Source organism: Telopea speciosissima, chromosome 4, assembly GCF_018873765.1.
Source record: "Telopea speciosissima isolate NSW1024214 ecotype Mountain lineage chromosome 4, Tspe_v1, whole genome shotgun sequence".
NCBI lineage: Eukaryota > Viridiplantae > Streptophyta > Magnoliopsida > Proteales > Proteaceae > Telopea > Telopea speciosissima.
Window position 1 is genome coordinate 57,249,223 of NC_057919.1, and position 72,089 is coordinate 57,321,311.

Sequence of the window (72,089 nt, forward strand, 5' to 3'; positions counted from 1 at the left end):
GAGATATAGAGATAGAAAGCAAGCCGTAAATTGATCTAGAACAGGAGTATGAAGATTAGAAAAAGTAACAATAAAAATTAGGAGAAGAAGAATTGAAGAGAGAACACCTGATTTGCAGTAGAACTTAGATAGGAGAAGCAAAGCAATTGGACTTCTGGAATACTAGTCCCGTATAAAAAAATCTAGAAAAAAACTTCAAATTCTATGATCAAATCATGTCGAACTGATGGTGGATCCGTAGATATACATTTATATAACCTTTTGAAACTCGTAATTAGACTCATTAAATGACTCCTTATCACTTCCACAAACAATCATGACTTGTAGACTCAAAACGGAATACTATCTAAGCTAAAAGTATCCTCATCTAACTCAAATACTTAAGACACTAATCTCATATACTACTTCAGCCCACTTTATATGCTTCTAGGTAAGGCCTAATGCAACAAATAACAAATAAACATCCATCCCAAGGCCCATAGAACCCATCCATGCCCCAAAATAAAGTCCTCCTAATTCCTCAACTCTATTCCTTTAATTTTCTGTTGGCCTTGATTTGTTCCTCTTTCCTCTTGTGAGATTTATGAAAAGGACACCATAGTGTTTCTCTCATGATCTTTATCTCTGTTGTCCTCCTCCTCCACACATGTATGCAACACAAAATAATAAAATGAATTTAAAGCAGAGTAAAAGAGAGGCAGGTGTGTAGTCAATCCTGAAATCCCTTCATTCAAAAAGCTAAATCCCGTAAGAAGGCAACCTTTTTCTCCTTTGTTACTCAATAAAAGACAAGTTAAGCACTTGAAGCCAAAACAGTCAGTTTGACATTAATATTCCATGGAGCCTTGGATTAATTATTACATAAACTAAAGAAGAAGAAATCTCCCAACTGCTCTAGTACCAAAGAAATCTCAATTCGACAGAAGGGAAATCTTCTACACCAATGCCGTCCAATTCTAGTGCTTAGCCTACACAACGCATGCTATTATTTAAATAAGAGAAACACTGAGGGGTCTTCCAAGTTTGAAATCTTATTATAAGAGGTTATAGTAATCCATAATAATTAAAAATAGAGAAAAAACAAAATTCAAACAGAAGTTGCAGAGTACTGATCAACATTAATTCTTTCACGCCCAAATCCAAGTTAGATTTGGTCTTTCTCAGAGGTTCCAATGGGCGAGGGTTGGTCGTGTATCCGAAGAGAGAGAGACAGAGACTCAAACATACCTTCTGAAGCCCCAAATCCTACACAGATGTTGCAGCGGGAGAATGCTAAGCTTCTCTAGCACAAGCTTCTTCTGAAGCCCCAAATCCTCCACAGATGTTGTAGCAAGAGAGTGCCAACCTTCTTCTGATGTTGCAGTGGGAGAGTGCCAAGCTTCTTCTGAAGCCCTAAATCCTCTACAGAGGTTGCAGAGGGAGAAAGATTGAAAGAAATTTGAGAAAGTGTGAGAGATTTGAGGGTTGATAATAAAGGGACGGTTAGCGGGAGTGAGAATGAGAGAGATTTGAGAGAGTATCGACTGTGAGCGCGGAGGAAAGAGCGGGAAGAGTTTGGGTTTTGGTGGGAAAGGAAATATTATGCGGCGTTGCACAATAAATGTCGTTATATTGCACTCATCCTTCACCACCGTCGTAAACGCCGTGGCAGCCGAATATAAAAATGGATATATTCCAACGTTTCCTAGCAAATGCCGTTGTAAATAAACCTGTTACGGCATTTTATTAAGAGTGCCGTTGAATATGCACACCAACAACAGCGTTTGCTAGGAAAGGCCGCAGATTACAATTGTTTAACGGCGTTATGCTCTAAACGTCGTTGTAATGTGAGATAAAAAGGCATTTATTTATAACGCCGTCAATTAGCCTATATATGATGACTTTTTAAAATAAACGCCATTGAATATGCCTCTATGACGACATTTTTAAACAACGCCGTCATATCTCCCGTGCTAAATGCCGTCATTGATGCTTTTTCTTGTAGTGTGAATTTTGTCAGTCGGTGCAACTATTAGAGCTTTGGATTACATGATCCCAGTCACTCCATCGTTTGGATAAGCACTCGATAGAGGAGGATCCATTTTTTATTGTTGGACAACGAGATAGAGTATAATTCTGATGAGACTCATACATATGATTTTCATCACAATGGTGGAGAAATGGGTGAGGATGTAGAGGAGGAGACGATTGTTGACACTACAGACACACTGACATGGCTTGCATGGCTTATAGGCGAAACATATGGTGCGGACATGCAACATATTTTCAATGACCCGCATCGATGGTATGTTGAAGAGCAGAGGCACGGAAATATTCCATACATTGCACAATCTGGGTTTAAGACTCAGCCACCAGACCATACACATATATAAGTGCTTGGATTTTTCAAGGATCCAGCTTCGTTAATCTATCCGCCATAGCTTCCTTACCTGTCTGAGTCGAATCAAAGGAGCCAACAGCCGCATGAAGAAAATAGTCAGACGATTGAGAGTGGCGTGAGATCGTACTTCCAGCAGTTCTAGGAGGTCACTCCAATAGAACTCCACCAACCTCCTTCACTTCAATGGGATGATGATGGCACCGACAGTAACCCATACGATGGACCATGACATTCAGTGCATGGATGGTATTATTGTGGTGTGCATAATTTCATATTTATTTACATTATATGTCTTTTCAATTTGGTGAAAATCATGAACTCCTACTATATTTGTCGTTGCAAATTCCAAGCTGACACTTTACAATAATGTGGGCTTATTGATGATGATAGTGGCCGATGGACCGGAGGTAATTTGTAATATCATTATTCCTGTACTTTTGGAATGTATTAATAATATGTTATAATTGAATCTTGATTGCATCTGATACCCAAAAAAAAAGAATCTTATTTGCATCATTTATTGTTTAGTTTTTCGCAACTTTCTATAAATCCTTTTATGTTCCATTACATAATGTGTGTGAGATTGTGATTAGGTAACTTTATGTGGTAGTTTTTTGTTTATTTTCTATTAATATATATTCTTTTCATTTTAGAATTTTTTCTACAACTTGTACATATTTTTTTTGTAATTTTGCTTGTACTTTGTTTAATTTTTCACAAAAAAAATCTTAGTTTATTTTCAATTTAATAAAAAATAACAATATTTATTTTTTAATATATTTTTCGTTAATATCATCTTTGCGTTTTTATATATAATTTTAAAATAACTTACACATTTATTGTACTATTAAATGTATTTTTTCCAATTTGTAAATTAAAAAAAAGTTTCAATTTTTTTCCTTGAATTTTGATTTTTTGATTTTCAAAATTTTTGGAAAATGTTGACTTTTTAATATTTTTTGACCGATTCTGTCTGATCCAAGACCCGATTCCCAAAAACCTTGTCAATTGTATTTATTTAACCGACCAGGCCAATCCAGGGCGTTCCGGATCAATATTGGCCGAGGCCGATCCCTTGACCAAATCCGATTCCTAAAACCCCGCGGACAAGCCCAAACTTAATATGAAAGTTCAAAACAAACTAACTTTGCAGAATCAGAAAAAAAAAAAAAAAAACGCTTTCTTGTCCGATAAGCGATAATCTCTGTTTCTAAAGGTCACCTGATTCAGGCTCTATAGTGTAAATAATTTTTTTTTGGCTCTCCTTAGACACCATTGCTTCGAGGCTCTGTTCACTGCTATCGAGCCATGGTACGTGTAATCATTCGCTTCCTTCTCTTGATTTTGAATTGGTTTCTTCTATTTTGTATTTTTTCCCCATTTGTTTTATTTTCTTTGTTTATGAAACTTTTATTCGCAATTTATTGATAACCTGTTCTAGGGTTTGGAATTAGAATCAGTGCTGTGGTTTCTCTCTATGCCTTTCTCTGGCTTCATATGAATCAATTTTAAGCTTTTTTTGGTGCCGTGTTTGCTTGCTAATTAGATGGTTCTTTTACAAAATAGAAAATTGTTTCACTTAGTCGTGTTGGATGTGGTGTTGTCATTCATTCCATGATGCTACAAGATTCATGTGGGTTGAAGTTTAACAAATTTTTTTGAGGATTCTTGTGGTGTCGGGAGTTATATAGCCGTAGATAGAATGACGGAGTTGACCAGCATTATCGAGGCACAGATTAGGATCCAGAGCAATGGTTTTTTTCGATTAACACCAACTCCTATCCTGAGGGGGAGGGGAAAAAAGAAAAAAAAAGAGGGTTTTCAGACTTTGGTAAGTCTTACCTACCCAGTAGATAGAGCAATATAAAGCCACTGATGTTTGTTGCCTTGAGAGGCAATGCAGCAACTAGAATCTAACTGCAGCTTGAAGAATAGGTCTTGAAGCAGGGAGCAGGATCAGGATTTGGATTTTTTTCTAGGATTATTTTTTGCGGATTAAAAGATGGAGAGGGATGTGTGGCCAGGTTGTGGTTCTAGAGCAAGTCCTGCTTTTGCTCCTAGGAAGAGTGGACTTGTGTCAGTCATAACCTTCAACAGTTTTTGCACATAGTGGCGACTGTAGGAGTCGAACCTGTGTCTTCATATCAGCAGGCTGAATCAACCAAAAAATGCATAGGAAATTTCAACAACCATTGGACCTGCCCTTTCTAGGTAGTAGCTCTCACCAGCTGGGCCTTATTACATGTTTGTTTACAGACTTTGATAAATTCCTAATCCAACTCATCCAAGGACCATCCTACTTCTAAGAGTCAAACAAGTTTGAAGTATAAACTGAAAAGGAAAAGGAAAAGGAAAAACTCCGCCCCGACAGTTATCCTAATAGGAATTTAATTCGAGTCCTAATGTCACTGGGAGTTATTCAATAGAAATGAATAAAGAGAAGAAATAACTAATCTGGACCTTAAATCCTATATGTAAGATGGCAGACTTAAGAGTGCCCTAGTATGGGCCCACTAGTTTTAAAGGCTAAGGCAAACCTATCCACGTGTGGTCACGGCTCATGAGGCTTTGTTTCTGTAATGCATGGCCTGTGTAACTCACTGGAAATTGGCTTGTAGAACCTCTAACTTCGTTCTTTTATCACGTGTCTTAGATATGGGATTTTGGTTGTTGAGTATTAGGTGGAGTCTAGATTCAAGCTTTGGTCAATCCGATCTAGCGTGGAGTTTGCACCCTTTATGAAATATTCAATACCAAAGCTTCCTTACTGAGAACAACTTGATAATGGCCCAGGCAGGATGTAATGATGAGAGGTGGAACTGCATCATCTATCGTTTCAAATCTTAGCCTGTTCCTTCTTCTACTCTTGAAAGCCAAAATCTTGCAGCTTCTTTTAGAATATATCTTCAGTAAGCTCAACATACAGATTTGACCTTTTCTTATAATTTAAAGCCTTAAACGCCAAGAACCCACCTGCAATCTTTAATACTTTAATGGTTGTTGGACATGATTAAATAATCTTAGTGGACTTTCTCTTACCTTGTCACACATTAGGCTTCATTTGACTTTAGTGCTCTCTAATGCATTCATCATTTCTGATTCTATCCTTGCTAGTTGATCTGCTTATCCTTCTTAATCCTAGTCTTGGACCCAATTGGGTAACCATTTATGACCTGTTTAAGTACTATTTAAAGCCTTTAACTAAGACAAGCTCGACTTAGAGGTCTCATCTAAACTGTGTTAGCATTGCCTAAAATTAGTGCTTTCAGTTGCTCACAAAAGGGGCTCATGTTCTCTTTTAAGTGGATTTTCCACTGTTCTTCTTTGTCTTATTCTTCTTCCCTCCCCCCACCCCACTTTTGTAGTTAAGTACAATAGTTTTAGATAAACTGCACTTAAGTACTATTATTTTCTTCAAAGTTCTGATGCATTTTATGGACATTTTAGTGACATATTGCCCAACATTCTGCTAAGTAGTTTTGGTCTTGTACTGGCAGATGTTTGGTATAAAGAGTTCTCTATTTTGTCCATCTGAAATTTTCTTTATGAAGAAAGTAAAGAATATGACCTTAAAATGCTATTCTGGTTGCTTTTTCTCTCATACTTGGACAAACCATGCACGTGTAACACTTTAAATTCTAATCCATCTGCTGTCTACTTGAGCATTTCTCAGAAGAAAAAATTTTTTTTTTTTTTTTTTGGGGGGGGGGGGGGGGGTTGCTCTCATAGTTGAACAATCGTTGCCTAGGCGTCCAAGCTCTTTCTTGGGTCCAAGGCAATAACATGCCTTGTTGACACTTCATGAGTTACATTGATTTATGTTTATTGCTTTGTTTTTCAATGAATATGCTTATATTATATCCTATACCTTGTTTATTGTATGTTGATTTTCTCATATTTGGTCATTAATAGCATAAGTATATCATATTGTATTGATTTGGCTTCTATGTTTCATATAAGCATAATTATGTAAAAGTTTCATTGCTATATTACATATAGTCATATGCTGTACACCTAGGATGCCTAGGTAATCACCTAGATGGGCGCTTTGTTGCCTATGCGCCCCTCCTACACCTTGGGTTGCGTAGTCACCTTGACAATTATGAGGGCTCTTTTACTTCGCAATTCCCTTAGGCGTCAGGGTTCTTTCTCTTTATTGTGAAATCAGAGTTGCCTGACAGTGATAATGGCAATGAATGCCCATTTGGTTCCAGTTTGTGCGTCATTTAGTGCATTATGTCATTTACTGCTACTTTGAGAGATTCATCGTTTGATTGGACTTTTCCATTTATAATGTTGCTTTTATTGTTCTGCAAATTCTTTACCGTCTTCTCCATTTTATCCTTTTGATTTTATCTATTAGTCTATAGCTCATTGACATACTACTGGGCCTAGGCTGCAAAAATTCTTGCCAACTTGATTATAATGGGCTCTGGGATATTAGGAAGGGCTATGGTCCAAGCATACCGTCAAGCACTTCAAAGTAAGCTTCTCTAATTTCATCTCTCCTTTAGATTGCAGCTTCATTGTTCTCCTTTCACTAAATATCTTGGTCTTTGGGGAAGTTGTTTCTAAATTTATGCTTTTCCTTTTTTCTAGTGAATACACCATGTCCCATATTTGTTTTGAATTCCTTAATTTTTTAATATATTGACATTAAGGATTCTACTGAACTTGGTAGGAAAATTTTGTTCGTAATTAATGAGTTGGATTCACTGAAAAACTTGTTTTTGGGTTGTACATACCACTGTTTGAGCCAAACATTCCTAGCTTAAATTGCTCCAGTATGTTCATTCTCTGATACGATTAATATTCATGAGTGACAGATGCCTCTAAATCTGGTGTTGCTCAAGAAGCATTTCAGAATCCCATGCGCAGAGTTAGAAAAATCATGACCGAACAAGAAGCAAGGGAGATTCTTGGTGTCACTGAGAATGCTGCTTGGGAGGAGATCTTGAAGGTCTCTGTGTTTTCTTTTCTTGTCTGTCCCCCACCCTTCTAAATCTTGTTGAACTTCTATAAAATGGTTAGAACCATCTATTATAAATGGACCCTAAAATGACTGATATATGCAGAAGTATGATTCTTTGTTCGAGAATAATGCTAAGAATGGGAGCTTTTATCTTCAGTCAAAGGTACACAGGGCTAAGGAATGTTTAGAAGCTGCATACCAAAGCAAAGGTCCGGAAACAGCAGGTTGAGAATCTGGTAGACTTTCCTCTTCATTTGGTTCATTGTGCTGTCATGTTCTCCGCCTGATTTTCTTTATAATTAATATTCTTTATCCAAAGATAGGAAAAAAATTTGTACCCCACATTTTTCCCTCATGTTTTGAACTAACCTTGTATCTAATGACTAGCCCAATAAATTTTGAAATTTGCAGTTTATTCATGGAAAACCAGATTCTCTCTCTCACTCTTCACTCTCTCACGCATACACACACCCACCCACCCACCCTCCAGCCCCCAAATATAAGGGTATTTCCAGATTAAAACAGAAACAAGGAACTAGATTTGGTTATTTTTCCCTGTGCATTCTGTGTTCTGGTTGATTTGCTTTGAACTGCCTTGCAGCTTTACTTGTTTGCTGTATCTCAGAAACTATAAATCTATTAAAAGGTTCTTTGGGGGCCTGGGCTGCCATTAAAAAACTGGGGATTTCATAGGCTTAATAAGCCAATGAAGCTGTGGACTATCTCTGCATCATGCACAGGTGGATTTAACCATCCCGAACTGTTATACTTTGCTGATAATTATCAACTTGTTAGTAGTTTAACCTTTGTATGAATGGACATACAATGTCCACTCTGATAGTCTGATATACCATTTGGTTGCATTCTGTCAAAAGTTGCGAAAAAATACAAGAAATTGCAAGAAAATACAAGAAATTTTGTGATATTTGTTTGTTCTCTTCACTCTATTGAGAACTCAACCAAAGGCAACCTAAAGCTTTTCAAAAGAAACACAGAACAACCAAGTAAAATAAGATTAGATGTAGCTGTATAGTAGGGAGTATTTTTGTATCTTTTGCCAATCCCCTGCTGAAATTCGTCTGTCACAAGTCTTTAGTGGTTTATATTAATGAAAATTTGCATTTTTTTCCTCGTAATAAATTTTTGGGAAAATTACACTGCAAGCCCTTGACGTTTGTCCTAAATACAGAATGAACCCCTGTGTTTCTAAATTATACAGCCGCACCCCCTGAGTGGATGGTGTTAAATAATATAATGTAAAATGCCAACTGTTCCCTCTTCTATATTAACTAAAAACTGTTAAATAATACAATGTAAAGTGCCAACTTTGCCCTCTTCAAATCCTCTTTCCTCTCTAAACCTTTCTTCTTCTTCTTGATTTTCTTCTTTTCTGGCTTCTTCTCCTCCTTCGTTGTCATCGTTGCTTTCATTGCCGCCATTCCGGCCAACCCAGCAGCTCCAGGCTTCTTCCAAGTACAGAGAATGGAGCAACTTGAACCCAAGAGCAGATCTGAGATGAGCATAGGGCTATGTTGAAGAAGAAGAATCAGTCTTATCTTTCTTAATAATCCCCATAGCATACAGAGAGATACAATATTTTATACACAAAGAAATCACAAATCGCCTTCCTTGATCTGCTGCCGATCTCCTCCAATTCAAACTCTCCTCGCAGACCCAGTTCTTGTTTCTCTGCCCCGATTGGTGTTTACATTATTCAAATCATAATCTCCAACTACCTGCGAAAGAACTTTTGTTCATTTGTAGAATTTTAATTCAGGGGCTCAGGAGTCAAACAGGACCAAAAGTTCACCCAAGTATCTCTTCCTTTTTTTAGCTTTAACACACCCGTCCCTAATTCTGAGGAATGCAGAATTCCGGGGAGTGCCATTTAGTGAAGATGCATTTTCTCTCATTCCTTCACTTTTTCCTCAAGTAACTTGATATCCCTATATGCATTAATTTAGGGTATCAAATTCTTAAACCATCACAGTTGGTTTTTGTTTTATTTATTGGGTGGGCAAACCTTCAGACCTTGGCTGTTGGTTTATTTTGTATTTGGGCAAACTAGAGTTATCGAGCTCCTTTCCTATATTTTGAACCACTAACATTTTCCATAAAAACCTTCGCCAAGCTCAATGGGTGAGAGATGAGAAAACGACACTAAAGATGACTCTCCAAGGTAAACTCCGGCAGCGTCTGGGATAACGATGGACTCTTCGACGTAAACTCCGGTGATGTCTGGGACAAACACGACCCCCCTTAAGTCGTTGTGCCTTCCTGCGGCCTCTTTGTCGCAAGTAACTCCGACTAGCAGGGGAAGAAGGGAAGGGGAAGGGGAAGGGAAAGGGGGTGTGAAGTTGGGCAAAATGGTAAGCTCGCACCCCATTAGGGGTATATTTGTCATTTTAAGGCATCAAAGGCCAACACATCAGCAACTAACGGGAATGCTCTAATAGGTGGGGGCTAAGTGTAACAAGTACCCTAAACTCATGGGTGCTGGGCGTATATTTTTAAAACACAGGGGGTCGCTTTGTATTTAGGACAAGCCTCAGGGGGTCACAGTGTAATTTTCCCTAAATTTTTCTGTTTTCTCCAACTACCGAACATGTCCTTCCTTCACTTTTTCCTTTAAGTAACTTGATATCCCTACATGCATTAATTTAGGGTGTATCAAATTCTTAAACCATCACAGTTAGTTTTTGTTTTATTTATTGGGTGGGCAAACCTTCAGAGCTTGGCTGCTGCTTTATTTTGTATTTGGGCAAACCCGAGTTATCGAGCTCCTTTCCTACATGTTGAACCACTGACATTTTTTTGAGGTTTTCCTCTCTTTTCCCTTCAATTCTTCTTTGGTCTTTTTCAAGTTCTCAGCATGTTCAAAATTTCTAGTAATCTGATCTCCATTGATTTAGCAGCTAAGCGTGTTCTGAGGAGTCAACATATCCAATTTCAAGGGTTTTCTCCCTGCATTCTCCATAGATGACCTTATGTCAAGCATGCTACTGTATTTTTAAGATACTGGGGAATGTAAATTGGTTTGGGAGGCTTCTCCCAAAAGGAAAAACAAGGCCCTTAAGTTTTTGTTGTTATGTTGTGTCTCTTGATTCTCAATTGAGAAGCATTATAGTTGCAAGCAATAAACTTTAGATTATACTGCTCAATTCAGCCTTATCCCAACTAAATGGGGTTGGCTACATGGATCCTTTTCCTCAAATCCGCTCTATTCAAAGCCATACTTGTTACAAGGCCTAACCTATGCATGTCTTTCATCACTTTTCCCGGAATCATTTTAGGTGTACCCCTGGTTCTTTTAGCTCATTCAATCTGAATCAAATCACTCATCTGTACTAGAGCATCTAGTGGCCTTTTGTTGCACATAGCCATGCCACCTTAAACAACTAGTACATCTAGTGGCCTTTTGTTGCACATAGCCATGCCACCTTAAACAACTTTCTCACATCTCTCCACTTCATCCATCTTATTTTAATTCTCTGTGTAACATCGTCCTCTATCTCTCCTTTATTTATGATTGAGCCCATACCTAAAATAATCACTTTGTAGAATCCCCTTCTCGTCAATTTTCACTACCTTATTATCTGCCCTATTGAGACTAAAGTTACACACCATATACTTTGTTTTTGTTCTACTTATCTTAAAACCTTTTGATTTCAAGATTGATCTTCATAAACTACAAAGTATGCATGAAAGAAACATCTATATTTGCTTTAACTAGACATCTCACAATCTTCAATGTTTTAGTTATTGTAATTTACAATTGCCAGGTGCTCTTCACTTCCAGCATTTGCAGGAGCAGCTTTACATAATTTAGGGGTCATATGTAGTAAGTAGTTCATGCCTACTTGTAATAAGCACTTTTTTGGAATTTCCAGGTCTACAAATTCTTTCTTGATATTTCTCCTTAAAAATCATACATGTAATGTAATCTACTATCACCTTCTTAATCAGACAATAATCTTCACTAGTTATCACTTCATTATGACCTAACATGTAAACTACCCCATGTCTTGATTTTTCCAAGAACCCTCTCTTTTTATCTTTTAGGGTTCATCCTAGCTATGGTAACCTCCCAGTTTTCCTCCCTGATGAATTCCCCGAGGCTCTCCATCAACAAGCCTCAAACTCTTTGTGCCCGATCCTTTTTGTCTCTATAGCCGTATCTTGCTATGCATCTATACATCTTGTAAGCTTTTGGTCGTACTCGCCTTAGCAGAATCCTTTCACTGGTTTGGACCTTGATAACAGAGGGAATGTATAGCTGGAAGGTTGATGAGTAAGTGATAGAATATGGCTAGGATTCCTTGAGTTAGCTCTGTGGAGAGAAGCTCGACACCAGAGACTCGTGTGATGCCTTAGTCGAGACTGAGGCTGAATAGGTACTCAGTTGACACCTTCCTCTCTACTTCAAATGTGTAACGCGTAACCTGGATGTAGTGCCAGACATCCCTAACAAAGAAGAGTGCCTCAGCGAAGATCAGAGGGAAGGTATCCATCTTTATCAAAATTGTATACTACTGATGAGAAGTAAAGGAACTCAAAGGAACCAAAGATTAGAATGAATAGGTTGATAAGTAGAACACTGCTTTTGCCATATCATTAACATTATTAAAACCAACAGTGATCTGCTACAACAATAGATTAAGAAGACCAGATTAACACCACTGAACTTTCTCTAATAATGCAAGTGTAAGATAAGGAGAAAATGGTGATTGATGAATCATACATAACTAATATCAAGATATCAAGGAAATATAAGGCTAAAAAAGTTGGATAATATATGATACCTGTACTTAGATTTGAATCAATATTTCTAACTCCATCCACGACTGACAGAACTGAAATGAATCAATCACTTCCATGTCAGATAAACCCATTTGGAATGCTCTACTCATGCAAACATACATCAAATTAAGCATGCATGGCCAAATGGGTCGATGAGCTTGGCCACACTTGGACAAGACTGGCAATCTACTGTAACTGTGGCCAAAGCAAGGTCCAGGCAGGCTGTGATGAATTTTTTTTCTGTCCTGTTCCCTGCCCGGTATAGTGGTTCAGTTCCTTTCATAGGGAGTGGAAATGACGTTTTAACCTCCCTCGGGCAGTGTGTTCAGATAGGGGGTTAGGTTGTTATTTCCCACTCCCTTTGAGGAGAACTGGACCACTGTACCGAGCAAGGAACAGAGGACGATAATGATCCACCCAGTCAACGAGAGGTTTGGATGGTGTATCGAGGATTGGTGGGGGTATCATCAACTTTGTACAATAAGAGGGCATAGCATTTATAACATTTGATAAGTGTACTTTTCCTTCACTTGTGGTGAAGGAAAAACTTTCTCATTGGTCATCAGTGGAACATTGCAAAAATGAGAGTGAAGTAACCTCCCACTCTCCACCCCCGCCCAAAAATAAAAAAAAGTAATAGATTCTAGTTCTATGATAAAAATACAAGGTGGGGCGGTTGACATGTCACCTGAGATTCAATGGGTTGTGGTTGTTTACCCAAAAAAGAAAAAGGGGTCGTGGTTGTCTTGAGATGTAAACAAGTACCAAATTGAAGTTAAAGGTAAACTAATAACTAAGGTTATGAATAAATATGAGGAGAGAGAGAGAGAGAGAGAGCCTAAAATGTAGGGGGTTAAAATCTCGTCATCAATGACCATACAAGTACCAAGTAGACTGATGACAAGATGATAGTTTTAGCAAAGAAGCTTTCTCCAGGGTGTTGGAAGTGTGTCCATTAAATTCATAAATAAATTATGGGAAGCAGTTTTTTGTTCGGAGTGTGGCCTATGCCAGCACTCCTATGTATCTATCTCTCTCCTTAAAACAAGGGGGCAGAGGTGTCTTTTTACATGGGGGAGGAAAGAGATAGACTCATGGGAGTGCTGGCGTAGGCCACACTCCCGGACAGAGGTCTTTTTCCCATAAATTATTTATTTATGATTATAATTTCATGGCATTAACGGGGCTATGGTTGTTCATAGATTTTCACCTCGAATCTTTTCATGACTAGGGACAGAATTGAGCATTCTGCTCATATGGTCATCACAATGTGTGTGCTTATGAATGTTAGTTTTGAGACATAAATGTGTACATATCGTGTGTACATTTGATTTGATCACATGAGAATCTTGACTTAATATTGTCAATTGTTTAGATGACACTATTTTCATTGGTAGTTTTCGATTGGTCTCTAGACATGAGAGTTCCTTATCATTGCAACGAGACATTATGGGTGTTTTCATGTATCAATGGTTGATGTTCTTTTGACTATATACTAGTGTGCTGGATTCATGGTGTTTGATAGTGGATGAAAGAGATGCTTAATAAAGGATCAATTTCCATATTAGGTGAATATCAGAGAGAGAGAGTATCTGAACATGATTGGATGAAAATCCAAATCTAGTGATATATTTTGTAAATAGTTTACAAAAGTTTTTAAAAATATTAATATATGATAGAAATATTCATATATTTAATGTGTCATGGAGATTATATGAGCATACAAATCAATACTTAGATGGGTGTCTAGATATACCTAAATCCATAGTCAAAGAAGACTGTATGCATAAACGCTCTCTTGTGTGTGACGGTCGTTGGTTTTGTATACTCTTTTTTTCTTTCCGAAGCTTTAGGGTTTCATTGTCATATATTTAATATGTTAATGTTGACAATATATATAGAGTGAGGGTAGAGATCAACCTTGCAAAAAATAGAATATTTCATTTTCCATTAAAGGATGTTAGAATTAAGGTCACACATATGCACAGTATTCATACTAATCAAGGTGTGTCAAATAAAGCCCAATATTCTAATATGTGATCATTTTCCAGTATTGGACTTAACTAACTTACTCCAGCAATAGTCAACACTATACTAGTATGGTTTTATAAAAACGAATTAGACTATACTAGCCCGCCAAAAAAGAAAACCTTACAACCTCCCATATGGGCAGCATACGTCATTGGTTTTAAATTTAAAACATTTTATTAAAACTACTCTCCGGATTACAAAGAAAAGGTGGCCACAAAAAAATGCCTTGGTCTAAATGAGACTACAAACACCCAACCATGCGGATCGTAACATTTCCAATGATATAAGATCAAACACATCAAAAAGTTTGCAACCTCACCAACTTGGCTTGTATAGTATAAAAGTGTGGTATGAAAACTACATACAATAGTGATCAACATCTCAATTTTCAAACTGATTTGGGCTTCAAGTGAAATAAGCCCCATGGCTGCTTCATACATGGAAGCTCACAGACACTGTCCTTACATGGTGCTTCTTCCATGGAAGCCTACTAGAACAATCCGAAATAGCTGCTTCATTCATGCAAGCTCACAGACATTGTCCTTACATGGTGCTTCTCCCGTGGAAGCCTACTAGAACCGTCTGAAATAGCTACTTTATCCAAGAAGCTCACTATAGCTTTTTCAATTAGGGAAATTCACTGGGACTGGATCCAAATGTCCCCAAATCACTAACACAAGTCCTCAATCCAAAAGGCGACTTTACTAGTACATAAATGTGCGTGTATTCTCAAAAGACCTCGGTTACAAAACGAGGTTAATATACCACATAGCCTCAATTACCAAAAAGAGGCAAATAATCAAGCTGTGTACACATGATAAACTAATGGCCATAACAAGAATGATGTACAAATATTCTCAAGAATAAAATAAAACAAAATTCATAAAGTCAATTGCAATTGATTACGTCAATAAGAATACTCCCACTAACAAAATGTATCAAAGAATATAATACATATTATTAATATGCTTTAGAAAAACCTTTTGGAGTAAAACCTTTAGTTAGTGGATCAAAAATCATATTATCTATAGGAAAGTGTTCTACAAAAATCTGCGACTCTTGAACCTTCTTTCTCACAAGAAAATATTTAATGTCAATGTACTTAAAGCCTAAAGTATTTTTATTATTATGGGAGAAACGAACTACAACAAAATTGTCACAATACATCCCCAGTACATAAGAGATTTCACCAAGATCTTTCATATCAAATTAATTAGAACATAGTTGTTTAGTCTCATGTAGAAGAGTAACATTCTACTTGCAGGGAGAATATCATCAACATAAAACACAAGAAAAACAAATTTTCTCCCATTGATTTTTATGTTAGTGAGAATGTTTCCTTGTAACTCCAAAGATGGCAATCTCTTTGAGAAACAAAACCGCACAATCGTTGTTGAATTAGAGCAAGATACCTAAGTCAACACACAATCTAAGCCTATCAAGAAGAGCTCTCATCTCTGCCACTGAGCTGGTGCAAACACCATAAAAGGTTGAAAAGTCCGCAAGCAATCTCCTATTTTTGTCGCGAATAATTCCCCCACCTCCACTAACACTTGGGTTTCCTTTACTAGCGTCATCCACGTTTAATTTTACTACATTGAAAGGAGGGCACTAATAAATCGGTACCAGGATCTTCTGCTTTATTTTTTGAGGAATCATTTGAAGAACTTGCATGATAATGTTGTCCTTCATGACATTAATTTAGTGAATTTTCCTAAGCCAAGATTTAACTTTTTCAATTATTGTTGAGGCTGAACGAATGTTCACCCCATGTCTATGACTATTTCTTTCCTTCCAAATCTCCCAAACAATGAATGATGGCAAAATACAGTAATGTAATTATAGACATTTGAGTGGCCGCTTGGGATATCCAGAAAAGAATACGACTCCCAACATCATGAGTAGAGATGATCTCAATATCCAAGAATCTACTAAAATAAACCCATTAGAAATAGTTCCTCCAGTTATGAGCACATGGGAAGATGACTCCCTCCAAGGGTTCCTACAACAGAAACAATTAGATACCAAAGGGATACCTATATTCATCAACATATCATCAGTTGGAATCTTCCCATTTAAGATTTGCCAAGATAATAGTCCTATCTTTGTAGGCAATGATGTGTTCTAAATCCATTTCGAGTAAAGGACGAGAGAGGAATGGTGCCGAACCTCTTGCCATGCTAATTTAATGAAAAAACTGCCTTCAGTTGGAGGAGTCCAAATGAACTTATCATACCTATCAGAGATTGAAACACTACTGTTGGTGATTAAATCACAAATACTGACGATCAACGAGATCAAAGATCTCTTGATCCCAAGAGCCATTCCAAAGCAGCACATCTTTTATACGAGTGTTAAGATGTACATTAAGGGAGCCATCAATGTAGTCTAAGAGTGGACCCACTCCGAGCCAATCATCAAGCTAGAAAAGCACATCACCTTACCCAATTAACCACTTTGATTTTGAGAGAATGACCTCTTTTAGGTCCAAGGATCCCCTCCATGTTTTGATCCCACCATTCTTTTCCAAGAGAAAATAAGTTTAGCTCCCTTAAGGAACTTAATTGGCCTTACAGAAAGAGCACCACAAAGAATCTTGTGAGAGAATGCGCCATTGGCCTTTAGGTCCCATAGAAGTATTTTGATCTTCTAGTGATCGTAAACCCAAATGACCTTCCTGCAAGAGTCTACATATTTTTTGCCAACTAACCTAGTGATGTCTTTTACCGAATTCTGAAATGCCTCATAAAAAATCTGAGTAAATAGAATAAAATCTTTTCATCACCGTTCGGGGAATATCCAAGCATGATAAATTATGAACCAAAATTGATGTTAAAAACATGTTTGAGAAGGGTCAATCTCCCTCCTGACGAAAGCAACCTCCCTTTCAACCCGCCACTTTATTCCTTCCTTTAGCCAAGATATCATCAAAGAAGGAGACCTTTAACCTAACTGTATATAGAGGGACACCCAAGTAGGTTATCGTTAAATCTTTCCTAACGAACCCAGTAATGTTCGCAATCATCCTGATTCAAGTTTCAAACATTTTAGGGTTGCCGACAAAGCAGCTTTTATGCTGATTGACAAGCTGTCCAGAAAAACCTTTATATTTGCTAATAAAACGCATGATCTATTTCAGAGAAGTTTAGAGCACTGGTTTTTCTAACATCTAGATGATGCCTGTATGTTGTTTTCTATCATCCTTTACTGTGTTTTCCTAGTTTTTACCGGTGTTCCCTCTTAGGGTCTTTCCCTTTCATTTTTCTCATGTTTTCACATGTCTAGGCTAGTTTTGCACCTAAGGGTATTTTGAAAATTTTTCACGTGGATGAATTTTCAATGTTTTTTTTTTTTATCTTATTTCCGCCATGATTATTCACTAGTTATCACGTGATGCCTCTCTAGTATGTGTTTGATGTCTAACTTTCATGTTCTTGATGGTGATGTGTCATACTTGTATGAGCAGTGGCGTTTTTGTAATTCTCAGCATGTCACTAACCATTGTTTAGGGTTATAGCACTGTTTAGATCGTAGAGTTTTGCATATGTCTCCTTACTTTCGGTACACTAATATTACAACATAGTTGGATGCAAATATTAGGGCTATAAATGGATAACCGAAAATCTGAATTCGATCCGCATCCATATCCGTTTAGGGGCATCCGTATTCGATTAGAGATATCCGAAAAAAAATCCGAATACTCCGATAAAAATCCGAATCCGAATACTTAATTATAAAAAATTAAGTAAATAACAATCTTGAGGGTTTTTGAAGATTCAACAGGTTCTAGAATATGAGGAGAAGAGAATCATGATCTAAAACTATGGATTGAGAGTGAATTGTATCCACTAGGGGGGGGGGGAAGGTTCGGGTTACACAAGGCAGAAGTGTAACCGGATGGTCGAAAATCCGAATTCGATCCGCATCCGAATCCATCTGAATCCGTTTAGAGGTATCCGTATTCGACCAGGAAATATCCAAATCCGATTGCATCCTATCCGTATCCAAGCCGAATCCGATCCGTTTACAGGCCTAGATGCAATTGAGTCCCATCTCCCTCTTTCCTTTTTCAGTATTATCGTGATGCATATGGTCTATTTAGCATACATGTGGTTGAATTCTAGTTTAATTGGGTGGACTGAGGTGCCTAACACCTCCTTAGACCTCAACTTAACATGAACTCGACCTTTGGTTCGTTCATTTTTAGAGTGGAGTCAATAGTTTATTTTATTTGTGGGTCTCAGATCCTAATCTAGGTGACGACTCTTTGCCATCGACACCTAAGCTCTTAGTTTGATCTAAACATCATCCGGTTTTCACACCATAGACAATAAAAGTGCTACCTGGACATAATTTAACTTGAATTTCTAGCCACCTAAGTTTAAGGATTATTCCAATTAGGTCATTATTGGCTTTTAGAGGCCTTTAGAAAAAGTGACAAACAATACAACATGGATTACAAAGATGACAAATTAAAGTCAAAATATAATGCTTCACAGACTTAGTTTCTTCAGATTGGGTGTTAAAGCTCTCCAGTTGTGATGTAAGCTGGCTGTCTAAAACCAGCCGCAGGTGTAGGGGTTCTTCCCTACACCAGCACAAGTAACCATCGGGTAGGTGTGGGGATTCTTCCCTACACCAGCAGCAGTCGTGGGGATTTAAATTAGTATTTGTTATGTTTTTATTATTCTTTATTGAGTTGTAATTCTAATTAGGATTCCTAGTGCAAATTTGAATCCTAATTAGAAGTCCTAGTCCTAGTTAGCATTCCTATTTTGAGTCCTAGTCCTAGTTGGCATTCCTATTTCTATTTTGAGTTCTAGTCATATTTAGGATTTATTTTCTGTCAAGCCTTAAAGGCTATATAATGTAAGAGCTCCATTGAGCCCCCCACAATTTAATGAAGAAGAATTTTGCTTAATGCATTCTACTGTCCTGAGATAGGCTGTGAAGGTGAGGCTGAGATAGCCTTCACTAGTTCACTGCTTCTCTCCTTCGAGTGCATTCAGATCTGTTCAAGTCTGCTACTGCTGGTTGTTTGAAGATTCATAGCTCAGCTGTCCAAATCTGTTGCCAGTTCAAGGATCCATCCAATAACAAGTAAGTAAATAATCTCCATCCCCAAACCCTTCTGATCCTAATCCTCTAAACCAAACCCTAACACCCCTCCATTCCCAAACATCACTTCCATAGCCTAAAACCTGCCCAGCCTGAATCCACCATCAGAAACAACCCAAACTTGGACCGAAGCTCCCTCCCACTGTGTGGGAAACTCGATCCAAGCCCTTGCCCACAATACCTATCATAAATCCTAGATTCCTACATTAATCTCCTTCTCCAAAACTCGAAACCCTAACCCTAGTTTCACTATTTACCTAATTCTACCCTAGCCAATCCCATTAAACCTTAGTAGATCTTGGTTTTGGTTCTAGTTGGCTTTATCCCCATCTAGGATTACATTAAGTTGAATCTTGAGACATTCATTTCCCTTTGCTCCAAGATGCTTGTATAGACTAAATACTCCTCTTTACTGCCAATATTTATGTGAGATTGATTAGACCTTTCACATTCAAACACATATTAGTAATTCCAACTTTATCATCATCCAAGGTTATTTCATTACCAAAACATGAGGCATGGATCCTATGAACAACACTGTCTTTGAGAGAAAAGCTAAATCATCACCATTACTTTCACCCTCATTGTTATATGAAGCCTTAAGAGCAATATTTTATTTTTCTTTTGTTTTCATCTTTTATGGTTATCATCTCATGTGTAAGGAATGATCCTATCAACTCTTCTAGGGTTGGGTCCTGACTTTTTGTAGAGACATAAGAATCTTAGTTATTAGTTTCACAGTGGGATATTCTTTTTCCAAGGATTTTACAATGTTTGTAAATCTAGTAAACATCTCGAATAGACTCCTTAGCTTTCATCTTAAATAACTCATATGAAAGCACAAGAAGATTAATCTTAGAGTATTTTAACGGATTGGTTCCTTCGTGGGTTACCTCCAATATTCTATAAATTCTTTTTGCCATTTTTCACACAAAGGTATGGTTGAATTCTTTGGGACTCAACACACAAACAATGTTTTCATCGCCTTGGAAATAGGTTGCCATTGCTTTGCATCGGTTGTCCATTGTGATTTTGGCTTTAGCACGTTCACTCCATCTTTTGAAAATGTTGATTCTATGCAAGGTACTAAAACTCGGGTCTCGGTACCAACTCGATTCTTGGAAAAATTGAAACGAGTTGAGATCTCGCCGAGTTGGTGCATTTTTTTTTTTTCAACTCGAAGCCTCAACTTTGGGTCAACCTGATATCTGGACCCGAGATCCGAGATATGTCGAGTTTTGTCCAATTAGGTAAGTTATTTATGTTGTAGGTGGGTTAAAATAATGGGTCAAAACTGAGATCCAACCGAGATCCGAGATCTCGCCTAGATCTCACCGAGATATTGCACTTTTGAGACTCGTAGGCAATCTCGTTTCGGCATTTCCAAAAATCGAGAAACTCGACAAGATCTCACGAGTTCTCGAACTATGATTCTATGAACTCTTCTTCTACAATTTCTTACACTTCGAAGTCAAGAGATTGGAAGATCTTCATCCGAGCATTCCAATAGTTGTAGTTGCTGATATTGAAGCGTGGTGTTCTTGTGATGGAGAGGCCATAATTATGTGTATTGGATGATGAGGTTGCTATACTGTTAGAATTGTTAATTCCTTCGTTAGAGACGTTACTTTGATTCCAATTGTTAAGACCCATTACACACTGTCGAAGATCATCCAATGGAGTAATAATACGAGAGAGAGAGAGAGAGAGAGAGAGAGAGAGAGAGAGAGAGAGAGTTTGACATGATTTACTTGAACAACTTCTGACATCTATGCTTAATCAACTTCATTCGCAGCAAAATTGCCATCACTTTGACCCCTTCTTTCCTTTGGTCTTTCTGTTTTGTTATTTTATAGAAGGAAAGCGCGTAACCAAAGTGCCCCCACCATCTTCCCAAACTATACTTTCTGACCAAACGCACATGAAAAATGGTTCTAGTTGTTGCCTGCGCAAGCACTCCCTCCTAAAGCTAGAGTGTGGACATGAGGATTAATGGGGTCCATCTCTTATCTTTTTCTGATACCTGTACCTACTCAGCCTGCAAATACCAGGAAATTTCCCCCTTCCGAACGTACACATGTTCTCTGAGTTAAGAAAAAACCAGAAACAAGTCTTAAATGGGCTTGGGCCCAGGGTACACTCCCAAGCCAAGCATGAGAAAAAGTTCCCAATTTGCAAGAAACCTATACTTGAGGATCTTTATCATCTACGGTTCCCTAACAAGGGGGTGAAATGACCATACCAACGGGGTGAAATGACCATTCCACTCCCAACACTGTGTCCTTTATTAGAGCCACTAGGGAATCATACCAAGCAGGGCCGTAGGTGATAATTTTCCTCTACTTGGTCGCATGATCTCTACACACGCGTCTAGGCCAATGGGTGAACACATCTAAGTATTTATCTAGGAGCAGAAACGTCATCTCACGATGCTTGCGAGAGGGCATAGAAAACACCACCAAATAGAGATTTTTTTTCCTTTTTTTATGTAGAAGCAGTTTTCTGTTGCTGAGTGGGGCATGCACCAACACTCCCATGTGTCTTTCTCTCCTCCTCAAAACAAAAGGATACAAATGTCTTTTCATATGCGGAGGAGAGACAATAGACTCATGGGAGTGTTGGCATAGGCCATACTCAAGGATAGAGTTCTTTTTCCTATATATGTTTTTGGGATTCAACGGATTGAGCTCCTCTCTAGGCAGCCCAGCATCTTAGCCGCATCAAGGGGCTGGGCTGTACCGCATACATCCCACACCAAGTTAGCTATAAAAATGTGTACGGCACAACCCAACGGCTGGATGGCCCCAGGAGCAGGGCACCCTGGAGAGAAGCAGGAATAGTGCCGGATCCCCAACCCAAAATCAAATAAGGAAAAAGATTTCTTTCTTTTTCTAAACTCGATTTGATATGATATCATTATCTTTCACCAAGAATCAACCCCCTTTCCTCCATTGCAGATTCGCAATATCACCTTAACACTAACACCAGATGTTGAGTTTAACTATCCCATCAAGAATCACAATGGCCATACAATACCATTCATACATACATAAAAATTACAAAAACTAAAAGCCCCACTAAAATCCAAGAAGGTGTAACAACACTGAAAAACACTAATTTTAAACAAATGGAGAAATTTTAAAGCTAAGAGCTCAGAGGGATTTGGTTTTGGCTGCCAAACACTGTACAGCCAAATCTCTGAGAATAAACACCAACGCACGCCACCCCAAATTGTGTTCATGCAGGGCATCTCCTCATCCTCACAAACCCAATAACAAAAAGCAGAAAAGAAAAAAAAAAAAAAAGTAAACCCTTAAACCATTAAAAAGCCTAAAAACGCCATAAACAAAGTTTACCCAGATGAGAAAAATTAAGTTAAGATCAATCGCTTTCAGAGAAGCTCTTGTTGCTGCTATCGTCGGTGTTGGTGTTGGTGTTGGTGAAGTGGGTTTGCTTTTCTGAAGAACCACCCTGGGAGAGATTCACTGGGTATTTAATGGCGTTAAGCTTGACCTTACGGAGAGCTGCTTTACCGAGATCAACTCCACAGATATCAGAGAGCCTGACAAGGTAGAGCAGAACGTCTGAAAGTTCTTCACCCAGGTGTACCTTCTCTTCTTCTTTCCAATCTGGTAGTCCTTTTGGTACCTCTCCTTTCCACTGAAAAATCTCAGATAACTCTCCCACTTCTCCTACCTGAAAACACCAAAATAGCAACCAAACTTCTATTTTTTTTCCCCTTTACTTCTTTAAGAAAATTTTAAAAGAACTCAAAAAGAGATTTTAGGGTTCTCTATGAACCATGAAAAGATGAAACCCCATGAATTAATAAAGAGGAAACACCAGTTCTTTGTCTGGGGCTCATGAAATGAGGAACAGTGTGAGAACAAAAGGACAAAAACCCATCATAGGTAAAGCTATAAAACGATTAAAAATAGGAAAACTGAAAGATTCCAGTAACGGGTATATAGGGTTTGAGGGAATTATTAAAATTACCAGAGCTAGAAGGAGATTTCTCGGGCTGTGAAATTGATCCCAGTCTCTTTCCCTCGCAAAATCCGCCATTTTCTTCTTCAACTCCTCGAGCGAAACACCCTCTCCTTCTGAAACCCCTGTCATCTCTCTCTCTCTGTGTCTCTGCTAAATGGCTGAAGAACAGATGCGAATCAGGATTGAAGAGAGAGATTTTCTAGACAAAGCAAATGGAGAATAATAAGAATAATAAGATGAAGAAGACTAGAAGAAAGGGTTTCTTTCTTTTCAATATCTTTCGGAGCTCTCTATAGAAAAGGAGGGATTGGGGCAGAAGATTGGGGCAGAAGGCCACCTTTTATGGAAAGTGAGTTGTTGTTTGTGTATATATGGAATATGATATAAATTTTTTTTGGGGGTGAATAAGGATGGACAATGTTTTGCCCCTTCTCCGTTGTGATTCTGCCACGTGTATATTGTGAGGATTCTCGTCTTGATCATTAGCAATTTTTTCAATTTGTGGGGTCCATATATTTTTCTTCACCACCACCAATCATGGTTTGAGCTTTCAGAATCGGATCGGCCAGATTGGCCAATTCGTACCAGTATTGGTAGAGATTGATACTAATTTCTGATCGATCCCATATCAATGGATCGATGCGAATAGGGGTAAAGATGTAAAAATTCAAGTTTTTTTTCAAGAAAATATGATCGATCCCAATCCATACAAACCCATTCGAATTGATACTTACAGATACGGATACCGATATCAATATCAATTACTAAAACCCTGTAATCAACACGAATCTTTATCCTCTGTAATGCCTTATCCGGTCCAATTCTCCTAGTGCTCCTAATAAGAAGAACACAATAATCAACCCACCCCTGCCTGGATGGGATCCACCTCCTATTATTACGGTCACTAAGAAATTGGACCGGACAGAATATTACCTGAGATAATTTTCCCAAACCACCTTTCATTTCCAAGTGACAGAGGTTGTTATTGAAAAATTGACTCCTCAAAGTCATCCATCATTCCGTGTAGACATACCAGAAAGAAAGGAGAAAACATGTGATCTTCACTTTTGAGTTCTGAGAAGTTTTGGAAGTCCCATCTCAACCCACAAGTGATGCATTGAACCCAGCATTGAACCCAACTCCAACAGTGATCCTCACCGTCCAATGATTGGACTCTTCTGGGGGGTTTTTGTTTGACCATAGCTTTTTGATGTTGATAGATTTGATTAGAATAATAGAATTAGGTTCTAATTTCATTTTCAAAGTTGGACTTTTAAGAAAAAGTAGTCAAAATCTAAGGGGTTACCATCCTTACCCGACCCACAAACCCTGCTAGTTTTGCCCTAACAGGCTTATTAGGTAAGCAGATATGGCCGGGTTGGGTTCAACCCGGATAACCCTACTGAAAGGAGAGTCAATTGGGTCAATGTCTTTGGAGATTATTGGGGAACCAAAAGCAGTGAAGTTACTCATCAAACAAGTAAAGCATAATAGTGTTGTTTGTCTTGAAATGTGGAATATTTGGCGACTTTTCAAAAAACAGTCTTTGATATGAAAGAGAAAACAAACACGTGCATGGATTTTTTTTTACTCATTTTATAGCAATATACGATTTAGGGCCAACTGGATAGAACTCTAGTCTTAATAAAATGTATATGCTTTCAAGTCCTGTTCATCACTGTATAGGAATCATCTGATATCATCTAATGTCATTGTTTCTGTTTTATATAACGGTTTGTGTATTATGCCTTGAGATGAGATAATTTTATGTTTACCATTTAATTTTTCCTGTGAGTACGTAGAAAGCAATATTATATTTTGGAGTTACAATCCTTTAAAACCATAGAGTGGAATTAGGCTATATTATTGTATAATATGAAGTGGTGAAACTTGAGTAGCACGAGCTACCATAAAGTGAATGCTTTAGATACTTAGGGTCAACCATTAACAAAGAGGGTGATCTAGAGGATGATGTTTCCCACAGAATTAAAGTAGAATGGATGAAGTAGAGAGGTGTATCGGGAGTGTTATGTGACAAACGCATGCCTATGAAGCTTAAAGAAAAATTCTATAGGACAGTTATAAGACCAGCCATGACTTATGGAGCGGAATGTTGGGCAGTTAGGAAGAGTAATATAGAGAAGATGAGTGTAGTAGAGATGAGGATGGTGAGGAGGATGTGTGGCAAGACCAGGAGAGATAGAGTAAGGAATGATTGTATTAGAAACAAATTGGGAGTTGCACCAATCCAGGACAAGCTTCATGAGAGCCGCTTGAGGTGGTACGGTCATGTCCAACGGAGACCTATGGATGCACCGGTAAGGAAGAGTGACCAGATTCAGTTTGACGGAGCTAAAAGAGGTAGGGGCAGGCCTAAGATGACTATTGGAGAAGTGGTAAGAAAGGATATGCATGCGGTAGGGCTCAATCCTAGTATGACCGCAAATAGAGTTGTTTGGAGGACTAGGACCCGTATAGCCGACCCCTCGTAGGGGAATGTTCCTGGGATGATGTTTTGACCTTTTTTTTCTTTTACTTATTTTCTATTCTTCTCTCTTTTACTTCTTGTACTTTTTTTTACTTCTCTTATTTCTTTTACTGTCATTGCCTCTTCGGATCCATGTAGCCGACCCCATTTAATTGGGATAAGGTTATGGTTGTTGTTGTTGTTGTTGTACACGTCATCGATTGAATCTTCCTGATTACTGAATCATCTTATTTTAAGTTTACAACTTGATCAAGCTGGTTTTTTTTTTTTTTATTCTTTTTTGTGGGTTTTTTTACAAATGCCCCCCTGAAAATGCCTATTTGTCCAAATGCCTCCCTACAACTTTTCTAATTACAAACTCCCCCTACTTTCAAAACAATGTAGCACTTTGGTCTAGACTGTTAATTTGAGACGTTAACAAAGATACTTCCCCAATTGTACAGGTATTCTTCACCTACCCGATAAATTGTTGGTTTCGTAGAAAAAATTTACACAATCAAAGTTTCAGAAACTACAAGAACAAGGGGGGAAAAAAAAAGAACTTCATTTTGCAGGGTTCTTCACCACTTACCTCTATTCGATAGAATCTTCAATCATACAGAATCGAGTATTGTTCTACTCGTCCTTGTCCTTCGGTATTGGTTTAGGGGTATCATCAAAGGAGAGTTCTTTCAATTTGGGGTTCTTTCCCCTTTCCAAAACCATTTCAGAATTCTTTGGTGGACGGAGTAAAACTTTGAAAATGAATACGACATTTACCTGCGGGAGGAAATGCTCCATCAGGGCTTCTTCCAGATGGATGGGCACACCGTCCCATGTCAAGCAGAACCAATGGGTTTATCTTCTCTTATTCCTCCATTTTAGGGTTCATCTTTCCCAAATGGTTGAAGGTTTGATTTTCAGTTTCAAACTCTAAACGATTTGGGGAAGACGAGGGCAATTTGATCATTTTATTCTTTAATTTTTGTGGGTTATTGTCAGAAGGGCATGTTGGTCATTAGATTCCCTAAAACTAATGTCTAACATCCCAAATTAATGGACTGGACTAAAGTGCTACACTGTTTTGAAAGTAGGGGAATTTACAATTAGAAAAGTTGTAGGGGGCATTTGGACAAATGGGCATTTTTAGGGGGCATTGGTAAAAACCAAAGCATTGGATACGAGGGAACTATTCAATGTTAAGGTTTTTTTTTTTTTAATATCATTGTGTGTATATCTTACCAGTATATTTCATATCCAATTTGGATCTTCTACTGCCGAACTGCCCGATAGGACCGTGCTGCCCAGACACGGTGCTGCGTGCAATGTCTGCCTTACCCCTACCCCAATGCCTTGCCTGAGTGGGGGTAAGGCGGTCTTTGTGCGCAGCAGCGTGTCTGGGTAGCACGGTCCTGCCAGGCAGCTCGGCAGTAGAGGATCTGGATCCATTTCATATCACTCCTAATATTGAACTTTCAGCTACATATTTAATGCCTACAATAAATACATATAATGTTCAAAAGATTATTAGGCATAGTTAGCTTTATTTTTTGAATATTTGGATCCGTTTGGTATGCATTCTAGGTAGAGAACACATTCTGAGATGAAAAAAGTGTCGTTTGGTATACATTCTGGTTTTTGATTCCTGAAATGCGTCAAAAAATGCCTTATGTTGCGTTAAGAAACCTCCGGTGAGCCTTGCAAGGGTAAAATCTGCATAGAGGGACAAACAGACAAGGGAGATGAGTATCGGTGGGACACCGGTGTAGGGCCCTCCGATGCCTAAGTTAGGAGTTAGGTCTCTTTTAGCAAATAGATGAAATAGTAGGAGTTTTAAGAGTGTGATCCCCTTGCATGGAGGGTTACCTTCCAATTTATAGGGTTGATGCCCTCTGATTGACGTAGTAATGAGAAGGTCTTGAGTTGACAGATAGTGTAGCCCTCTTAGCTGTCAGGAGGTGGAGTGTTCCTATTTATCAAGTTATGGAGAGTTTCTATCGGATACGGTCTCCGACATGTCTGGGAGCCTTGTTTGGTGAGCATTACTAAATGCTCATTAATATCATTGTGGCATGGAGGGTGGTTTCCTTAGCGGGATAACCATACATAGTAGGCGATGATGTGACAAGGCCTTTGTTAAGTAATCATACTTAGTGGGTGATGATGTGTCAGGGCATGAGGGCTTACTTTGGCCTGACTCGTTGACCCAATAGGTGAGCTAGCTATTTTACGCTACCTCGAGCGGGCCTCAGTCCCTCGGGATGGATCCCGTATGGGTATGATATCTCCAGTTCATCCGACTGAACATCTTCGTTGATGCCACGTGTCTCATTATTATTGGATGGATATTATAGGGTAGGTATATCATAAAGCCCCCCACTCCGATGGAGCCAATCCAGATGCGTTGAAGTAGAAAAGTCTTCTTAATGCCTGCCCATTTCTGCGTGTTCCTTGTCCATGGAAAGTGCCATGATTTCGCTCGTTCAGTTTTTGATAGGTCGGGCGGGATTTATTTTTCTTCCCACGTTCAGGCAGACTTGTCATTTTCGATCGAGTGGTGAGCGATCTATGGTTTCCCAATCGTCGCAAACCTTAAGGCTGACTGTGTGATGTTGCCATCAATGATCCTTCGTAACATGAGTGTGCAACTATTATGTCATTATAACTTCCCTAGGAAAACGATCCTTACTCCCCTCATTTATGCTCACGAGTATCCATGCGTTGCACCTGTGGGAATTTGGCGTACATGGAGTAGCCATCTTTTTTAGTGAATCTTCATCAATGCCTTTATTGGAAAACTTGGGTCGTTTGTGGAGTTCCAGGCTTTGGACTTGTAGTCCTCTAATGAGGAATCATCACGAAGCCTATGGTAATTATTTTTCTTCAAATTTCGGGGGGCGCTTGACCATCTCACGATCTGGGCCGTTCCCCTATTCTTTCATCTGGGCCGTTTCTTTCTCTGTATAAGGATGGCCTCTCCTCCTCCATAGTTCATCTTCTTTGTCTCAAATTCTATTCTTGCCACTGTAGACGCCATGGCACCTTCTTCTCAAACCTTTGTGCTGGGTCCTGGTATCCATTGCTCTAATATGAAGTTTCTTTTTTTAATATGGCGTCACCTAAAACATCCTCTTAAATGGAGTTCAGTGTTGTATCATTACTTTGTGTGTGTTTGCCATGCTTGTCTTGTGGGTTGCCTTTTTGCAATCCGTTTCTCGGACCTTATCTTTTGATGGCCTTACAAACCCAGACCTTATCTTCCAATGGTGCCTGGGGTGGCCGTGGTGCTGATACGGCTGGGTCTGTTTTCCCCCTCAGTCGCCTTGAAAAGTCACATGTGGCTCAAATTTTGGGAGGGGGAAGAACACATACCTTGGGGCTTGCCTCCCGATTCTCCAACCGATAGTGTTTCTCTGAGGAGATAGTCCCTAGGCGTAGGGCGGAGCCGGGAATACCTAATCTTACTATGGTTCCCATGAGCATAGTGGTCAGTTCGGCCTTCGAGGCTCTTATGAAGAACGTCAAAGATTTCTTCACAGGATTGCCCAGCGGTGTAGGTCTGGCATCTCTTTGCATGACCCAATCGCTGGACATTTCACATGTTGATCCTTGGGTGGGAGTTGCTGGAAGGTCTTGAGAATCTTGAGAGTGTCAGAGATTTGGAAGACTTTAAAAATCTCAATAGTGCTTGAGAGTTTGGAGGCCCAAGAAGCTTTCACTTGTTGATTACTTGAGAGATCTGGATGACTGTCCGACTTTGAAGACTTAGAAGGCCTTGAAGACCAGCGGGACGTTGAAGAATTTTTTCATTTAGGCCTTCAGCCTCCTTGTAATTGTAGTATCTCCTTGTAATAAATGTTGTCGTTTAGCTATGATCAATAAAGTGATCTTTTTGTTATATCTTTGTCTTGTATTTTTTGTTATCTTGTCTATGCTTGCCTGCTATTGTTCTCAATCGACTGGGTAAGTTACAGGATAATCACCATTGTCAATAGTTTTAGACTTAGGCTTTGACCATATTTTCTACTCTTGAGCGGATCTAAGCGGTGTAGGTACATCTTTTGCCCCCCGAGGCTCGGATGAACGATGAGAGGTATTTGAGCTACCCAAGTCCACAATCGAGCATCTTGAGTCTACGGGAACTGTGCCAAACTACTTGGTGCCTTCGATTCTTGCTTCTTTACTCTTGTTTGAGTGAGGATGGCATTGTGGATTGCTGATGCCTTTGTTAATTTTCAAATCTTACCCCCAACACTCTCTGTCGAGCGGTGGAGATGTCTTGGACTACCAACGCCTTCGACCGATTGTTAGATTTTTTGAAATCTTACCCCCACTACTCTTGGTTGAGCGGTTGAGATGCCTGAGACTACCAACGCCCTCGACCGAGCATTGGATTTTTTGAAATCTTACCCCCATAACTCTCGATCGAGCGGTGGAGATGTCTTGGACTACCAAAGCCCTCGACCGAGCATTGGATTTTTTGAAATCTTACCCCCACCACTCTCGGTGGAGCGATGGAGATGTCTTGGACTACTAGCGTCCTTGACCAAGCGTTGGTTTAATCGAAATCTTACCCCCACCATTCTTGGTCAAGCGGTGGAGATGTCTTGGAATACCAACGCCCTCGACCTAGCGTTGGATTTTTTGAAATCTTACCCGCACCACTCTCGGTCGAGTGGTGGAGATGTATTGGACTACCAACACCTTCGAACAAGAGTTGGATTTTTTGAAATCTTACCCCCACCACTCTCGGTTGAGTAGTGGAGATGTTTTGGAATACCAACACTCTCGACTGAGCATTAGAATTTTTGAAATCTTATGCCATCCTCTCTCAGTCAAGCGGTGGAGATGTCTTGGACTACCAACACCCGCGATCAAACGTTGGGTTTTTTGAAATCTTATCCCCATTACTCTCGGCCGAGCGGTGGAGACATTTTGGACTACCAACACCCTCGACCGAGCGTTGGATTTTTTGAAATCTTACCCCACCACTCTCGGTCAAGTGGTGTAGATGTCTTGGAATACCAACGCCCTCGATCGAGCATTGAATTTTTGAAATCTTACCCCCACCACTCTCGATCGAGTGGTGTAGATATCTTGGACTACCAATGCCCTTGATCGAGCGTTGGATTTTATGAAATCTTACTGCCACCACTCTCGTTCGAGTGATGGAGATGTCTGGAACTACCAACGCCCTAGACCAAGCGTTGGATTTTTTGAAATCTTATCTGCTTACGTTTGAGTTGTCTAGGGTTTCATTATTGTTGCATTATTCTCTAGGCCTTATGGTAGGATGGGAGGGTTTTGCTTGTCATTTCTTGCATCGCTTGGTGGGACATGCACTTGCTGATTGGATGAATGATCATACTCCACGTCCTCTTTTGGAAAATGCACTCTATTAGGGGAGACCCAAGAATAACTCACCCTCTCACATCTTTTCAATGCCTGGTGTAACTTTTGAGGGGCATTAAATGCCTCTTGATGAGAGCGGTTTGGGGTTCTTCATTGAAAATCCTTCTTCTTCCTCCTCCTTCCAATTTCTTCTATAACTAAGCTTCCTTTTTGTCTCCAGACTTCTATAGGCTCCGTATCCTTTGATGAAGCGTTGATTCTTTGTCTTTGTCGATGCTTCATCTTTTTGGTTCCCTGTTGTTGTCTCCATGTCTCTCTCTCAAGCATATTCAACCAGTAAGGCCTTCTCCCTTCTAGGTTTCTTTTTCTGCATTTTACTTTTTGCTGTTTTCTAATTTCTTGCAATGGGGTCCTCTGGTAGGGGCACATCCTCTTTCCAGAAGAGGGTTGAGGCATAGAACATCATCGCTATTTTAGGGTAGTTATACTCTCCCGGGAGATTGATTGATCATCCTCCAATTTTTGGTCCTGTTTTTGGGACCTCTGCCTCTGGTTCCTTTTGACGAGACCTCTACTTCTAGCTCCGCTAGTGTTGATCCTCTGCTAGACGTGGCCACTGGGGGTGGTCCCTTGCGTCCTATGAGGATGCTATGATGCTCGTGCATTGTTCTCCGGGGGCTTGGCTAGGCCTTTGCAGACCAATTCCCTCCTTGGGCCGCTTGGGGACTGGTTAGTACTGTGACCTCTACTGAGTTGGCCCTTTTTAGGGAGAAGTTCCATATCCCTAAATCCATTACTCTTAGTTCTCCTTGGGTAGGAGAGTTTTCCTGTAACTCACTTGGGGGGGGGGGAAGTCTGTCTCTTCGAAGAATACCTTATTGGGGGCTTAGGTTCCCTGTTCAGGAGTTCTTGACTCGAGTCTTGGAGTATTATCAACTTTCTCCTTTTGAAGACATAAAGGTGTCTTTATCCCATCAAGTTTCTTCTACTACAAGACTTCAACAAATAAATGATTCTCTCCATAAAGAACTGTAACAAATTGCCACGACAATTTCAAATTATGACGTGGTACACAAGCTCATCTGTGAGAAAAAGCAGGAAGGAAATATCTCAAAGCACAACTTTAGAGTCTGCAAGATGAACAATACAATTGTCACGCCCCCATCCCAATAAAGGATATTTTACAAGAAAAAAGGGGTGACTGGGACGACAGATGTCATCCCAATACTACCAGGATCACAGACATAGTGTCCTAAACCACAATCTATCCAATTATCAAGGCATGATAATGTCGGGGAACGTAAACCAAATGGAACAAATCGTTCCAATTGCAGAGATTGAGATTAGCGGAAGCGTAAATCATTTTAGATCATATAAATACTAAGTATCTGTTCTCTAATGATAACATATAATACAGTTACAATATCCCGTATCCATCCAGTAATTTTCATACATTTACACATGAAGTTCATACATGAATAAAGATGAATACAGAAATAAATAATTAAATCATGCCATAAGGGCACCATTCTTGGATGTATATCGACATCCAAGTCCAAGCCACCAGCTTCACTTGATTTGCATCCATAGGTGCTCATCAAGAGATTACCTGTATATCAATTAAAAAGAGGTTGCACAACGGGGTTAGCTCCACAAGCTAGTGAGAGAGCAAAGGGGAATTCACATACACACAAACATGCAATTACGAACAATTTATGATGCATGCACATGTTAGATTCATTTTCCACCTAGCACACAAATTTTAAGTCAAGTGTATGCTACTATGATAACTCGGGAGACACTGTGGGTCACTTAACTTATCGCCACAATGAAACCTCAGTTATCACAAGGGAGCCTACGCCGATCGAAGCCATTAGACCACCCAATGGCATACCCCGATAGTCATCACTACCCTTGACCTGGCCTCTCTCCCCCATAGGCAATAGGTGCTCAGATTGTCCAACACATAAACCCCTGTTGGTAAGGGTCGTAGCATAAGGGAGCAAGAATCCTAACCACAGATATACTACATGCAAGTCCTATCATCCCGAGAGGTATTCCGGGTGCATCAACGTCCCATTCCATCTAGTACCCGGGTCCCAGCACGACACGGGGCATACAGGGTAGAATGACAATCAACATATTTTGTAACTATTTCTGGGGTTCCGGTACCGGTACCCCGACACCGTGACCCGATACATTAGTGAAATTAATAACATATGACATTCATATCAGTTCATAATCAAGATAATAATGCAAATGCGCAAGATGCTTATAAATCATATAATAGCATGATAATAATTGTTTAATAGATATTCAAGCCCAAACAAATCACCCAAAACCCACTCACCTAACTCAGGTATCACCCGACGTGGTTGACATGAATCTCACCGGTACACCTTCTATCCATCGAGTTGGGTAGCCTAAGAATGCGAGAGCAGACGTTAAAAGATGTATAGAGGGATCCTATGTTATGCTCCCAAAGTTAAAATTGAGTTTCAACCAAGACAGCATGGACGGATTCATGGACAGAAGCAGCAGGGTGAGTCCGTCCCTGACTCCTTTGGAGCCCATAACTCAAGATACGAGGGGTGGATCCATGGACGGAACTTCCACCTGGATCCGTTCCTGTATTCGTTCGAACCCTGAGACCTGCCCAGGAGTGAACAGAACTACAGACAGAGGCAATAGAGTAAATCCATCCCTGCATCCGTTCGGTCCCTGAGACATTCCCGAGAGGGAACAGAACCATGGATGGAGGCAACAGAGTAAATCCGTCCCTGCATCCGTTCGGTCCCTGAGACATTCCCGAGAGGGAACAGAACCATGGATGGAGGCAACAGAGTAAATCCGTCCCTGCATCCGTTCGGTCCCACCACCAAAATACACTGGATGGACTTATGTATAGAACTACGACGGTGACTCCGTTCGTGCGTCCGTCGGAGCTCTTTTCGAAATTTCTTAAGGTTTTTCTCCTCCATCTTGGATCCTAGAGTTTACAAGGCACTCAGGGTCATGGAGGGGAGTCTTAGGCCCTCCTGGGGTCACTAGAACCTAGGCCTACCTCATGGATCCGAGATCACACAAGGATCCAACTCCATTTGGTCCAATGTAGGGTTTGGTGGTTTCAAACCAGGTAATTAGCAATAAGGCTATAAAGTGGCTGATAGGAGCCTACATTAAAGCTTGGTCTTCATCAATAGGGCCTCATTTAAGGGCTAAGTCTCACCTTGAGTCCCAAATGGAACCCTAGGTTAGCTCAAAATCAAGAAACCTACTCAAACCAGGAATATAAATGGAGAAGAGGGAGGTACCAAGAGTTAGAGCATACCTTGGCGAGTGGAGCTCCAATCCCAGCCCTAGCCAGCCTTGAAGATCCACCTTCTCCTTCCTCCTTCTTTCCTTTTTCTTCTTTTCTTCAATCCTTGTCCGGACAACATGAGGAGGGAAGGTAGGGCAGCCAAATCCCTTTGGCATGCCTTCCATCTTCTTCCTTTCCCCTCCCATTCCTCTTCTTTACTTCTTCTTCTTCTTCCTTTCCTCTTCTCCTCCACTGTTTTGGCTTGGAGGGGGAGAGATGGGAGAATATGGGGCCAAGCCCTATCCTTTAAAGACTAAAAGAGGCCTTAGGCCTTGTTTGCCTAGGTGCCCCTAAGACTAAGGATGGTCCTTTAGGTCTAAATGGGCCTTAAGGCCTGTTTGGCTAGGGTCACAACCTATTAAATCTAATTGGTTAGGTCACTTTGACCTAACCTAAGATCCTATAAAGGCATGTTAGTTTAAGGGCTTGTTTGGCTGAAGCTAAATAAAGAAACCCATTATTCATTAAGTAAGTCTTGTGGGCCCACCTTCATGGCCCAACTAACTAAAGAAAGGTAAGGGTGGGAGTCCATCTTGTCCGAGGATCTAATTATGGTGTCTTGGACACGGGGACGTGGATCCCACATAAAAATACATCAAAAGGGCAAGATTCAGTATGGATAGATCCACGAACGGAACCATTCTGGTGAGTCCGTTTATGACTCCGTTGTTACTGTCAGGGTCCAAACCTCAAGGAAAGTTGCAGGGCTTTGACCCGTACTTTAAGGGCTTCGAGGGGATACCTATAATAGAATTTAAAGTTCAAGGTCACAGGTGTTGACCATTGCCATCATGGCATTACCCGTTAGGAAAAGTCCAAATTGATCCGGGGTATTAGGATATATTTCGGGTGCGGGTGTAACAACAATGCTCTATAGCCAAGGACCAATCCCTCCTATCTACAACCAGCCTATGATAATTTCATAGATGACCATATTCCCACTCCCTACCCTTCTAACCCCTCTCCTTCTTCTTCCATCCCAAAATTTCCTATTGAAATGCCAGCATCAACAATGAAATTTAGCAGCTCACCTATCCCCTCGATCTCATCTACTCTCGTCCCCATACTCAACCTCCTTATGATGGTTTCCCCTTCTTTGCACCTATTTCCTCGCCCTCTACTCCCCCTACCCTTCAACCATATGTGCCACCTTCCACATCCTCGAATCTCCCATCTCTTAATACTATTGGAAACCCTAATGTCTTGTCCTCATATCTTCGTACCCTTTCAATCCATGATCCTTCCTTGGCCACATTGCAAGATGTTGTAGATTCTTCAGATGATGTCCTTATGGCTATTCTTAAGTTCATGAATACCCAAACAGAAGCTGCTCCACAACCTGCCACAAGCACTGACCCAACAACCTCTTCAACTGGCCATTGAATTGAGTCTAATGTCATGGATGAAGAAGATATGAATGAAGTGCATAGCCCCCCTCAGGCGCCTCACTTTATATACATGTTCCATTCACATATCAGAATCACGAATGAAAGCACTTTTTAACCATTGATAATATTCCTGTTTCTAAATGGCCACGACAATTTACAAAATTCTCAACATGGCTTACCACTGAACTCCTAATGGAAGGTGCTACTGTCAGAACAGTGTTTGGAAAGTTTTTTGGCCACCTTACCAGCATGCTCTGAGACTAGTATTTACCTCTTGGTTGATACCGGCAAGTACAACTTCTGTAAGCCGCTTCCATTGAAACCTTTATGGATTTTCTGAATAAGGAATTCCTTGGGCCACAAGAGAATCAGAAATACAAAGCTCACCAAGAATTTCTCAAAAATAAAGTGTTCCTTCCTCAAATCTGATGGTGACAAGCACTGTGCTCGGATGGAAACAAGATACTATGTTATCAAGTTTTTCTCAACTCTGTGCCAAATTCACTTGGTTATGAAACTGTTAAAGTGATGACTCAGAACAATCTCAATATTGAGACTATCCCTCTTGGAACCATCTATAATAAAGCCTTGCTTATTCTCTCTAAGCTTTGGAATCAAAAGGAATTTCTTCAAGCTTGGGATGAGACTCGTCCAAAACTCGCTAAGGATTGTGATCAATCTTATCTGAAGATCAAAAGTCTTATGAATGCTCTACCAAGAAGCACATCAATTTCAAGAAAAGGATCTATTCATCTAAGCATCCTATCTCTCTTCCTACTTCACAGAGAAAATTCAAGAGGCATAAAAAACCTAATTGGAAATTTCATCGGTGAAAGAAGAATGGGGAAAACTCACAGACAGATGTTTTTTCTGTGGCTAGAAAGGATATTTTGCAAAATAATTGCCCCAAAAAGTCCAAGCTTGAAAAATTCATGCACATGCTCTCTAAGTTTGAAGACCCTTATGGACTCAAAGACGATGACATTGAGTCTGTCTATTCCATAGATAATACATTATCTCCATACACTCTTTTTGCCCTTGATCCCCGATGAAGAAATTTCTAAGCATAATTCTAAAGTTTCTAACCCCGAGTATGAGGAATTTGATCCCCTCTACCATCTCACACCCATCCCTTCTCCCCATCCTGTTTATTCCCTATTATAGCTGAACTCAAGCTAACAAGAACCGCCAAACGAAAGGCTTGAACACCGACCGGGACCCCAAGCCTACCAACAAGCAAGCGATCTTTAAGCCGAACCCAAGCCGCCTTTAGCCACCCGAGTAGGACTAATAGTTTAGAGATAGCATTGCAGCCTTGGGAATGGTATATCACTCTCTTGGTCTCATTTAACATTGAGGGAGTGGAGAGATCTGATATTGATAAATTCTCACTCCCAATTAGTAGCCCCCACGTGGTATGAGGACAACTATAAAATATCCTATGTGGCTCACGAAATCTACCACATTCCATATTATATAAGAATTCCACTAATAAAGGCTCGGGAAGCTCCATTACAATCAGACTTCCCCTTGAGGACTCTTTAAGAGGATCTCCTTCCATGATAGTCTCCTACTAGGATTCACCTTCCTTACAAGGAAAACCTACCATTGAAGGATCCGGAGAACCACCTCCCAATAAGAACACCAATACCATACTAATAAATATATTGGTGAACCTCCAGGTAAGGGATCGAATACTTTTCACCCTCACTCTACTATCACACTACAAATTCTTATTGCAGCCTTGAAAACTGACTTAGGCATCAAAGAGTCCTCCTTAGAGTTGCCTCTGGTGCTCTCTTGTGCTCTTTTTCCTCTTCATTCCACGGGAAAGCAGATCCACATCATTCTCAGTTTTTGGCTGCAACAGAATTAATATTCATAGTTAACAAAGGATCATAGTTTAACTTGTAAAGCCCATAAAAACCATTGCCAATAATATGTGAACCTTGGATAAAGTGAAACCATCTTTATTAAGTATAAAACCAAAAGAATATCTAACTCTAGTAAGTTTAGTAACAAAAATCAAATTCTTCCTCATTGAGGGAACATAAACAGTGTCTACTAAATCAACATAAACATTTGAATTCAAATGAGTCCTAACTACTCCTATGGCTTTGACTGCGACCTGCACTCATTGCCCACGAACACACTCACCTCATCCTTGCTTAGTACCCTCCTGTCTATGAACCCTTACAATGAATGAGTGATAGTACAGAGGAGACCGAGTCAATCCACCAGGAATCCACAGGACCATCAATGGTAAATGATTCAAAACAAACAAGATATAGTGAAATACCATAGTCCTTATCGAACCAAGCCTTCCTGGCTTTACATTCCTTCTTCAAGTGTCCTTTCTTGTGACACCAGAAGCACTCTATGCTATTGAGGTCCCTTGAACCTCAAATAGTCTGATCAGACTAAGGTTACTTAGTTCCCTTAGTCATGGCATATGACTTTGACTTGCCTTTCTTGGAAAACTTTATTTTATTTATGTGTGGCCCAGTACTAGACTATTACTGGTGCTTTATGCACAGTTGCATTTGCAATCTCAACCTTCTTTTATTTCATCCTTCCCTCTTATGTACAACTAGTGATTAGTTCATTCAGGCTCCATTTTTCTCTTTGTGCATTTTATGTCACCTAAAGGGTCCTATATTATGGTGGAAAAGAGTTTAGGGCAATATGGACCAGGAAATCATCATCTATGGTGGTCCCAAGACCCTTAAGCTTCCTAGCGGTGGAAGCCAATTCTAAGATTTATTCCCTCACACTGACATTGCCATCAAATTAGACATGAGAGAGTTTACTAATCAAGGTAACCCTTTCAGCCTTCTCTAAAACTTCAAATTTTGCTTTTATAGCTTCTAGATAGTCTTCGGCATTGTCTTTTATATCAAAACTACCATGAAAAACTTCAAGAACAAATCCCTTGATAATAAAGCATTTCCTATTTGCATTTTCTCATTTCTCTATTTTGACTCATCTTTTGATGTGCTCCTATCAGTAAGAGCATCAGGTTTGGATTCCCAGAGAGCCAAATCTAGGTAAAATAGTCCTAAATCCACTTCTAGGTCTTCAACACATTTTTTTAGTTATCTCCAGTGTGAGTAGAAATAGAAGAGAGAATATTCCCAGAAATAGAAATCCTAAATGGGCAATAATCAAGATATAAATATGAATAACTAGGCCAGTGAATGACATAATTAGTACATCTAGCAAAATAAACCAAATAAGAGTTACAACCGTGACATTCATATCCTTTGGGTTAAGAATGCATTGATCCTCTTATTAATCTATATTTATCGTGAAAAAAAAAAAAAACAATAACTTTCGGAAAACCCATTACCTTTGGCCAGAAGGAATCCCTAAGTTATTGTCCTTCTATGTGTTTTGTTGACTTAGATGATATCACCTTTAGACAAATGTCACCAACTTTGCTGTTGAGGTCAAACCACTTCTATGTGTTTTATTGACTTAGATTACATCACCTTTGGGCACATGTCACCAACTTTGCTGTTGAGGTAAAATAATAAAAGAACAGGATATACCGCTTTGTTGGGTTCTACCCAACCCTTTCATGGTTTACCGTAAAATATATCATGCAACTAAATATGTGTGGAAGTTCTTTTATATAAGTTAAGCACATCCAGTTTAATTTCACCCTTAACCATAGGGTGTTCCAAATATGGAATGCAAGTATAAAATGCCATGAATTTTCTACCTACTTTTGGTCATGAATAGCTTCTCAAGCTAATGGTAATCATAAACCGATTCAAAAATAGGTATAAACTTATTTATGGGAACACTCATTTAAAAGTATTTCTAACATAAAAAAAACATAAATATGGCATAAGCTGGTCATAAGCAAGTCAAAAAACAGAAAATCATAACATAAAATGGTTCTAGAACATAATTAAAACAAAAATTGCATTCCATAACAGTTCTGGAACAGGATCACAATCCCAAAACAGTTCCGAAACAAAAACTTCTGATTCTGTTCCCAATCCTTTTTTTTTTTTTTTAAATATTTTCTAGTCAACTGCCGGTCTACGCCGGTGACAATCACGCAGGCTACCGGATTTCGACGGTGTAGACATTGAATTTTGTCACCCCCAACAATGACAACAACCGGACACATATCATTGGCAAAACCATGATACATAAACAATTTAGCATGCGATCAACCGGCTTATTAAAATTTTTTAAATCGGTCGATCGTTCGACCACAAAAATTGATGGAAACAAAAACAAAACATCGATTCTAGTCTTGTATGGTTGGCTTTGATACCAACTATTAGATACTAGTCGTTGGGATGAAACCCCAAACAAAAACCATACAACGAACCCAAAACACGATGTAACAATACATAGAGAAGAGATTTAGGTATACCTTACATCGTGCGTATGTTGATGATGAATATTCAAGAACCATCTCTGAATACTTAACGATCACAACCTCGAACTGAGTCTTCCACAACCTTTTGCCTATCTTGGTTGTTCTTCTTTATGGGAAAAAAAGAAGAATATTGAACATAGGTTGTAGGTGTTATACCCGTGATCCAATTGTACTTATGATACTTGTGTGCGTGTGGTAGTGTAACTTGGATAGCCCTTCGGAGTTCTGGAGGAAGATTTTGACTAGGTAAGCCTTAGACTTAGACCTTGTATCTAAATCTTGCATGATTGGTTCTTGACCATTCTTAGTTTTATGTGCATTAATTATACTCTTGCATGCCCTCCTTTCATGTACAAACAACCCCTATTAAAACCCCTCTCAAAACCCCTCTCAACCCCTACCTAAATATCCTTGAAGTAGGCTAGATCATCATAATCAATTCAATTCTTGTTTGCTGTCAATGCACTACAACCACCTTTGAGTTCAATTTAGAAGACCTTTCCTTCCTATTTGGTCAAAGGTTTCTTCATGAAAAATGTATCTCTTTAAGTTTAATTTACAACGCATTTCAAATCGTGTCATTCGTTATGTATTAACTAAGTTATGACTAAAATAGTGGGCTGAGGTTAGATCTTACAGCTCATGCCTGGGAAACCGGCGGACGATGCACACAATCCGCCACTGCATCATCCGCCTAGTGTAAAAATGATGTTATTTCAGTTTAGTTCTATCTTGTCTTAGCCTAGGGCTTAGCCTTTAGTTATTTTAGACCATTTGTGACCTAATAGACCTAACTAAACCCTAAGAACACTAACCTAAGACCTATTTGGACTCTAATGGGTTTTAAACTCATTTTGGACCTTAAAACACCCCCAACCAAATATACCTCAACTCATTTAGCTAAGCCAAGCCAAACCCTATTCCTCACCTGACTTCTATCATTTCTAATACCTGAGTAAGGAGAGAAAACATGGGAGACTATGGAAGGAGAAGAAGAAAGAGGAAGAAGAAGGAAGAGAAGGAGGAGCCCTAATCTCCATTGGAGCCTCTCTTGAATGCAAACCACCTCCCAACCAGCTGGAGATCCAAGCTTGGAGCTAGGAGCTCGTGGAAAAGAAGAGTTGCAGCCTCATTACAACTTTAAAGCTTGCCCCTTTGCTGTCCTAAGCTAACCCAATTGTAAATAAGCTAATTCATACCTATTCTAGGTAATTCTCATTTGGATTTTATTCAAACCCAATCCAAGTCTTAGTCAAATCTTAGGGCTTTTTTCTTACTGTATTTAGAACTTCTATTGGGTGTTAATGACACCCATCAATGGCCCCAATTAATGGACTTTCAGTTCCATGACCCAAATATCATTAAACCCTCTTGACGAACCTCCAATTTGAGGATTCTTGATGTTGGAATCTATCCAATCCTTAAACAAACCATAGGGCTTCTTACTTTACTTTAGTTATACCTTTTATTAGATGTTTTAATGATTAATTGTGACCTCAATCTACTGATTACCCAACTCATTACCAAACTACCATGAAACCCCATGTTAGAACCTCCAAATTGGGGGATTCTTGTTGATTGGAACCCAAACCCTCTTAGGAAATCCTAATTGGATCAAATCCCTAGGTTTAGTAGCTTCCTTGAAGGCTAATAACACTTTCCCATAGACCCCTGCTAGACCCATGGCCATTGGCTAAGGTTTGGAAACAACCCAAGTCATTTCCTGCATTTACAGGCTCTGACGGACGATACAACAGGCGGAGGATGCCATTGTCCTCCAGGTTAAAACTGCACAGTCCACCTGTGTTGTTTTAAAGGGGGGTACTGCCTGGACAGTCCGCCAAACTAGCGGACGATCACATCATTCGCCGGGTGCATGATCCGCCTGGGCCAAACTTGAATTGAATCAGGGTTTTTGACTCCAGACCTTGGACATTAACACTCTCTCACCTATTGTACACTTGTATGATGACATGCTAGGCTAGCGTATGCATACGAGAGGAGCGTACACTACACAAAAACCATGTTTACCTTCGATACGACAATTGTGATTGGATTAGATACTTAGACTTAATTTATGGAATGTTTTTGTGATGACTTGCGTTGAATGCCATTCATGCATATATGTAATAAATGATATGGTGATCTATATTGATTTCAATGCCTGTTACTAATGATGGATCATGATAATAATGGTTTAAGATTATCATGTTGAATGCTAGATGCTTAGGGATTTATAATTATGCTTGAACTGTTATCGTAAATGTGAATAATGGATTTGTGTTGAGACATAAATATGAGATATGGTTTTGTGATGAATATGCGATGAGATACGGATGTGAATAATGGTTATGTGTTGGATATGCGATGTTTATGCGATGAGTTGTACCGGTATGTGATCGGGCCGATTGTGATTCAGTATAACATCCGTCGTACTCCCGTATGTACATGTGTAAGCTAGAGATGGGGGAGAGGACAGCCAGGCCAATCATGATTTTGGTACTATGGACTTGACCTCTGGCTTATATGTGATCGTGCAACCTTCTTTTTAGATGCATGGTTAGGATTACATTTCCCCTGGTGCTACACCCCTTACCAACAGGGGGAAAGGTGTTGCGTAACCAGTGGTGACTTCCGACAGACTGAGATGCCATTCTCAATGGACCACTGTATTTGGGTGAGAGCTTGGGTTATCTTAGAGGCTTGCGAACAACCCGGTGAAGGGGTCCGGTCTCGCAGGTTTCCAATCGCAACTCGGGTTGTATCATTGGAGTGTCACCGTATTGACTCATGGGGGATACAACCTAAGGGATGTTGTAGTAGCACTTTACCTCATGGACTTAGGCATTCTGATTGTTAGGTGGATGCATACTAAAAACTGGAATTCATTCATGTGCATGATTGTAAACTGAATTTGATGTATGAATCGTCCTAGTGGTATGGGACGTTGTAGGATTCGTCTATCATTTTTGGTTTGCGTTCGGTGGATTGTACATTCATGATTGTTTGCATATGCTTGTATGATCTAATTGCTCACTGGGCTTAATTGGAAGCTCATCCCTCGAGGGACCTCTCTTTTTAGATATGACTGCAGGTATGATGGGATCGGTCGGTAATGATTCGGCGTATTTGTGCATTGAAGGCTACAACGCTTGGGATGTTCCTGGAGAGGAGGAGCATGGGCCAGAGTGCGCTTGTGAGCCCTGTGCACGAGGTGTGGCTTAGTGCGGGCTTGAGGCCCATTTGGATTATGGACTATCATTGAGAATTAATGTAATTAAGTACTGTTTTAACTTTAGAATTTAATTACTTATAATTATATATATTGCTAGTTAAAGTTTACAAACCTTGAAATGTTGGAATAAAATGCCACTTACCATATGATATCACTTGTGTAGCTTCTGCACTTTGTTAATTATAAATGTTATATAGCTTCTACACACACTCTGATTAGATTTGTTTTGTGGGATCAGTGATCTTGGTATTGCAAAGTGTAGATCCTTGAGATTAGTGTGGAATACCGGAGGTATTCTAGTCACATGTCCCTAAGTGTATGGAGCGGGGCGTGACAGTAGGGACCCAAGACCACAGTATTTATAATACTATCCCAACCCTAATTCACTTCCACAAAGGATTGTCCTATCTCTCTGTGTGATGGACTAAACCAGTTCATGTATGTAAACTCCCACCAAACTACTTCTTACCAAAAAAAAAAAAAACTCCCACCAAACTACTAACTCTGAATTAATTAAACCCACTTAATTGAAAACTCTAACAAATCAAGCATTGTTGACTAGTCCAGGACCATTCGACAACGCCAATTGAAGTTCACACTACTAAGCCATCTAGATCAGAAAGAGGTTGTTGTTGATTTGTCTCACTTCAAGCTCCTGCCAAAGGTTCCAAGACATGGACAAGGACATGAAAACAGTTGAAGCAACCACACCCTTTGAGGTAAAAGTTTTCCAAGACTAAACCCCAATTTACTGAACTGCTAGCGGGAGTATCTCTTGGTGTGTCTCTAATACGATTTTAAGGCGTCTCTTAAAATCACCCTTCCGATATGTTGACTGATAATAATACTTGACACCTTGATCTCCCCTCCCTTCGATTCTTTGTGTATTTGCCTTCGAAAAATTATGGTAAAATTTAAGTCAAGAAAAAATGAAGCCAAAATTGAAACCAAGTCCATTGATGGTTTAATGTCTTGGCTATACTAAAAACTAGGACTCCACAACTATGAGTAAAAAAAGGGAAACTGACGATACGGGTTTTAAATGGTAAAAAACTGTAAAACAGACGGTCAAATAAAACGGTAAAAAAAACAATAGCTGTTAAAAAATGGAAAACGAACTGTACGAGTTTTAGACATTTAATTAAAAAAAAAAATGACACTATTCACATATAAATTGAGGAATTTTTATTTGAAATACGTGCTTCTAATCTTCAAAAAAATTGTAACATCCAAAATTAATCCATATATATTTCACAACCCATTGTAAGTTCCAAGACATGTCATCTAATATCATCCAATATCAATTCCCAGATCATAGACCATAATGTCCAAACTTGAGAAATGTGGCTTGGCTATGGTGTTGCTCATTAGTGTCAAAACAACCAACACACTCATGGATTGATGTATGTTTAGCTGGAGTTGGGAGTCATTGCTTTAGAGACCCTTTTAAAGATGCATTACTTTGTAGTTCAATTTCGGGGTCGTGCATTGACCTTGAGTTGAAGGTGATAGAATGAGAAATGTAGCCCTTCGAGTCATCTTTACGTCGATGAAAGAGTTAGGTCGATCAAAGTTCAGGAAAGACAGATATGGTCAGTTAAATAAGTCATTGTTCAACATGTCCAAGGTCTTGAAAATCATAAAAAAAAAAATGGATACGTGTTTAAAACGGGAAATGCTAGCCGTTTGCTCTTTTTTCCTGTATGCTTGGGAAACATATGATAAAACGTGTTTAAAATGAGAAAAAAAATGGGAACACGTTTACATAGAAGTTTTAAAATCGTTTTTGCTAAGAGTGGGTTTCACATACAAAAATGGACATTTTTGTTATTGTCATTTTTATGATCTTTCCTATTTCCGAAAAGGGAAAATGATGTACAGACTACTAGCACATGCCCTCTCGTACTCTCTCTTCTTCTTGACAATTCTATATTCTTTTCCCTCCCTAAACATGTGGGTCCCCCTATATTCAAATTGTGAGGCACCCCTTCCCATATGGATCATGATCCTCTGCTGCCGCTTGCCTATGTGGCTGGCGTGCCGCCTCACATAGGCAAGGGCAAAAGGATCACCCTACCCCACCCGGACAGAGTTGTCGAGCAGTGGGACGGCGGTCATTTTGCCCCTACTTGTGTGAGGTTACACACCGGCCGCACGGGCAGGCGACATCAGAGGTTCCAAATTGCTTCCCATATTCCCAATGGCTTGGCATGAGATATACCAATGGAAACTAGCAACATGTAGCTCCCTTGCCCTTTAGAAAAAAAAAGAAAAAAAACATAAAACAGATTAAAGAACTTCTAGACTCTTGCTTGGAATTAAGGTGTATTTGTTTAATGGGGAGTAGTTTTTTGTCTGGGAGTGTGACCTACGCCAGCACTCTCATGTCTCTCTCTCTCTCATCCTCAAAACAATGGGGCATAGGTGTCAATTCATTTGGAGGAGGAGAGAAATTTTCCTTGTTTAATATAATAATAGGGAAAGGAACATTTTTTTTTTGGGTACCAGGCACACTTTGGAGTGAGAGAGAGACCCAAGAGGGGCCAGCAAGGGGCCACACTTATTATATCTACATAATAGTACTACTATATATCAAATAGGGTGGGGGTAGGAGTCAGAGGACTTATACCACTCCCACCGGGTGGAGGCCGGGCCACTGAGCTAGAAGCTCATCCTCAGGGAAACGGACATTGAGAACATTAGAATTATTTACAAAGTAAGGTAAACTAGAAGAAACAAAAAAAGTTATTTCCATCACATATCTGATCAGGGAGGGAATTTTATCTTATACAGAAAATGAACTTTTTATGTAGGGTCCATTAACTTTTAATGAAATGATACAAACTTCCTAAGTTAAGGTTTACTATTGCTACCAATAAAAAAACAAGAAAAAGTTTTACTATCAACTACTAATCATCCATGTAATATTAATCAACTCAACCTAAAAACATTGTAATTGGCTGTGTTGAAAGGTGGACGGCGCAAATACCAGACCTCGGCTTGTTAAATGGATCCCTCCCTTAGACCCTTTTGCAAAATTCAACGTAGACGGTGCAAGCCAAGGGAATCCGGGGAAGGCTGGCATTGGTGGGGTTTGCAGGACTTCCAATTCCTTCATTTAATTTGTTGCTTCTTTGTTGATATCGGATGGAATCATGCATTAGTGGCGGAGTCTCTTGCTATCAGGCATGCTCTATTAATTGCTTCAAGGTTGGGAATATCATATCTGATTATCGAAAGTGACAATCTTTTAGTGATTGATATCCTTTCTCACAAGTCAACTTCAATTCCTTGGAGAATCACCAACATCGTTAATGACTGCTGGAATCTTCTTCACTTGTTTGGAGCCATTGTTTTCAAGCACACTTTGAGGGAAGGGAATGCTGTTGCCGACCTTTTTGCTCTCTATGGAATATCATCCGAAGTTTCTAATTTCTGGAACGAGCAGCCCCCCTCTTGTATTTCCATTCCTCTCTTTGTAGACTCCTTTGGAACTTTGTTCCTTCGTTAATAAAATGTTCTTATCAAAAAAAAAAAAAAAAAAACTGTATTGAAAGGTGTTGAGTTGTTAAAAGTCAGGGGGAGGGTTTCCTCTGATGCTCGTTAAAGCGAAGGAGTGTGTAGTTAGGAAAATTCCATCAACAGTGTTTCAGGTGGGACCATGCAGTTTAGCCAAAAAACTATGGTGAGAATCTTGCTACGGGGTCCTCTACTTCTGCCCTACCCCTACTGCCGTGTGGATCTTTCACACAGCAAAGCGCGAAAAGACTGCCTTATCCCTGCCTGAGTGCCTTGCCCGAGAGGGGATAAGGCAGTCTTTTCTGCCTTGCTATGTGTAGGACGTACGAGAGTAAGGGCAGGGTGGAAGTAGAGGATCCGGATCCGAGAATCTTTCACCAAGTAAAATGTAAGATAGAAATTCAAAACCAATCAATCCCGTTTTACATTCATGCTCGTTAATTAAGCCATAATCATTGACCCACTATCAGTGCATCCAAAAGAAAACTGTCATATGTGTCACAAGGCAAGTCCAGTATGGTCCAAATTTTAGTACCAGATACCCCTTCCCTCTCACCCCACCAAAAAAATTGAGTATGATTTATGGAGAGGGGATATACACACTAGCGGTATATAATGGAATTTTACACATTAGCATTTTATTGACCGTTAGATAAGATGGAAGATATCTTAGTCATTCAATTCATTTACAGTTGTATCTCTCTCTCCACTGCCACTGCACCCAATGCAGTTGTTAGGAAATAATTGGGTTGCCCAAATGCGTAGCGGAATTGGATCGAGTATTTACCTTTGTATTCAAGTTTGAAATTTTTTCTATAACAAAAATTAAACGGATTTGAAGATGCTCAACTCTTCAATCTCCAAATCAAAGCAAATAATCAATTCGAACTATCACTAACAATTTGAGATTCAAAACCTCAAAACACTAACAACACAATCATTCTTGACAAGAGAGAGAGAGAGAGAGAGAGAGAGAGAGAGAGAGAGAGACTCGGCCAACATTGTCTGCCCCCTCCCCTTGGTGCTACTATATAATTTCACCAATGTAGGGTTGAATAGAATCCTAACTCCCTTTCCTAAAGTGATTGGGAGACTTGTTGGTGAAGTAACTTGGTTTGCAATCCAACTTGCTTATAAAGAGGAAAGAGGTAGAATCCAAAAGGGACTTATGATATTTTAATTATAGTGAATTATATTTATCAAATAAATTTAATGATCATAAATAAATTATCACAACTTATTTTAATTTTTCAATTAAATGTCATGCATAATTAAATTATTTAATTTGCATATATCGTACATGTCTTTAATCAGAGATCATATGAGCATAACCAGACACCAAAAATGCAATTAAACATTATTCAAACTAATATACTAATATGGTTAATAAATAGAATAAATTTTGTAAATAATGTACAAAAACGCCACTGGATCCAAATTCCTATTCGATTGATTACATGTTTTTTCTCTACTTCATATTTCTCGATCAATGGTAGTGGATTTCATGTTGTGCATCTCTTTCGTTCACGATGCGCAATCACGAATCCAACACACCAATATATAGTCCACTTGACATCAACCATTGGTGTACCAAAATCCGTAATGTAACACCGTAATGATAAAGATCTCTCAAGTCAAAGGGTCACTAGTGACGGATATACATCTCTACTTAAAACAACAAGCAGTAACACATGTGAGAATTTGTACCAGATTCTTTTCTATATACACATTATGTGTACACTTACATTTATGCCTTGAAAACAACTTTTTAAGTAACATACACTGTTAACGACCATATGAACAGGATGTGCGATCCTATCCCTAGTCGAGAACCATTTTGAATGAAAACCCATTGAACAAACTTATAAGCACGCGTAAATGAATCCATACAATAATAATAAAATTAAATTTATTTATTCCTAAATTATTTGGGTTTGATGGACACAATCTAACACTTGTATCACACCCTTCTTTCCTGCTCATCTGTACAACCCATCACCATGCATCTCCCCCTAACCCCTCTCCCTTGATCCAAACCCACTCCCATCTCTGCCCTGCTGGTGCTGCAACTCACGCCCTCTCAGTCCGCCATAACACAATTGAAGGAGGAGTAGGTAGAAATTAAGAGCTTCCATAAGTACATTATTGGGGTGGGCTCATTGGGTTCTATTCATAAAACTAAATTTCAAGACGGCCAAGGATGATTTTGATGCATGAACATAAATTCTATTGTTAAAGTTTAGGACGATATCCATAGCTTGAGCCTTGTGTAATCTGTGCATATATGTGTAATCTATGCATATGAATGAGTATATGAATTATGGGAAAAAGAACACTGAAAGGTGGTATGGCCTCTATGCCCAGACATAGAAGGGTGCAAAATGACCGCGCATCCCCGCCCCATAAAAAAGTAAAAAATGTCACCCCTGTTGATGCTTTTGTACATGTTTCTATTGGTTCTCTCGCTGGCTTAAGGGCCACACTGCCTTTCAGAGAACACTTTCCCATGAATTATAGAACATTTTTTGTGCCAGACAACCCACAATAGGGCCAACAGGGGCTAATGGGCCAATTTATTGTAACACTATTACTACCTACTACTATTATTTTGAGACATGGGGGTAGAGGGTTCAATTCGTGACCTCTCCTTTGACGTATGCTAGACCTCCACTGGCTAGAAGCTCATCCCCAATTATAGTACATGTATTTTATTTTTTTTTTTTTTGATAAACCCAATTATAGTACATTGATACATGCGTAATGCATGCATATATTAAGAAAAATGTCAATAATAGGATTTTTTTTTAATTAGACAAAGAATTTCTTTTTCATGCATCATCATTTATGAATTACTCTTCCTATGTATATATAAGGGAAAAGGAACATTAAACGGTGCTGTGTCTCGGCATATACCTATGCCCAGACACAACCCATTGTGAAAAGATTGGTGCACCCCCTTGGAAAGGTCAAAAGGTTTATAGGTGCGCCGTTCTTTTTACACTGCATTGTGTCTGGGTGCAGGTACACGCCGAGACACAACACTGGTTAGCGTTCTTTCTCCCTATATATAATTCCTCCTCTAGAAGTTCAAAATATATTTTATGGGCAAAAAGATCATTGCCTGGTCGTATAGCCCCTACACCAGTGGGGGAACCAATGAGAGCACACACAAAGGCATCTATTTGGATTGAATTTTTTTATTTCAGTATAGACTGAACAGTAATTTCATGTACTCCTGTGTCTGGGCTTCGAAACCACATGACCAAGCAACATTCTTTTTCCATATTTTATGCATAATTCTTCCAATGTTTTCCTCATATTTACCATTATAATTCATCTAAGTTAAATTCTTTTTTTTGGTAGAACATCTAAGTTAAGTTCAGTTCCACCTACCCCCTCCTCTCTAAATAAAAGCAGTAGGTAGCAAAAAGTGTTACAATATATGGCCCCCTTGCGGCCTTACCCTTGTCTGTCCCTATAGTGGGTCTTCCATAAAAACAAAAAGTTAAATTCAGTTCTAATTGAAATTACTCTCTCTTTCACCCCCCCCCCCCCCACACTCTCTCTCATAGGGATGTAAATGGATCGGATTCGGTCGGATAGTGCTATATCCGCATCCGCATCCGATTAGCTTTCAGACGGATTCAGATAGTGCTAAATGGATACGGACACGGATACAGATCGAATATTTTATCCGTTTACATGTAAATATAGCTTTTCGGATAGCTATAGCCTATCCGTATCCGCATCCGTTTAGCTTTTAGACGGATTCAGATATTACTAAACGGATACGGACACGGATATGAAAACGAATTTCAGCTATTCATTTACACCCTTACTCTCTCACTCACATGTTTTTACTGTACAAAATTAACTCTTAAATTCCCGTGCATTGCACCGGTTTTTACTAGTGAAGTTTTATATGAATGAATGCACTTATACCCGCAAATCTAGGGTTTGATTAGAGGTAATTAACTATAGAAATATTAAGGCTAGCTAGACATTCATTAATGAATCCCACTAAAGATATCCATTAGGGTTAGGTGAATATAAAATAGGATTGAATGGTCTCAAACACATAAAGCCATTCTTTGACATATATAGTTTAGGGCTCAAAAACCACCCTAATGTTAAATTAAAGATAGGTACAACACTACATGTTTGGACTGCTCTATACCATCGCCCCCCTCCACCCTCTTTTTTTTATATAGGAGATCTCATATAAACAAAAAAAGAGATCTTAGATAAGAAAGGAAAAGAAGAAATTAATAAAATATGTTGCCAAGTTAAGATCCAATTCAAATGCATAATAACAACAATCTTGGTAGAGATTAGCAAAAGAAAAAAAAAAAAAATCATGGTAGAGATAGGTGTAAAAAAAGAAAAAGGGGGAAGGTTGAAAAGACATTGAACCATTCAAGTCTAAGAAAGAATTTGAGAAAGTGTGCTCAATCATCAGATTCAGGATTGATTTGGACTAATATTATGAGGTTTAGCCCATGTCTAACTTATTACTAAAAAATATTAATGAATTAATATGCAAGAAGTTACACCCTATCTGATCAAAGATGCAATGTATCAAGATTATTATTTAGCTGTTATTGTAACATAAATTAAAGAGGTTTAGCCTCTGATGAGGTTAGGGAATGCATCTTGTCCGCTCTAGAAGTTTAATGTCACCGTCACGGTTTAAAAAGACCTCAATCATTAGGTAGTGAGGACTCCAATCCTTACAGGAACATGGTCTTTCGTTCACTCACCAATGTGGAGACTATCTTAGTCGCCCCTGGGCTAGTTTTATCCACAACAAAGACTACTTAGTGAAAGGAAGAGCGTGTGTTCCCTTACCTGTTCGAGCAAGGGTTTCCACAGACACCACCAATGATGAGGTCAGAGAGTACGTCTCATGATATTGTTCGCTCTGGACTGTCTGCCGAAGCTAGTTTAATGTCGCCTTCATGATTTTAAAAGATATCATTTGAAAGTGGGAACTCCAATCCTTATATGGATCATGGTCTTTCCTTCACTCACCGATGTGGGACTATCTCAGTCTCCCCAAAGTTTAGTTTTTACCCACAACAGCCCCTATATTTCCTCTAGTTTGTTGAAAATAATGATGATTCATTAAAAAATTATGACTTCATCCACATCATCCTCCCATTATAAATCATGTCTGTTAAAACTTAGCTTTCTCAATTACATGCACCGAAAACATAATTCCTCTTGTATTTTTTGGGGTTTGTTTTTTTTAACAAGAGAAAGGAAATTTGACAAGTGGGGCTCAAAAGAACCCAAGTACAAAAGAAGTCGAAAAAAAATATGCAAATTCCAAACCATCGGGTAAGGGTTTCACAAAAGAATAAATTTTTTTTGGTTCTTTTAAACAAAAGAATAAAATTGTTAAGCACTTAAAATATGAAAGTAAGTCAAACAATAACTGACATGGTGTCATACTGCTGGTGTTGTCGAGGCCCCACTGCAACAGACCAAGATGTACAAGGTAAAAAAGGGTTGTGGGAATTGAAGGGTAGATGAAAGAACAAAGATCCATGAAAAGTGCCTTCGGGTTGGAAGTAGGTGATACCAATCTACCCAGAGGAGGGTCTAAAGGGACAGCCCAGCATCGCTTGATTGGTTATTACCTGTCAAAGTGGTGGGCGACAGGTGGTAATGAGGAGGGATGAACATTGACTGGGGATAGGTGGAGGGAAAGATAGGGGAATAGGTGGTATGGAGGTCGATGTGAAGCTATGTGGCTGTGGGATAGGGAAAAGAGGGGTAGGTGTGATTAGGAGGGCAATGGAGTTGGACTAATCCACATGTGGCAATAAGGAGGACATGACATCAGGGGTAGTAGGAGAATAGTGTTGGGTTTATGTGTCCATTAAACTCGGTTTGTTTCAATTTGTTCTAGTTTATATTGTATTGAATTGTTTATACATTGTGGTTTAATATTATCATGTGCGATGTAAATTTTTTTAGCATTATGTGTCCGTAAGTAGAACTTAAAATATTAGTCATGACTAGGGTTTCGATTGAACATCCTTATCATATGGTCGTTACATTGCATATGTCTAGGCATGTTGATGTTGGGGTTCGAATGCGAGTACACATTATGATGTGCATTGGCGAAGAGTCTACTTTGTCGATTCCTTCATGTATTATTGCCAGATGTAGGATTGGGATAGATATGTGTCACCGAGACCCAGCACCTAAGAGGATCTTGTCACTGCGAAATGTGAATGCATTCTTGGATCATCAATGACTAAGGTTCAAGATAATCAAAGTTGTTGTTCTGGGAATGTGCGAACATTTCATGAGTGAGAGAGTTACTCAACATGGTCTCTACTGTCCGATTGACGAACATCAAGATAGAGATTGTCTGTGGATGATCGAATTAGAATTTGAATCCAATACCGTTTTAGAAATGGTTTTTGCAAAACTTATTTTCACATAAAATGATAGATTATATGTAGTTTTTTTATTAAAAATGTTTGATCGCGTTTTGTGGATTTCGATCACACACACGCTCTTATTAAAAATCTACATGCCCTAGATTTCCATAACGATGATGTTGATTAGTGGAGAACTGGTACATAATGATTTATTAATATGCAAGAGTAATTCTGGGATTTGCTAATTATTTAATTTAATGGATATGGTGTTAATTTTATTTATCCATTAAATATAAAATAAATAAATAATTTATTATTCCATTTAAGACTCTGCTTCTTCACCGATTAGAAGCCCATCAAGTTTAAACAGATTGAAGTCAAGGAGGAGAGAGAGTGTCGGACTCTCATTATGATTTCCAAGTGGGGCTCTTTAGAGCCTCACATATATAAATATCCCAAGGGTGGGACAACCAACACTGGCTTGGCCAAAATTTGCTCCCTCCCCATTGGACGAATTTCTCTCTCTCTCTCTCTCTCTCTCCCTCTCCTCTTGATCTCTTCTCCCTCCTTCTTGCTCTCTAGTTTTGAGAATTAGGATTTTGAAAACCCAGTATTATGCTTGAAGATTTGAAGAGATTCGTGGATTGACTTGGAGAACTTTGGCTGCACAAAAGAAGGTTCAAGATTGTTTTATCTAGTGTGATCATTAGAGACAAAACCACTATTTGGAGGAGGAGCAACACTTGAGGCTCAACAGATTAGCAAATTCTATTTGATTCCTCAATAATTATTTGTATTTGATATCCATGGGATGCGAAAAAAAACCCGAACTAATTTTTGCTGCGTATTTGGGTATGAGATGGTTTTCTCTTTCCATGTGATGGGAAGAGATGATCTTTCTATTTATTTTTCTCTAAACCCTGATATAGGAAGAACAAAGAGATGATTTTGATGATTTGTATCATATCAGAAAATTCAACTTTGATCTCTTCTCCAGGTGGTGGTTCTTCTTCTAGATAGTGGTTTTTTCTCCCACCCAACAACATCAGCCACTTCCAAACTCCATTGTACTCTATCTGGAGAACATGCCATTCCACTGCCTTCACCTCGGCTGCATCCTCTCCCACCACAAACGACACTGGAAGTGCTTCTACTACCCTGTCCTTTTCTTCTGTGAGTCACTTTCTCTCAATCAAATTCAAATCCACCAACTGCTTCCTGGTATGGAAGAAATAGGTTGCACCATTTCTCAAAGGCCAGGACTTGTTCGGCCATGTCGATGGCACCCTTCAGTGCCCCACAGATCCCCTAGAAGCTTCTTTTTGGCATAAGCAGGACTCTCAACTCGTCAGTCACCTCATTGCTTCTCTCTCCAAGGATATTGTACCAATTGAGCTTCAATAGCTGAGATTAAACCTTTACATTGCATAATAAAGACTACGAAATGTTAGTCATGAGCTTGTTTTGCATTATGAGCCAAGTGGCTTTGTGGATTGGGCCTTGATGTGGGTGGAACTCCATAAAGGCTTAGCTGTTGAGCTTGGATGCAATTGGACTGCATCAAAGTGCAAGCCCAAAATGATCTTCCAACACCACAATTTGTCATATTTAGTCATTTAAGGACATTTACCATCATCCCCAATGCTTATAATAATTTTTAGTGATGCGTGTGTGTGTTATTTTACTAACGATCCGATCGATAGTTGTGAGGCTCTGCCCACCATCAGTCATTACCACTTTAAAATTTCAAGTGATGTGTGTGTGTGTGTGTGTTATTTTACTAATGATCTAACCGATAGTTATGAGGCTCTACCCACCATTAGTCATTACCACTTTCTGGGATTTTCAGTGATGTGTGTGTGTGTGTTATTTTACTAGCGATCTAACAATGGTTGTGAGGCTCTACCAACCATCAGTCAATACCACTTTCTAGAGTAAATGACTCTGGTATCATTAGAATCTTAATGCTTTATTTACACATTCTGGTCATTACAGAATTTTAGTTTTTCGGCCGCTACATTGTTATGTTCTCCTAAAACCTTGTCAATCCCCATATCCTCACGACACCTGTTTTCTAAAAATACGTTCAACCATTTGATGTGTAGTCATTTTAGGATGTTTAACATCATTTTTGTGCCTGCAATGACCTTAAGTTTCTATTTTGACACTTTAACCATTTTACCCTTAGGGGCATTTTGGTCATTTTATGACCAAACCTTGTTTAGGACCCCAGAGAGGCTCTTGCTGATTTTGTCGCATGTTTTAACGTTAATAAATATGTTTTAAGCATAAGTTAGCATTGTCATGAATTTTCATGCATTTTTTGCATTTTTGCCCTAATAGGGGCATTTTGGTAATTTTTACCACCTTATATTTCCCTATCATTTTATGTGCTTTTGATGGTCTAAATGCATGCCTTTACTGATGTTTAATCGTATTTTTCTTAATTATGACATACATATGATTTCATGTTTTTTGTACATATTTTGGCCCTAGTAGTGGCATTTTCATAATTTTAGCTATTTTGGCCTATAAGTTGTTTGGCTTATCAATAACTGTCTTTCTAAATTATGTAATTAGACTTGGTATTCTTTTTTACAGCCAACCATGTTTTTATCATAGAGTTAGGCTTTCTAACTTAGGTAAATCCATGAATTTGCTTAGTTAGGATGCATAATGTATATAATCACCTAACATAGTAATAGTAATTAAGGTTAAAATATCAGTCTTAATTAGTCTAATTAGTTGCATAAATTTCAATCAAAATAATAATAAATCTAAAAAAATTTATTTTAACTTGGTTTATAATAAGTATAATACAACAATATACAACAAAGTTTAGTTTAGGAAAACCAGGCTAGGCGGTTGCTGAGTGCCTAATATCTTTCCATCCTGTAACTTGGCACTTACCCGAAGATCTAGGGTAGACCATCCATTGAGTCATTGGAGTTAATTTGGTGACCATTCTGCGAAGGGAGGGCACAATTTACGGGTCCTAGACCCTAAATCTAGGTGGCGACTCCCACTTTTTCAATTTTTTTCTCTCCCTCGGTGCCAAACAAAGCAAATTTCATCTGCTGCATCTACAGTTTGTAAGACTAGTAAGCATATGAATGGTTTAAATACAAGGAGACTGACCTCCAGTTGAGCGGGGCTAGGTGCATAAAACCTTCCTTGTTGGGAAATGCCCTTCTCCATACAATCGTTTTGATGATACAAACACATGAAATGTACTAACTACATGTTTCAAGTAAATGATTATTAAATTAATCAAGTTTCAAGCTTTAAAAATCATTGAAGATCAAAAAGGATTTAAAGAGTCATGATCATCAAAGCACATATAAAGATTGAAGAACATCACTAAAAGAACATAAGATCAAGAAAAGAAGAAGAAGATCCTAAAGGCTTATATGGAGGGAAAGAATGCAAAGAAGATTGAAGATCTCAAGGATCAAGTCAAGTGAAGAAGATCAAGGCACTTAGTTTAAGGCAGTACACACTATACATAATGTAATCATTGAAGCATATATTGACCTAGATTTACCCTAGGTGATGCCAAATATCATACTAATATGTCCCAAAACAATGGGTATAGACTAATGAACAAATGCTCAAAAGTCAATCAAGAGAAAACAGAGCAAATGACTTGATGATCGCTGTTTTCGATCAACTGAGAAAATAGGTGACATGTAACCGACAGTCACAAAAAGTTTTTTTATTGAAATCGACAAGATGTAGGTCAACTGATGACTCATCGGTCGTAGTTTCGGACAACCGATGATCGAACGTCAAATCCCAACGGCTCTTTTTGTCTCCAACGGTAATATTGACTGGTCGACTGTCAAACCAATTGGTCGATCGAAAATAGAAAAATATAGTCGCTAGACTATTTATTTCACCTACCTTTTAGGCCATTTGGTGATGTTATAAAAGACATTTACACAATAACTCCAACCAACTATCATCCAAACTTGAGCTTTATTGTGAAGAATAAAATCATCAATAATGAATTTATTATCCTTGAAGCAAAGAGAATATTATTATTGGTATCTTCAACAAGGATTAAGGTGTTCAAGTCTCTTCTCTCATCAAAAGTACTACATCAAGAGTGCATTATAGAACTACTTCAAAGTACATTCATTGTTACTCATATCATTGAACACTCACATAAAGAATAAGGTGACATTTCTTGTTAGGTAACATTTTATTTCTCAAATTGTAATTATTTATGTTCTTGAGTTTTGGTAGAACTCTAGACTGAGCATTATTGCATTATCATAGTCTAGATCGTATTTAGACTATTGCAAGGATCCTCTCATCCTTGAAAGACATTAAATGACCCTCTCATCCTTGAAAGAGATTATAAGAGTCACTTATCCTTGAAAAAGATTTGTAAATAATCCTCTTATCTTTGAAAAAGAGTTATAAAAGTGATATTTCTCCACCTATTGTATTGAAAGGGAATACTCGTGAAATTCTCTTAAGCTTTGAGATGAGTGGATGTAGACTTGATTGGCCAAACCACTATAAATCTTTGTCTCTTTTATTTGTGTAATTTATTTTTATATTCATTGTGAATAATTATAGTTTAGTTCTGCATCAATTATTGTAATTCACAAGAATTGAAAAAAGAGGCAAAATCCACTAGTAATAACCTATTCACCCCCTCTAGGCTATTTCATATTCTCAACATATAACCTTGAACTTACCTAGAGATTTGGGAGAACTTTTGCCTTAGGCATCTGATCACTCTCTCTCCTAAAAGGGAGACACATTTGTGGGCCCTAGACCCTTATCTAGAAACGACTCCAAATAAGAAAAGAAAAGAAAAGAAATAGATCAACCTCCCCAATCATTACAATTACAAAATCAATCATCCCTCTCCTTACTGAGACGATAGACCCCCAAAAAAAGAAAAGGGAGAAGCGGTCTCTTACAATCTCAGCCAGTGGGGGAGAACGGAGGTACTTGTCTCATCATGTGTACCTACAAATAGGTATCAGAAAAAATTAGGAGGGAATTTTTTTTTTGGTAAAAAGGAGGGAATTATTGACTTTGAACAGTAAAGAGCAGAGCAATAATGACCTTAGATGGATGTATTTTACCTTCACTCACGATGAAGGAAAACTTTCTCCATAATAGGAAATGGATGGGTTTTATTTTATACCTACATTTGTTTCACAAATTCCGAGTAACCTAAATATAAGTCGCCACCTCTATTGATCAGTAGCCCCAAGTTGGATTAGAAGAGATAAAACTCATTATATTGACATTGTCATTTAAAGGGTGGAGTTATAACATAGTCAAATGAGATTGCGTGCTATGTTATGAGGTACATTCTTCTTCATATACCACCCTTAGTAAGTTCGTGTATTATACTCATATCTGAACGTTTTATTAAATATAACATATTTTTCTATATAGATTAACAAAATGGATAAAAAATGCATATTTTACAAGTGACCGTATTATACATGTATAAATCCGAATAAAGCGGATATAATATTTTTTACATTAAATTAAGTTAATGTAATTATAAAAAAAAATGAAACTAAAAAAAAAAAGTCCAAACCCTCGCCCTTAATGGCTTAACCCTTTCGGCCTTTCCTATTCTTCTCATCTTTTGTATCTTTGAATCCTAGCCGACGCCCGACGGTGATACCCCCTACCCCATTGCTCAATGGTGCCATTGAGATACGTACTGCCCTTCTTATTCTTCGTCTTCGTTCACAGTAGCGGCCACCGGGTGGCCAACGGGGTGATTGCAAAGGCGGACAAGCGGTTGCAACACCCAGTTGTCGACTGCTCTCTGTTCCTCTTCTTCTTCTCCATCTCCAGTTGCAACGGCAATTGGAGTGTTGAGAACTTGGATTGGCGCCGCTGAATGCTCTGTCTTTCTTCTTCGTCTTCCTTCATCCATAAGTCGTTTCTCACTTGTCAAATGAAATGGTTAGTCTCTGTATTTTTTTTTCTTTAAATTTTACATTTCCTAACGAAATTTGGAAGAAACCATGTCTATTTCATCTACTGATCTTTCTCTATAGTTTCTATAGAAACTTTCTACACAAATTGGTATCCTGTCTTCTCTAATCTCCAGTCCATATATGTTGCAGTCTAAACTGTTGATTTCTGTAGCTTCTTCGACTCAAGCAAAGGCCCTCTGCAAGATTTTGTTTTTTGGTAAAATGACTTGGATAAGATGTATTTGGGTAACTAGTTGGTTTTTAGTCATTTCCAACGCATGTTTACAGAGCATTAGTTGATTTCTAAACTGTTGATTTATGTAGCTTCTTCGGCTCAAGCAAAGGCCCTCTGCAAGATTTTTTTTTGGTAAAATGATTTGGATAAGATGTAATTGGGTAATTAGTTGGTTTTTAGTCATTTCCAGTGCATGTTTATAGAGTATTACTTGGTTGTAGTAATTTACTCAATTAAGCAAAGCCCCTCTGCTATTTTTGGTAATTGTTGTAACTTGTGATTACCTCTCTTCAATCCAACACATTTAAATTTTGCTAATTGTTGTGATTAACTCTCTTTAATCTCCCTTAGTTATATGATGAGTGATATATTCCTTTTGAATGTAAGAGACAATGTGATAAACCCAAAATCACCCTGACCAATCAGGGACTGCCACGTGTCCTAACCCAAGAAAGAGGGCTAGCTCAGGACCAGAACAAAGCAAGCAAACCCAGGAGAAAGAGCTGACCCAAACCAGACCCGGGCGAGGACCGCATGACCCCGGGCACGGATCAGCGCTGGGCGCGGACTGCCTGGGCGCGGACTAGGCATGGATGAAGACCCCAGGCATGGATCTCCTCTGGGCACGGTCATCCGTGGGTGCAGTCTCCCTCTAACACGACGGCGACCACCACCATCAACAAGACGGACCACATCACCAAGGACTCTAGGCCACTGCCTATCAGTCACATAGTCTGAACGGACTCATGTACCAGGAACCTCATCTATCACGTAGATAGGTTTATCCATCAAGGATACCAATTCTATCATGACACTACGTCTCTCAGGAAGACGACTATCAAGTCTGTCGTGACACCACATCTCACGGGAAGACAACCAATCAAGGATGAGCCCTGCTACCCAGGGACCTTATCACCTACGAAGGCCACTCTACATCAATCGGGACTCTCCACACTGCCACACTCTACTATAAAAGGGAAGGTACTCTACCCCATCAACCCATCTTGAATTCTGATTATTCATCTGTTTGCTCAGAGAGATCTAACTTCGGCATCAGAGAGTCCTAGGCCGGAACCACACCTGTTCTCCGTTGTCACCCAGGTTCTTTTGTAGGTTACGACATGCGAAGGACCATCGGACGATTTCTTGACGCAACAGATTGACACCGTCTGTGGGAATGACGCTAGCCATAGTATCTACTAGCTTGTTTCCATAACTGTTCAATCATGGCACCACGGGGTAAGAAGACTGCTCCCTCCACCAACAACGCCCTAAGGAACGGATCGCCTCCTTCAGGGAGCTCTCGTCGCAAAGCCAATGACCATGACCATGTCTCTCTGGAAAGGGAGATTCCAGACGACGATCCAGTTACGGTAGTTGAACCCAACAACGAAGTGGTGGTGGAGGTAATACCTAACCCCAATGCACCAACAACTATGGGTTAGATCAATGACCTGCAGTGACAAATCCTCGACGACCAACAACTCTTCCGCGACTACCTGAGGCAGCGTGCAACATCACACCATCGCAAAATGGACCCTCGACAGGAACAGAGCCCTAGGAGGTCGCCTCCCAGGGGTGATAGGTCAGAGAGGCACACCAAGCAGCGGGGGGAGCCTTCCCAACTTCCCAGCCGAACAGCAGACCCTCCAGCACGATCGGACAGGGGGAGAACACCATCACACCGATTTGTGGTACCTAACCCAGAAGGGTCCATTCGGAGGTCGGTGTTCGATGGTCGACTAGGAGGAAGTTATGCACCAGAGCCGAGCCGGATCTACTGCGAAGAAAGCCCCTCGCGTTCATGACAAGAATTATCGCGATGTGACCCTTCACTCTCTCATCAACAGTCGAGACGGGAGGGGACTTCCAGGAGAAGACATGATCGAGATCGTGGCGAATGACCAGTCAGACGTGTGGGACAAGCACCGGATGAAGAGCTCGAAAAAAGACTCCAAGAGTTGGATGAAAAGCTAGAAGGGTTGAAGAAGCATACCAAGGGCGAGACACACTCGGTCCCTAGACAGCACCCATTCTTCGAGGAGATCATGTCAGCCTCACTCCCATCCAGGTTCAGGCTACCCACCTTTGAACTCTGCAGTGGTACCACCGACCCTAATGACCATATCAATTATTTCAACGGGATGATGACCCTATATGGTGGATCAGACGTGGTATCCTGTCGAGCATTCCCTGCATCCCTCAAGGGTGTAGCGACCTCATGGTTTTCCAGACTACGACCATGATCGATTGGGTCATTTATAGAGCTATGCGAACAGTTCGTGACCCATTTCCAGAGCAGCGTCATGCAGAAGAAGACCATGGTCAATCTACTAAACGTGATACAAAACCCTGGGGAGTCCCTCAGGGAGTATGTCAGCAGGTTCACCAAGGAGTCCTTAGAAGTTAGAGACCTAAACGACCAGACCCAGCATGCTGCCTTGGCTGGGGGCATCCGAGACATGGAGTTGATCAAGGACCTAACACGTCATGAGACCAGGACTATGAAGGAGCTCCTGGAGAAATGCAACGAGTTTACCAATATGGTCGAGATAGTACAAGCTCGAAAGAAGGCAATCGTAGCCAAACCACAGGACAACAAGAGGTCAGCGCCAGATGACAGCAAGGAAAGTAAGAGGTCGAGGACCGAGCGTCGATAGGAGAAGGGCGATTGCCCATCAGGACGAAGTGACCTTCACCCAGAGGGGAGTGAGAGAACAAACAGTCCAGAGTTCACACCGTTGAACACCACCAGCTCCCAAATCCTTATGCAGATCCAGGATCGTGACCTAATCTGATGGCCACGACCCATGCTGGCAAGACCTAAAAACACAATCCCAACAAGTATTGTCTCTTCCACAAAGAGAACGGGCATGACACAGAAGAATTCTATCAACTGAAGAGAGAGATAGAAAACCTTGTGAGGGCAGGAAGCTTGAACAAGTACGTGAAGGGGAGACATGATGGCCGTTCGGGCCAAGGAGACAGAGGTCGAGATCGAGAAAGAGAAAAACCAAGAAGAGAAGAAAGGAGGGCGGACCGAGATAGAGAGAGAGACTGCACTGACGAAAGAAGAGATTGCCGAAACCCAGCGGCACCAAGAGAGCCCCCATCCTCACCATACTTGGAGGACAGGGGCAAGAGTCAACCAGGAAGGCCAAAGCCCATGCTAGGTTCGTAGGAGTAGCAGAGAAGCCAAGCAAGATGGCAAAGACTGAGACGGTGATCTCCTTCTCGGATGAGGACTTGGCAGGTGTGAGCTTTCCACATGAGGATGCCCTAGTTGTACAAGTGGAGATAGCCAACCGACCAGTACATAGGGTGCTGATAGATACAGGGGCATCCGTGGATGTGCTCTCACTGGAAGCCTACCGCAAGTTCGGATTCGGAGATGATCAACTCAAGCCAGAGCCCACCTACCTCCATGGATTCTCGGGCGCCACAGCCACCATCAGAGGCACCATAGAGCTACCCGTCACCTTTGGGGAGCACCCTCGATAGGTGACCATCATGGTAAACTTCATGGTCGTCAGGTCCGTGGTGTCATTCAATGGCCTCTTAGGGCGACCTTCCCTGATAGCCCTTAGAGGTGTCGTGTCTCCACTCCACCTGAAGATGAAGTTCCCCACTAACAACGAAGTGGGGGAAGTTCGAGGTGATCAGAAGAAGGCCAGAGACTGCTATGCCACCTTTGTGAAGAAGAACAACGACAACACACGGAGGATGGCACTATGCATAGAGAACCTGGTCAGTGACCAGAGAGATGAACTGAATAGAGGAAGGCCGGTAGAGGACCTTGTCCCATGGCCACTCAGTAGGGATGACCCCTCCAAGGTTGTGTAGGTTGGCTCATTATTGAGCGATGAACAGAAAGAAGAACTGGGGCACCTCCTCCAGACTGACATGGATGTCTTCGCATGGTCAACTGCAGACATGTCAGGCATACCCAGATCCATAGCAGAGTACAAATTACATGTAGATCCTACCAGGAAGCCCGTCAAACAAAAAAGGTGGAATTTTACCCTTGACTGACAGGCAACTATCAAAGAAGAGGTCAAAAAGTTGAGCCGAGCAGGGTTCATCAGGGAGAAGAAGTTCCCTACCTAGCTCGCGAACGTGGTCATGGTACCCAAGCCTAATTGGAAGTGGAGAATGTGCATCGACTACACCTACTTGAACAAGGCATGCCCAAAAGACGAGTACCCACTACCCAGGATTGATCTGCTGAACGACGCCACCGTCGGACATGAGATGTTGAGTTTTATGGACACCTACTCTGGTTACAACCAGATCCTCATGCGTGAGGATGACGAGTCTTGCACCGCCTTCCAAACATACAAGGAAAACTATTGCTACCGCGTCATACCGTTCGGATTGAAGAATGCAGGGGCTACCTACCAGAGGATGATCAACAAGATGTTCGAAGAACAGATTGGACGCAACATGGAGGTGTCCGTGGATGCTATGCTCGTGAAGAGCGTCCAAGCCCATCAACACCTGACTGACCTGGAAGAAGTGTTCGTCGTGCTGAGAAGGAACCAAATGAAGCTAAACCCTGCGCAATGCGCCTTCGGGGTGACGTCAGGGAAATTCCTAGGGTTCATGGTCTCAGTACGGGGAATAGAAGCCAACCCATCCAATATCAGGGCCATCCAAGAGATGGCACCACCTCGGACAGCTAGAGAAATACAGAGATTGAATGGAAGGATCGCTGCCCTTTCAAGGTTCGTGTCACGATCGGGAGACAAGTGCCTGCCATTCTTCAAGACATTGAAGAACCTCCGAAGTCCTAAAGACTTTGTATGGACAGAGGAGTGCCAAAAGGAGTTTGAAGAGTTGAAGGTATACCTCGAGAATCCACCATTGCTTGGGCGCCCAGAACCCAATGAAGAGTTGCAGATCTACTTGGCAGCGACCCCCGTCGCGGTGAGCGCAGTGCTACGAAAAGAATAGGGTAAGATACAGAGACCCATCTATTTTGTTAGCCATGTCTTAATTGATGCAGAGGCCAGGTACACAAGGATCGAGAAGGTAGCATACACACTGGTAATCGTGGCTAGGAAGCTCAGACCTTACTTCCAAGCCCATACCATCACAGTCCTCACCAACCTACCATTGAAGAAGGTACTGCACAAGCCATACATCTTCGGACGAATGATTGCCTGGACGGTCAAACTAAGTGAACACGATATTAGGTTCCAACCCAGGATGTCCATTAAAGGCCAAGCCCTGGTGGACTTCATCGCCGAATGCACCCTACCTGAGATCGAGTTAAAAGCAGAGGAATCAGAGGAGCATGATCGAGGATCGTGGGAGATGTTCGTGGATGGTTCAAGTAATGCCACAGGAAGCGGAGTTGGTTTCATACTCACCAACCCCGAAGGATTTCGAATCCAGTATGCTCTCCGGTTCACCTTCCCAGCATCCAATAATGAAGCAGAGTACGAGGGATTACTCGCTGGACTCCGGGTGGCCAAGGCCATTTAAGTCACACACCTATCCATCCGGAGTGACTCCCAGCTTATAGTGAACCAAGTGAACGGAGAGTATGAAGCGAAGGTTGATCGAATGGCGTCACACCTAGCACATGCTCGAGAGTTGATCGGAGAGCTCATGAAGTTCAAGATGGTTTGGGTTCCCAGGATCGAGAATGCCACTGTCGATGCACTGTCTAGGCTAGCCATGGATGAAGTCAGAAACCTGGCCAGTGCAATATACATGGAAATATTGCATGAACCAACATACCAGGAGAAGCAAGTCAATGAGATTGAGGAAGGGCCTAGCTGGATAGACCCTATACTCAACTACCTACAGAATGACGTCTTACCAGAAGACAAGGTCAAAGCAAGGAAGATAAGGATGAGAGCTGCAAAGTACACCGTCCTAGATGGAGTATTGTACAAGAGGGGGGCCACAACACTACTGCTTCGGGGCCTAGGACCCAAGGGAGCCCAGTATGCCCTGGTAGAGGTAAACAAAGGGATTTACGGAAGCCACATGGGAGGAAGGGCTCTAGCCTATAAAGTCCTCCGACAGGGACTCTACTGGCCAAGAATCCAAGAGGAAGTAATACAATATGTCAAGGCTTGCGAGCAATGTCAGTTGTTCGCACCAGTACCCCATCTACCCGCCACCAAACTGACATCGATCCTCAACCCCATTCCCTTTACCATGTGGGGGGTGGACATCTTAGGCGACTTCACAGCAACATCAGGTACCCACAAGTACTTGGTGGTTGCCATAGACTACTTCACTAAGTGGGTAGAAGCCAAACCATTGGCCAAGATCACAGAGAATAAAATGGAGAAGTTCATCCATGACGACATCATCTACAGGTTCGGTGTGCCAAAAATCATAGTCTCCGACAATGGGAAGCAGTTCAACAACCCCAAGTTCAGAGCCTTCTGTCAGAGTTACAATATTGACTACCGGCCTGTATCAGTAGCCTATCCACAGACCAATGGTTAGGTGGAGGTGACGAACAAAATGTTGCTAGATGGAATAAAGAAAAGGCTAGAAGGAGCCAAAGGGAAATGGGTCGAGGAACTACTGAGCGTTCTGTGGGCATACCGCACCACAGTAAGGACACCCACGGGAGAAAGACGTTCTGCCTAGCATATGGCATAGAAGCACTGACACCAGTAGAGGTCATTGCCATGTCCCACAGAGTACTGCACTTCAATGAAAGAACCTACACAGATGGACTGCGAGCAAACCCTGGATGAGGTACGTGAGAAGGCACTACTGAAGAACGTGGCCTACCAACAGCGAACAGCCAAGTACTATAACGCCAAGGTACGAGAACGCTTATTCCACCAGGGAGACCTAGTCCTAAGGAGGATCAGTGCATCATAGCCAAGGAAGGAAGGAAAGCTATCAATAAGCTGGGAAGGACCTTACATAGTTTTCAAGCAGATACATCCAGGGACATACCGCTTGAAAACTCTGGGGGGCAAGAAGGTAGACCGTACCTGGAACTCAGAACACCTAAAGAAATATTATCAGTAGAAGTAACAGCAGCAACACCTCCAGTAGCAGCAATAGCAGTAGCAGTAGAATGCACTATAGTTTTCAAGGATAATTTGAAAATTTTTATTTGAAGTAAATAGTTGATTTCGGGAATACTTGTCTCCTTCTACTACGCAATCGAATCACTGCCACCACACCAAGGCCCGCTGGCCACCAAGGCATAATGCTACCAAGGCCCGTTGGCCACCAAGGTCCGTTGACCACCAAGGCGTAATGCCACCAAGGCTCGTTGGCCACCAAGGTCTGTTGACCACCAAGGCACAATGCCACCAAGGCCCGTTGGCCACCAAGGTCTGTTGACCACCAAGGAGCAATGCCACCAAGGCTCGTTGGCCACCAAAGTCCGTTGACCACCAAGGCGTAATGCCACCAAGGCCCATTGGCCACCAAGGTCCGTTGACCACCAAGGCGTAATGCCACCAAGGCCCATTGGCCACCAAGGTCCGTTGACCACCAAGGCGTAATGCCACCAAGGTCCGTAGACCACCAAAGCGCAAAGCCACCGAGGCCCATTGGCCATCAAGGTCCGTAGACCACCAGAGGTCGCAAAAAGTTAGAAAACCATCGAAGCAATAAAGATCAAATATATGCCATATCCACATCAAAGAAGGTAAGAAGTTAAGTACACACAATCCGAAAAGAGATCACAAATATGACAACTCAAAGTTCGAGATCCAAAAGTTCAACGTCCAGAACACCTATAAGCTCAAGGAGCATCTGATGGAGGGGCCACATCCGACCCTGCAAGGGACATCATATCAGCCTCAGTGGGGCGAGCAACACTCTCCTCTGGCAAGACCACGCCCTCCTCGAGCACCACAACACCATCCTCAGGAGAGGCATGGGTCACCACAGCGGTTGCAGGTAACAGTGTAGTGACCTCCGGGAACCCCAAGAAATCATAGTCGGGGGTCTTCTCCAAAACATGAACTGCTAAGTCCCGGATGCTCGCATCGTATGTCTCTTGGTTGTACTTGTGGAAGTGTGCAACGATCTCAGGAGACTACTGGTATGCTGCCACTGCTCGCTCACCAGCCTCAAACACCTCAACCTCATGACTCCGCCTCAAGGCGCAAAGCTCCTCCTCCAAGGCACGAACTCTAGATGAGCTCTCGGTCGACGCAGCAGACGCCACCCCGAGCTCCTCAGCCATCCTCCTCTCACGAGCAACGGCCTCCTCCTGTGCAACCTTGTGCCCCTGGAGCTCCTTCTTTAGGCCCTATAGCTTGCGGTTCAGCTGGATCCCCTGGAAAGCATGACTCTCTAGGCGAAGCACCGCCTCCGTGACACGGTGCTGGACCTACAACCAACACAGCCGCTAAGAATCATCCCAAGTACATGAAAAGCAACAACACGAAAAGCAAAGGATCGAGAGGCACGACTCACAGAAGCCATGTCCTAGTAGAGGGTCTGTGTCAAGAATGCGTCACTAAACCCCTGTAGGACTGAGCGCTCGCCGAGAAGCCTCCCCATATCCAGCCACTCTCGGCACACCCCACGATTGGTCAACGTCGCTCCCTCCTGAAGATCCCAAGGAAGCACCAATGGGGATGAGGTCGACGGATCGACAGTCACGCCACCAGAAGAGGAGACCACCCCTTTGCCTCTGGAGGGGGGTGGAGTAAAAGATCCAGGAGCAACGGTAGTAGGAGACGACTGCGAAAAGATAACACGCGGCCCAGTCCTCACTGAACCAGGGGGATCAGGACCCTCCCTTCCGCTTGGTCCCAACGACCACTGGAGGAGAAGAAGTAGAAACTGGAGGAACCACACCAGAAGAACCATCCCCAGGGGGAGCCGTCTGAGTACCTCTCTTCCGCAGGTTAGAGCAGAAGACACTGAGATCCGGTCGTATGTCCACTGCACAACAACATCCAATCGAGAGCACAAGATAAGTCAGACAATGGGTGCATAAAAGAAAAATACAGATGCAAACATCAAAGAAGCCAAAGATCTTACTAGGACTCAACTTCCAAAGACATAGGAAGGCCTCGGAATCCAACTGACGAACATCGAATGGATCGTACCCCTGAGATCGCTGGAGGGAGTCGCGCTCACAGTCGCTCAACTAAAGAGAGCGATGCACCTCCTTGATATCAATGGCCTCCCAAGTAGACCGCAGTGCACATCAAGGGACAGTGGAAAAAAAGAAGCAGTCCCTCTAGTACTTCACCGAACTAGTGATCCCCACAAGAGGATCAAGTGTGGCGAGAGGCCCCCTAGGGAGACGATGGGCGCAGTGGTAGCACCCACCTTCCCCCTTCTTCAAAACATAGAAGTACGAGAATAGGGGAATGGTAGCAGCACGCCTCATCCGACAAAGAACACATAGAAACCCAGGATGACACACCAAGAGTTGAGCAACATCTGCCCAGGGGTAAGACGCCAGTGCTCCAACACCAACTCCACGAAACGAGAGACAGGGAAGTAAATACCATGGGTGAAGAAAATACGGTAGAGGCAAACCTCGTCTGCTCGATGTGAAAAAGCACGATCGTCGGGTCCGGGGACGCGAAGCACAACCTCAGAGGGTATATGAAACTCCCGGTGAAGAGATTCCAAGTTTGAGGAAGTCATGATGCTAGGGATGTGAGCAAACTTACTCCTAGGATCACCAACAGAGGTAGAAGCCCTGGAGACCTTGCGACCCCTACTAGGTGCGGGATCTCCAGAAACCTCCTCCCCATCACTAGCAACAGGGGAAGGCAACGAGGAAGAGGTGTCCGCAGGGGAGGACGACCCCGAAGAAGACTCCTAAGAAGACCCAACCACGACCGTAATCGGATCAGAGTCGCTAGACGATGACATGGAAAGACAATGAAGCAGGCTAGCTACTTACTCAGAACGATGGTCTCCCAAAGCCAAGCAACCAAAGTGAAGAGAGGGATGCCAACCTGCAACCACTAATGTAGAACCAATCAAAAAAAAAAAAAAAAAGAAAGAAATAGAAGAGAAAAGAAAAGAACATACCAGGCGCGGATCAAATGCGGCCGAGCAGGCGTCGACCGAAGTCGGGCACCAACCGAAATGGGTGCAGATCGAAGAAGGGCGTGGACCGAAGCACGGGAGACGATCGAAGCTCAGGCGTGGATCACTCAGGCGAGAATCAAGATTGGGCACGGATCGCTTGGGTGCGGATCGCTCGACCGAGAATCAAGCAGGCATGGATCGAAGCATAGGTGCGAACCAGCTTGGGCGCGGATCAGCTCAGGTGCGGACTGAATCGGGCACGGATCAAAGCTCGGACATAGGCGCGGATCAGCTCGGGCACTGATCAAGGCCCAGGCGCGGATCCCAGGCGTGGTGGAGCACAAGCGTGGTCGGGCCCAGGCTTAAAGCCCAAGCAAAAGCGGAAGATGCAAAAAAGACAAAAAGTGGAAAAGCAAGAGAGAGAGGAAGAAGAATGAAAAGCAAAAAGTAAAAAGGGAGAATGAGACGAGAGTATATATGTACAAAAAGAAGGAAAAAAAAAGAAAAAGAGACAAAAAAGATGGGAGAGGAGAGGTTTGAACCCACAACCTCTCCCTCACCAAATAAATTATAGGCACACCCTCCAAGAAGAGATTATTTGTAGTGAACCCCCTAATTGGTACAAAAATGCAGAGGGTACTCTTTTGAGTACTCCGTTCCAAGAGAGTGGGGGGCAAAAGATAAACCCAAAATCACCCTGACCAATCAAGGACTGCCACGTGTCCTAACCCAAGAAGGAGGACCAACTCAGGACCAGAACCAAGTAGGCAAACCCAGGAGAGAGAGCCGACCCAAACCAGACCCAGGAGCGACCGCATGACCCCCGGCACAGATCAGCACTGGGCACGGACTGCCCTGGGCCGGGACCGTCCCCGAGCATAGACTGCCTGGTGTGGACTAGACATGGATGAAGACCCAAGGCACGGATCTCCTCCGGGCACATTCATCCGTGGGTGCAGTCTCCCTCGAACACGGCGGTGACCACCACCATCAACAAGACGGACCACATCACCAAGGACTCTAGGCCACCGCCTATCAGTCACGTAGTCTGAACGAACTCATGTACCAGGAACCTCATCTATCACGTAAATAGGTTTATCCATCAACGATACCAATTCTATCATGACACTACGTCTCTCAGGAAGACGACATCAAGTTTGTCGTGACACCACATCTCACGGGAAGACAACCAATCAAGGATGAGCCCTGCTACCCAGGGATTCTATCACCTACGAAGGCCACTCTGCATCAATCGGGACTCTCCACACTACCACACTCTACTATAAAAGGGAAGGTACTCTACCCCATCAACCCATCTTGAATTCTGATTATTCATCTGTTTGTTCAGAGAGATCTAACTTAGGCATCGGAGAGTCCTAGGCTGGAACCACACCGGTTCTCCGTTGTCACCCAGGTTCTTTTGTAGGTTACGGTACTCGAAGGACCATTGGACGATTTCTTGACGCAACACAATGTTTTATGAGATTTTCATGGTTTTAGAACACATTATGCTTACTTTTTTTATGTTTGATGAGATACTGTTATTAATATGTTAAATCATAATCTTATGAGATGTAATGTTATTAATATGTTCAATCATAATCTTATGAGATGTAATAGGAAATATTATGTTGTGTTTAGTTTAGTTGAAGTTTCTTTTTGATAAAATCATTGTCTATATGCTATTATTTTGTTTATTAGGATATGAATGTTTGTTACATAGTGAATAGCCTGTATTTTTGCTTATAGAGCGATCGTATTAAATACGTATCATATTATTATCATATGTGTATTATTATGTCGGATTTTAAAAAAATATTATTACCATTTAATCCGTTTAATTGTCATACATATGCAGTTCTAGAACTTCCTAACTAAGATACCACCCAATTATGGTTGAACATAAAGGAACTAATGAAACACGTGGATCTATTTTCATCCATGACTTTTTCAAAATCTAGAATGTGAATATAAGAAAATAAAATTGATCACTTGGTTGAGAATATTCTAGTTGCCAAAAAAGGTTAAGAATATTCTTTATGGATATCCGCTTGACTTGATGACTTCTAAGTAACTGGAAAAGGAATCTCAAACACTTAGGGCATCCTAATGTAATCAAATCATCTTTTATACATTAGGGAAGGGAATGTAATATTTCAATACCATGACATGGATATTTTCATTATTTGGTTGTAGCTTAGTTTTCAACCTTATCCAAATCCTTCTATCCTTTAGGACATTATCATTAAAGAATAAGTGTTGGTATTGGAAGCCATCAAACGTGGATCACATCGGGTGCTCAAAATCTTTTTTCCCTTACAAAGTTGCCTTCAAGATAATAATAATAATAATAATAATAAACTCAATCTTATCCCAACTTAATGGGTTCGGCTATATGAATTCAAACAAAACAAAATAAAAAAAAATAAAGTTCTAACAAAAAAAGGGAAAGTAAAAATTGGACAAGAGGAATGCGGAAAGAGAT

At 40.6% G+C, this 72,089-nt stretch overlaps 2 protein-coding genes across 3 annotated transcripts; one reads left to right on the forward strand and one right to left on the reverse strand.

The window, feature by feature from the left end:
- Nucleotides 1-3,549: 3,549 nt before the first annotated feature.
- LOC122657874 (mitochondrial import inner membrane translocase subunit PAM16 like 2) lies at nt 3,550-8,041 on the forward strand. 2 transcript variants are annotated; one of them, XM_043852667.1, is made up of 5 exons: nt 3,550-3,691; nt 6,776-6,863; nt 7,207-7,340; nt 7,456-7,588; nt 7,954-8,041. In XM_043852667.1, the coding sequence occupies exons 1-4, from the start codon at nt 3,689-3,691 to the stop codon at nt 7,579-7,581; spliced, it is 351 nt and encodes a 116-aa protein (XP_043708602.1). In that variant the 5' UTR covers nt 3,550-3,688; the 3' UTR covers nt 7,582-7,588; nt 7,954-8,041. The 2 variants fall into 2 exon arrangements, with proteins under 2 accessions (XP_043708602.1, XP_043708601.1); XM_043852666.1 differs by lacking the exon at nt 7,954-8,041 and having other exon boundaries at nt 7,456-7,795.
- Nucleotides 8,042-17,752: 9,711 nt separating this feature from the next.
- On the reverse strand, nt 17,753-23,457 carry LOC122659654 (dCTP pyrophosphatase 1-like). The gene is made up of 3 exons (XM_043854753.1): nt 23,298-23,457; nt 22,612-22,997; nt 17,753-17,785 (listed from the first exon to the last, which is right to left on the reverse strand). The coding sequence occupies exons 1-2, from the start codon at nt 23,418-23,420 to the stop codon at nt 22,683-22,685; spliced, it is 438 nt and encodes a 145-aa protein (XP_043710688.1). The 5' UTR covers nt 23,421-23,457; the 3' UTR covers nt 17,753-17,785; nt 22,612-22,682.
- Nucleotides 23,458-72,089: the final 48,632 nt, after the last annotated feature.

Coding starts and splice junctions, on each gene's coding strand:
- LOC122657874 (XM_043852667.1), top strand. Junction 6,864..7,206: donor ATACCGTCAAGCACTTCAAA/GTAAGCTTCTCT, acceptor CATGAGTGACAG/ATGCCTCTAAATCTGGTGTT. Junction 7,341..7,455: donor CTTGGGAGGAGATCTTGAAG/GTCTCTGTGTTT, acceptor TGATATATGCAG/AAGTATGATTCTTTGTTCGA.
- LOC122659654 (XM_043854753.1), bottom strand. CDS start 23,420: ATGACAGGGGTTTCAGAAGGAGAGGGTGTTTCGCTCGAGGAGTTGAAG. Junction 22,998..23,297: donor GAAATCTCCTTCTAGCTCTG/GTAATTTTAATA, acceptor TGGTGTTTTCAG/GTAGGAGAAGTGGGAGAGTT.